The sequence below is a fragment of the Papaver somniferum genome, chromosome 10, assembly GCF_003573695.1.
Source record: "Papaver somniferum cultivar HN1 chromosome 10, ASM357369v1, whole genome shotgun sequence".
In the NCBI taxonomy this organism is placed as follows: Eukaryota; Viridiplantae; Streptophyta; class Magnoliopsida; order Ranunculales; family Papaveraceae; genus Papaver; species Papaver somniferum.
In genome coordinates this window covers 71,071,094-71,140,928 of record NC_039367.1, presented here as the reverse complement: position 1 = coordinate 71,140,928, position 69,835 = coordinate 71,071,094, and the positions used below count along the sequence as shown (strand labels likewise).

The following is a 69,835-nucleotide window of genomic DNA, read 5'->3' as shown; positions in this document are numbered from 1 at the left end:
CGTAAAGAAATCAACATAGGAACGGAAGAAACCCGAAGATGATCAAAATGGGACCATAATGGACGAAGGAAGGAAGATTCTTAACCAAATTACTTAAGGAATACGCGGATGTGTTCGCCTGGAAGCTAGGAGATATGCCGGGGATTGACCCAAAAGTAATCCAACACGACTACGCATCAAACCGGGCACGCCCCCGTTCAGGCAGAAAATACGAAAAGTAGCTCCAGAGTATCATGAGGCAGTAGAAACAGAACTTCGGAAACTACTAGACGCAGGATTTATCAAGGAAGTCAAGTATCCTACCTGGATCTCCAACATGGTCATTGTTCCTAAGAAAAATGGAGGGGTTAGAATATGCATCGACTTTACTAATCTCAACAAGGCATGTCCAAAGGACAGCTATCCCCTGCCAGCATAGATCAGCTGGTAGAAGCAGTAGAAGGATATGAAGAACTGTCATTCATGGATGGACATTCTGGCTACAACCAAGTAGCCCTGGCAGAAGAAGATCAGCCACACAAGCGTTCTACACCCCACATGGCCTTTATTGCTACACTAGAATGCCTTCGGACTTCGAAACGCAGGGGCAACATACCAAAGATGGTCGATGCTATCTTCAAGCCATGGATTGGAGGAACCTTAGAAGTCTACGTTGACGACATGCTCGTCAAAAGCAAGCTGCGTAAAGATCACCACCAGGATCTGAGAATATCTTCGAAGCAATGAGAAAACATCACATGAAAGTGAATCCGGAGAAATGTACTTTCGGTGTCACCTCGGGGAAATTCCTCGGGTATCTGGTAACAAAAAGGGGCATCGAGGTAGACCCAGCAAAGATTCAGCCATAGTAGAATGCCGTCCCCAAAGAATTTAAAGGAAGTACAGAAACTCAATGGATCCATAGCAGCGTTGGGCAGATTTATTGCCCGTCTCGGACAAATGCAAACATTTCTTCAATATTCTCAAAAAAGGGAGCAGGTTCGAATGGACCGCGAATGCGAGGAAGCATTCCAAAAAATCAAAGAACACCTAGCCTCAATCCGATCCTGCAGAAGCCAGATCCTGACGAGGTTTTGGCACTGTACATAGCAGCAACAGAGACGCAGTCAGCGCAGTGTTGGTCAAAACCAATACAAAGATAGAACAACCTATCTATTACGTCAGCAAGACCCTCAATTCTGCGGAAAGGAACTATACAAGATGAACACTCATCCTCGCATTGGTATGGGCTACTCAAAACTGAGAACCTACTTCCTAACTCACCTCGTCAGGGTCCCATGCAAAGCACCATTGGAAGCAGTCCTCAAAAGCACGGGAAAAGTGGGCCGAATAGCCAAATGGAACACCCATCTGGACCAATTCAACATCATTCATGAAATTCAACATTCTCGGAAGTCCCAAGTTCTGGCGGATTTCTTAGCAGACCTCCCCCTTGACAACGACGAAGAGATTAAGGGAATACCAGAAGCCGAGGAAGAAAACAAGGATCCAATGGATATCCTCGAACCTGCGAGTCAAAGACAATGGGAAGTCTTCGTCGACGGATCCAAAAATAAGGAAGGAGCAGGAATAGGCATTGTCATTATCACCCCAACGGAGAAAGGATTATACAGGCACTTAGGTTAGAATTCAAAGAGCATACCAACAACATGTTGAATACGAAGCTGTCGTACATGCCCTCCGTATAATAATAGAGATGGGGGTAACCGATGTAAGGCTGACAAGTGATTCGCAGCTTGTCATACGGCAAATAGGGCTCGAGTATAATGTGTACGATGACACCCTCTCAGCTTACATGGCCTTGGTCCAAACATTGGCATCGCAAATCCCGAACATTAAGTTCCGGCACTTATGCAGAAGGGACCTCAGGCACGCGGATGCCCTAGCATATATATCATCCATGCTGAGGGATAAAAACGTCGAAGCTATTAAAATAGCAAGGGTATACGAGCCTTCGATTGCATCTCAATTCTCCTTCGCTACCAATCAAGATACAGTGGAAGAAAATATCGAAGACCAGGTAGGAGAAGACATCCATAACGACTTTGACGAAGAGATATCCTGTCAAGAGCAAATCAAGACGAAGACTTCAGCAACGAAGATGACTGGAGAGTGATGATCCATGCCTTTCTCGAAAAGGAAGCTTACCTGCGGATCAGAAACAAGCTAGGAAGATACTCTCCAAAGTAGGAAGATATGATCTTCGGGATGGGGTCCTGTACAAGAAATCCTTCCTTGGACCATTACTACGTTGCTTGTCCCGGAAAGAGGGGCATCGAATTCTAAATGATATCCATTATGGTGACGCGGGGAATCATAGCGGCATGAGATCACTAGCTGACAAAGCAAAAACGCAAGGATATTACTGGCCGACAATGATACAGGATGCCGCGAGGATGTCCCGACGGTGTGAAGAATGTCAGCGCTTCGCCAAAAAGATCCACGCGCCGGCAACAATGTTAAACTCCGTCGATAGCCCGTGGACATTTGAAAAATGGGGCGTAGACATCGTCGGGCCTTTCATCGAAGGATCAGGGAAAAGACGATTTTTGATAGTAGCCACGGACTACTTCAGTAAATGGGTGAAGGCTAAGGCCTTGGCCAGGATCAGAGACGTGGATGTGTTTACTTTCATATTCCAGAACATCATTTGCAGATTCGGTATACCCGCTGAAATTGTGTTTGATAATGGTAAGCAATTACAGGGGAAAAATATAGACATGCTCTTCGATACTTTCAAGATAAGAAAGAACAAGTCCACCCCCATATACCCTCAAAGCAACGTACAAGCGGAATCTACCAACAAGACCCTCGCCCTTATACTCAAAAAACAATTAGACGAGCATAAAGGGAGATGGTGTGAACAGCTGCACAATGTGTTATGGGCATACAGGACAACGCGAAGATCCGCCACCGGGGAATCCCCGTTTCGTCTAACTTATGGAGCTGAAGCAGTCATCCCTACGGAAATCCTCATGCCAACCACGAAGACCGAATCTTGGGAGAAAAACCTCACGACAGATATGATGTTAGAAAGATTGGACGACTTGGAAGGAAGAAGGGAAGCAGCATTACAAAAGATGGAAAATTATCAACGAAGACTAGCAAGGGAGTACAACAAAAAGGTAAAGCTTCGGAATTTTGTAGAAGGGCAATATGTGTTGAGAACAATCCCACGGTATCATCAAGAAAAGAGATGGGGAAAATTAGCACCTACGTGGGGAGGACCTTTATAATACACGATGTTGCGGGTAGCGGTTCCTACTACCTTCGTAATCTAAAAGGCGAGGTCCTCCGGCATCCTTGGAATGCTAAGTGGCTCAAACCATACTTCCCATAGGAGCAACGCAGACTTGCATCTGCTTGGAGTGTACCAGAAGAAGAAGGGAGCCTGACCGCTCCACATGTTTCTATCTCTGGAAGAGGAATTGCAGGCCTCAACCTATCAATCAAACAAGCTTTCAAATTATCAAGTCAACGAAATCCATCGACAATATTGGGGAAAGTAGTTAATCTACAATCTCTCAGGGCTCCCCCATCAGTGTCCATAAGTGTAAGACCAGGGGGAATGCACCCAGCAGAAAGAGATACCCAACCAATCTTAAGGCAACGGGTCGATTTTTTTTTAATTCTTTTTATGTTTTACTGTCCTTTTTTAATTCTTTTTATGTTTTACTGTCCTTTTAAAAGTGATATTTTATTCTGTGCCGTAATCGACTAATCATATTCTTTTTTTTTTTTCATGTTTCTTCTGAGTATTTAACTTTGTCGATTCTTTTGATTTGAATGTTTTTATTTCTCATGGAGATTAGTTGCTTCTCACTGTGTATAAATAGAGCGCAAGTAAAGTCACAGGTAAACTCATCATCTCCTATCCATGTTTGTTTCAAGTTTTCTTATTTGTTTTCTCTAGAATTCATTTTTGTTCAGTGGAATCTAGAAATAACTGAATTCTCGAACTATGCTGTCACCCAAGTGTTGCTTATTTCTCTTCTGGGAGCCCTACTGAATGAATCAGGGGAATTACAAATTCCAATGACAAAAGGTGGTTTTGAACTAATCTACTGAAGGTGGTTTTCTACTGAATTACAAATTGTACGAATTGATCAACGTCTCTACTGCTACATCTATGCTTATTGTTAATTGGTGTTGCAGTTTTAAACCAAAATTGGTCAAGTCCAAGACGTGCCTATCTATGTTTGGTTAGTGGGTTGGTAATCGAATAGTACCAATCACACATTTTCGTGTGGTTTTGGTTAATTACAGTTCATGTTTCCAACAGTTGAAGGCTGAAATTCAAACATAATCTATGTTTAAGTGGGTTGGACAATGAGATGTTTTCAGTAATGCAATATCATTGAAGAAAGAAAACAAGGAGAACCCAAGAGATGCAGAACCAATTAGTGAAGTTCAGATTTTTCAAAGATCTTGCTGTGATGGTGCATGAGCAAGGAGCTGTCATAGGTAATTCAACTCCCTCCATAGAGATCAGAAGAGCTAAATGAATGACTTCTAATACTGTCAACAAGATATTTTTTTTGTGTCTTAACTAATATGTTTGAACTATTCTCAGACTCGGCTCATAATTTACTTGAACTATTCTCAGACTTGGTTTTTATAATTTGCTTTTGTTGTGTTTATAGGTTGGCAGTTAACAAAGCAAAGTAAACCAGGCGAAACTCCGAAGGTCATGTCTTGGATTTTGTATTTTTTTTTCTGGTGTTAATGTGGTTCAAAAGAAGCGGGGTTAATGTACTTTTTGGGTTTCTTTCTGTCAAGAACAATGGAACTTTTAAAAGCATTATTTTGGAGTCATTGGAGCTAATTACCATATTGACTGCTCCTCTGCGTCGGTATTACCCTATTTACTGCTCCTCTTCATCGGTATATTATCATTGCGTGTGCATTAATGAAGTTGTGGATCCAAGATTCTTTCCCTTCTGAATACTCCGTCCAGTTAAGCCTCATTCATTCAAAAAGGAAAAAGTCATTCATGATGTAACATTTTATGTCATCGTATCATTCAGGTGCCAGAGAAGATTTGAACTACATTAGTTAGATGGAGGAGAAATTGGGTACATGGTGAATGGTGTGATGCCTCCAGAAAACAGTTAATTAGATTCTGTATTAGCTTTTGTTTCTCAAATGTGCATCCAACATTGTTTACTTGACGGAAAGGTTGTTTTTTCTTGAATAGTCTAATATTTCCAATTCTTTATTATCAACCTTCTCCATTTTTGGTTAATCATTTCTGTGCAATGGTATAGCCTAATTCTTTTCTCATACTGCCTTTCTTTTCTCATACTACCTTTTAAATTGTGGACCATTGAAACTAGCAGACATCTGATGACAAGGGAAAAGCAATTTAGGAGGTAGTTAGGAGGAAAAAGCAATTTAGGAGGTATGTGTCCATTTTTCAACTTCTAATAAAGGTTAATAGAGTTGGGCAAAACTATGTGGGAATCGTGTGCATATGAAGCAATGCAGGTAGTTAGTTATGGGTACAGATTTAGAACATGCCAATTTGTGAGGAAATGTAACAATATTATCTTCATCATTGTCTCCATCATCATTATCATCTATCAAGGAACACGAAAATTAGGTAAACTCTTACTAATGTCGCGATGCTCATTTTAGTTATCACTTTCTTTAAACTGTTTATTATTTATAGAGCGAGGATTGGCATCTGAATAAAGGAACACTGGCTTGCATCTTCAAGAAGGACATTAGCTTCTCCACTTTTGCTTACGTATGGATAGAGAGGCGCGGTATTTCAATCATTACGTTCTTACAATTTTTTATTTGAATAAGTTTGTCAAAGTAATACAATCCCGTGTTTGCTACTGTGTGTTGTACTTATGACAAGTATCAAGATGCTATGGATACATCATGCCAGTAGGATGAAAGTAGTTATGGGCTTTATTTGGGAAGGGAAATGGCGTAATGCTTATGGACAATACCTTAATCTGTTATCCCTTGCCGGCTACCTTAAAGTCTATAGTCAGGTATCCGTCATGCAGACTGATGAATTTGCTAGAGGTTCTGGTTGTTTTCTCACCAATCTAAGTCCCAGAGCTCAAAAGATGACAAAATCTTGATGACCACCCTCTCACCGTGCTCTCAGATTAAGGTATGGAAGTTGTGCGTCACCATACGTTTATACCTATACGAGCTAATGGTAATGTTGGTATTAGTTATAAAGGTCATGGCAACATGGCGTTGAACTATATTTCTCTGGAGCGAGTCCATCATCCTTAATTACAACCATTGTAATTTGCAATCATGGACATATAAGTTTTATAGAGGTCCTTCTTGAGCCGGCTTTGTTCCAATTTGAAAACAATAGTTTATTTTTTCTTCGTCTGATAAGTAATAAGTAATAATTAGGTGACTTGAAACTTGGGGCTGAAGTGCTGATTACAAAGCCAGCTAAAAGGAAATTCATAATAATTGTAGTGTACATGTCAGTCGTAGTTCATATGTGTTTTAACTCATTTATATGTCAAGTAATTCGGCTTCACTTTAAGGACCTACAACAAAGGGATGTGTCACTACAAATGGATGGGTCTAACGATGGGAAAATATCTGTTGATAAAATGTTATCTTGGCTACGAGGCCCCTTACATGGAGTTTAATTGACTTTTAAGAGTGCTACCCTCTTCTTTGTCAAAGGGGATGGTGTCTCATGATATTGTTACAAGGTTAGTTTTCTATTTGATATCCCTTTACGCTTATAATAAATCATTTGTACTCAAGTTCGTTATATTAAATCCCTCCCTCTATTATTAACTAGGATATGGAATTTGCTATCTTAACGGTTCTCCACCATGTAGTTGTGGGTTCGACTCCCAAAAATGGTTCATTTACTTGAGTTGGACGGAAACCTTACATGCCTTCCAATATTAGATCGCAATATGCAGCATGATCTAGGCGTACTTTTAAAAAGCGTGTAGCAAAGTAACGCCAACAATTCTAGCATTAGTAAAGATTGAACCGATAATTCTCCTTTTTTTATAAGTAAATAGTACAATTCCATCCTTTTTTATAATGATCTGTAAATAGTACTCTTTTATGCTTCTCTTAGCAGCTTAGGTAGATATATATTATTGTCATATAGTCACATAGGTAAATTAAATGGGTAAACTTGGCAATTCTAGCCCTTTGAAGCATATGGTATTTTATTAAAAAAAGCCCTTTGAAGCATATGGTATTTTATTAAAAAAAGCCCTTTGAAGCATATGGTATTTTATTAAAAAAAGAAGAAAAATCATATGTTATTTTTTTGCCACTAGCCTTGACAATAAATATTCAAGGCGCGATTCCCCTCCCTGGATATCCAGTATGAGTAAGAAAGAAAGCAGTTCTGACTCCGTGACTTTTTATGGGCACAGGCATCCCAGGTAATTCAGTCTTATGGTTCTTCGTTATCTGCATATGGTCTTTCTTTCCTAGGTGCTCATTTTGTCTGGGCTTTCAGTTTAAGTTTCTATTCAGCGGCCGCGTTATTGAGGGTGACCATTTAATTATTGTAATTATTATTATAAAGAACTAGGAACTATTGAATGAATTTTTGACCTCGCTTTAATTGTGCATTTGCAGAGGCAGCATAAGGAATAAATACCATGGTTACGATGGGCACGGTAAACAATTACCTGTAAATATTATGAATTTTACTATGGATACTTTCTTAAATGTTGATGCTATTAACTTTTTTAAAACACGTCGGGGCATAAGCGCCCTCTCGCTACCCATATGCGAGGCGCCGTCTTAGCCTTCCCTGACCAGGATCGCTTTCTTTAGTGTTCTAAAGCACTTTCTTTTTAGTGTTCTATGTTAACCTTTGCAAAACTTCAGATGGTTCTTTTGATGTATCACTAATGACATCACTCAGTTCCTTTCGGTTTTTCCTTGCAGGTGTATCACTTTGCTCCATTGGTGTCTCAATTCTTTCAAAAAAAGGATCTACAAAAGAGACGCATTGACATTGGTCAGTGAAAATTCTTTGGGTACTAAATTTCATGATTGATGGTTTCTGTGGCTTCTCAATTTCTGTATTAGGTCTGTTGCCAATGGTTAGCGAGCTGTGATCACGGAGCCAAGGATCTGGAAAAGTGCATGGCTGGTGGTTTAACTTTATATGGAACTGTGGTTATGCTTAAGTCGCTGAAAGAGTTGCAAGCAGTTTGCGATGATTATCTGTATGCAAATGTGTAGTGGGAATTTGGTGATGCGTCATTAATTATTTCACCAAAGGTCTATGTTAGTTAATGATGTGATTGTCCACTCGCATTGAACAACAACAAGGTAATATTACTCATCCGTTCATGCTTCCTTATCAACTGTTGATAAGTTTCTAATACAACCAAGAAAATTGTGAATAGAAGCATGAAACCTGGGAATTATTTAGGAGCATCAACCAAATATTCTTTTCTTAATACTCTCTCCACACATATACTTTTGTTGTTACAAGCACTATCATGGTTATCTCTGCACTTGGAAGCAAAAAACAAAAAAATCCGAAATTGGTTCCTAAATTGGTGAACCAGGCTTCAATTTCTTAGCTTAATTTCCACAATCAAGCCTTCATTTTCCATTTCAATGATAGAGTAAATAACCCTATGTATTATTACTTGGCAGTTTATTGTTAATATTCTGCCCATGTATATATATAATCTTGCAGTTCATCCCAATAAAGATGAACTTAGCAAATATTCTGATATGTTTATTGTTGTGCGTGTCCCTAGCATCCAACTGAATAAAATTTCCAGAAGTAAAAATTATGTATTAACGAAGTTTTAATAATGTAGTTACCGATGGAGCTTACAGATGTATTTGATTTGACTTGGTTTGTGCAACAGCTATTTGATTGTCGCTGCTCTTAAAACGAATTTCCCCTGTAAGCCTTAGTGATTTGTTCGTCGCTTTTAGTCGTAGAAGTGAGTACAAGTATATTGTTCGTTTTAAAAGTAGACTTTTGTTGAAAGTTTGAGAAGCAGCCATATTCCATGGCCAGTGTCTTCCGGTTATCTGCACAACCAAAACTCACAGATGGATTACATGCTAATGAGATTGCAAGACGCCCCCAAATATGTTCAGAGGGTGAGAGAGAGAAAATAATCTGCAAGTGCTTTGTTCGATGGGCAGGAAGACACGGTGTAACTAACGGAATTTCAGGCCTTTGACAATGTGGTTAAAGTTTGACGGAATTTCAAGACCTTTGACGATGGGGTTAAATTTTGGGGTCTTTGAAGGTTGAGGAATTTCAGGACCTTTGCGCCCTATGGTTCAAAAGCAGAAGTTATCATGCCTAAGAGAAAATTGGCAGTCAGAGTTGGACCGTGTCAAAAACGTTTCCTGGTGTATCTAGCACAAGGAGTGCAAGTTATGCAACATACGAGAGGTTTGATCCAAATGCATAGATTACTTAATAGATGGTTCAATTGACTGAAACCTCTGCATATTTGGGAACGTGAACTTGATGGAATCTCACATAGTTTTGCACCTCATTTGGCTCTAAAAGTGATAATGACGGGTTTTTGTTTCTCCTTTATAACCCTATTTACAAAGTCATCACTTTTTCCTAAAGTCATAATCGTTTCATCTAAAGTTTTTTTTCTCGATTGTAAATGTTGAAGGTGATTTTTATTAGTGCACATCTAGCAACTGGTGTCACTGATAATCACTAGCGTTGCACTGTGTTCATGGTGCATGAGAAATTTGTGGGGAGGTCTAAAATGTAAACATATGTATGTATGTATTGTATCAAATTACAACTCAATTTCACAGTGTACATGAATTTATGTAGGGTATGTACAATTTTTTTAGTGTATCAGAAACTTTGAAAACCCAATTAGTTTTGGGAAATTTTATTCCATTTAAGTTCTGGGTTTTGTGAATTTTTTCAAACTAATGAGAATGTGAGAAGAGATTGTGAGAATGTTGTATGATATTAATCACTTAAATGTGACTATATAACAAAGTAAGGACAATTTGACTTTTTTCTCTTAGACAATCATCATCTGAGAAAGAGCAAAAGTGTATTGTACATAAAAAGAAAAACCAAAAATTGAATGGCAATAAAAGAAGCTTCATCGGCAAGTCAGATTTGATTACCGATCATTGGATGAGATTTAACTCACATAAGTTGAAGTGGTGAAGTGTGGAAACTCAGCTAAGACAGAAACAAAATTTATTGACTTTAAGTTGCATCCCGGGGTCAAGGCGATAATATCTTGGGGTGAGATTTCATATTCCCTTTATGTAATTTTAACCTAAACACTTTTAATGTCAATTTCCAATATTTAGCAATATTGCGCCTGGTTGGAATATGTGGATGTTGCAGTTTTTAAGAGATTATGTAATTCATATTTTATTTTTCAATTTTGCTGCGGGTCGAGTAGGGTTTTAGCTAATAATTTTGATGGGCAAGTGTATCGAGGATTCATATTCCCGTTTGGTTTGGGCATTTGTAACATGTGAGTATAATAATTTTGGATAGTAACATAACCTTGGTTCTTCCTATTCACCGATCAGGTAAGTGATCCTTTTATCTTAATTATGTTATTATAATTAGGCTTCAATTGGCCAATTTTGTAAAGTCGATAAAGGAAGATTTATCTACTTATGTCTTCCATTTTGTTAATAAAGCACTATGTTCATTAATGTTTTTTTTTTCTCATTAAACACGGAAATCGATCGCTCTTATTTAATCTGCTTGGTTAGGGTTTGTTTTGATTCATGGGTAGTCTGTATCCCAATTGGGACGTGGTTTCCTCGATCATACAAAGGAATCCAATTTGTGAAAAGGTTTTTGTTTTAACATATCAAATCAAAGAACTCTCTCCATGGAATGCTCGCAGTACTTTTAAATTTGGAAAGTCAGTTGATAAATTATAAGAATCGCATTCTCTTCGTATTATCAACATCATACCTAAACATTCTCCTCCGCTTACTAGACATATTTCGCTTAAGCGAATGACCCATTTTTTTTTCCAGTGTTGATTTATCCAATTTTTCACATCAGAAATCCGGATGAAAACTCTCCTCAATTTAAAGCGATTCTAAGAGTACAACTGTTTTAAAACACTAAGAATGTACGTTAAGACACAAATCAAAAATCTAAATATGAACATTAAAGGAGAATTTTAACGAGAGGAATGATTACCCATGTTGTACGGTGCAAAAGGGTTCAAACCAGGTCCAAGAACAAGAAGATTTTGAGAAATTGAGATTGAAGATGAACCGGATAAAGAAAACCAATTTCAAAAAACATGTTTGATAATATGTGCAAAAACTATATATAAATCATATGCTACTTTTACTTTCTGACGTAACTTCGCTCATGGGACTTTCCAAACTAAGCTAAAGCTGATATGGAGGTCAAGTTCTTCTTCTTCTTCTTCTTCTTCTTCTTCTTCTTCTTCTTCTAGTAAACTGGACAAGTGTTCTCATTGACCATCAAAATATTTGGTAAATTTATACACCAAATTTTCATTCCACTCTGTAAAACACAGGCAGTACCACGTGGGATAAATATGGGACCTTAAGTATGTTTTAAGTGAACCCTTAATATGTAACATGAAGATATCAATATCTGTATCTCATTTGTATATAACATAATTATCAACCAGTTGAGTTCCACTTTCAAAATACTAAAGGAGTATGTGCTTTTAGACCACTCTATAGCAACAGGCGGTACCACAAAGAATAATTATGAGACCTAAGTATGTTTTAAGTGAACCCTAAATCTGTAACGAGTGCTGGAAATTATTAGTATTCTGGAATGAACCGATCACAGAAAAAAGTGTGGTATAATATTAAAATTTAGTAAAGAATTTTTTTTAATGAATCAGAGAAAAAGAAAACACAAGAATATGTGAAATAATTGCCGGTCCTTTCCAATTATGCAACGCGATATGCATATCAGTTGGACCTCCAGGTAGATAAATATGAAGATTCGGTATATTTAAAAAAACTTGCAACAGCATGCCAAAGTTAACACTTCACAAATTTTATTGTTTGGGTATTTTTATTAACCAAATGCACCTTCGATTTAAAGATGTTCCAATAAATTTGGGCCACGGGTGTAGGTGGAACGCCACACCAATCGGAAACTCCCACCAGTCCCGGTGCTTAGCATGGGTTACATACTAGTAATGGGATAAAGTTGCGATAAAAGAGAAAAACTGATCTAACTTTTCATCCATCTTACTTGTCGATGTTATTCTGTTTCCATCAGGAACTTCCACATCGTGTTACCTATTATATGAATCAACTACAAAAATACCTATTTACTGAAAATATGAAACTTACCATTTTAAGATTTCAAATACATGGATAAATGAAATTGTGGCAGAGTTGTAATTGTTGGAAATTTACCCACTTTGATGATTGTGAGAGGATGTCAATATGGATAACTTAATGCAGTGTTCCCAAGAGATGCAAATCTTCTAAGCCTTAATATCTTCTCATATTCCTCTTGATATTCCTTGATCGAGGACAAATAATCTTGCAATTAATGAACTCTGCACTCCTTACTTGAACTCAATTTGAATAACACCCTATAATAGCACCTTACCACAACTTTTGGAAGGCATATGATCCATTCCAAATGCCTTAGATTAAACATGATTTCAAGATGCCTACATCCATTAAGGAAATGGAACATTAATGCGTAATGGTACTCAAACTATATAAAGGTCATCGCAGTTAGAAAGGCATCATATTTTTCTAATACATAATTGAATTGTATAAATGAAGAGAAAATTACGATGATCTTTCTAAAATTATAACGTAAATAAAATAAATCTTTATGGTCAATTGAACCAACGCCTCTTTTACATTTTCTAATTGTTCTTTTCTGAAAGTATTACTTTTAACTTTTAACATTCTCTTCCAATTGTCAATCTGACCTACATGCACTTCGTTGAAACTCACCACCAGAAACAACACCATATGCAACGGAAACAAAGTAAAACAAAAAAAAACATCAGGGATTGTTGGTGTAACTTCCTTGTATAATTATCGGAGTTGAGAGAATTTGCACTCAAATGTCCAAGTCCGTATTAAAAGTGATCTTACTGTCCTAACTAAGCTGGTGATAATGATCCATAAATAGTTATCACAAAACTAATAATTAAAACAAAACATACGATGAATAAGAACTCCTGAAATAAAAAATAAAGATATTCAAGAAAGAAACAAACCAAAGGATAATAGGTTTAGGTTTAACCAAGAATATAGATTTTCTTATTGTTTATTCTTTTGAATAAAAATCGCACCTGCAAAACAAACCAATAATCGAAGCAAAATATACGAATAATGAATAAGAAATGGATGAACGAAGTGCAGACTAAAAGAGACTTGGAGGGGTTAGAGAGACCGGGGACATAAGATAGAGAGGCAGGAAAAAAAGAGTATCCAACAATCACAATTCAAAACCAAACGAATTGAAGAGATTACTTGTTTAACAAAAAATCACCAAAACTTCGAATCCTAAATTTATTTAGACAAACCTGTTTCGAATCCACTTACAAAACTCGAAATATCGATTTGTTTAGTATATGTAACTGGTGGTTGTGACGAAGAAACCTAGAGTGTTTTTTTTCGCCGCTTAGGTTTTTTTATCTTGTGGAGAAAAAACCTAGACGTACGTCAGTACGTGGGTAGTAAAAAAAATTATCTTGTGGAGAAGAAACCTAGACTACGTGGGTAGTAAAATACGTGTAAGAGACGACAAAGGGTGCCCCATGAATTCTTATTGGTCTAAATATTCTCCGGTGGGCCCAGAAGCTTTAAGAAGAGAGCTTTGTTCATCTTTTAACCACAACAGAAAGAATTCACCTGAAATCATATTATTATATATTATCATTATTAGTTAATGTGTCGGAAAAGATAAAGCCTTACATGGGTTTACTCAATAAATACTTTTTCTGATTTCCAGAGACTTTAATAGATTTCCAAAATATTGTATTACTGGTTGTATACTTTAGAAAACTCCTTGTAAGTATTTTTTTTTTTGATAAAGAAGAAATTTATTGAGTTGTTAGCTGAGATAGGTTTGCATGTCTTTTGCCAGAAGAATACATAGTTCAGGATTGAAAGACTCATATGCTTCAATATTTGAAGTTGTCCTTCTGACTGAATTAGCTATAGAGTGAGCTACTTGATTATTAGTTCCACCCACAAAAGAAAAAACACAACTATTAAAACATGAAGTAAGGTTTTTAATCTCCTTTATTATGTTCCTATTCTCCCACTGAACCAACAGAGAACTTCCAGTGATATATTGAATGACTAGCTTAGCATCAGCTTCAGTGTGGATGTTATTTAGATGCTTCTGCTTTGCCCAAGATAGCGCCTCCCTCACTGACATGCATTCTCCAGCCTCTGCGCTTAATGCTCCATTTGTATAACTCCCTTTGATGCCATTACAGGTACCTGTATGATCTCGTAAAACAAGACAAGTTCCCAATTGGTTAGTGTCAATATCAAAAGATGCGTCAACATTAATTTTGCTAGTTCCACTCTCATGTGGTTTCCACTCAGAATGGTTATCAACAGTTTGAATGCTAGAATGAGATGCAGAAGCATGCATATATGGAGATAGATAATAAAGGATCTTGTGCATGGATGAAATTGGGTTTCGAGATACTCCCTGAAAGACAACATCACATCTGTCTTTCCATAATATCCAAGCTCCTATCATGAAAGCGTACAACAGGCGCTCCTCTATATGTGAAATATTTGAAAACCAGCTTATTACCCATTATGAAACTGTATGAAATTGTTGTCTGATAGATCTATGTTTATATTCATCTCCTTCTAGACCTTCCTGGCATGACTACACTCGAAGATAATGTGTTCCACTGTCTCATCAAAGTGTTCACAAGTGTCACAATGATTCTCAATGTCAACATTATATCTAGCTTGCATGTTTTTTGTATTGTGAAGGTCTCTGATACACTTCCATGCAAACAACTTTATTCTGTGTGCTGCTCTGCAGTTCCATAATCTCCTCCACACCAATTTATTAACTGAGATACCATTAACTTGTACTTCTCTGTCCGTTTTTGTAAGCAATTTATAGGCACTTTTAACTGAGAACTTGCCATCTTTGGAAGGCATACAAATCATGACATCCTTCTTAGATTTATCAATAAAAAGAGCTTGTATTTTCTCTGAAGTGTTAGCATCAAAAATCTCGTTCAAAGTTTGTGTTACTCGTTATAAACAAGAAAATTTAAAAACTTTGCATACTTACCAATTTTTAAGACTTTGAATGACATTTATGTGTATTTTTGTCTTAGATAAAGTCTTGCAAAATATGAAAGATTTTGGGGGACTTCTACAAAAATTTGAAACTTCATTATTATCTTTTTTTTTTTGATATTATTTGTTTTTATTTCAAGTTGATGCAAGCACTTGCACGTATACTCTTGATCCATTTCTCTCTCTCTCTATTATTTTTAGTTATATCCTAAATGTGATATTTATATTTATATATATATATATATAAATATGTGATACATATGATACGATCAAACTTTTTTGGTTATGTTATTTGTTGAAATGAAAATTTCCGTTAATGGCTAAAGCGTATAGATTATGATTGCTGCTCAATTTAATTTGCAATCAATGTTTTTCAAGAATTGTTTTTGATAGGATAAATTTTATAGAATTATACAAATATCTAGATTTGTCATGCTTGGTTGTTATACAATTCTCCAGAAATCTTGTTTTCGTAACGTTTTAGAACTCTACAAATCTCTACAAGAATTAGGCCAACTCTACAGAACTCTGCAAGTATTTTTCCAACTCTGTAGAACTCTCCAAAAATTATTATTTTTCACGATTCTTTTTAAATCTATACAAATCTAGAAAAATATTTATTGAGTAAACCCCATTAAGAAGCCGTTACAAAAGTATATATAAAGGTAAAGGAAAGACTGGTGCCGGATTACAAGAGTCAAGGTAAGTCAACAGAAAATGACCTCTACTCTGTAGCTTCCAGCTGATTTTAGCTAGGGCTGCACATGGGTTGGGTCGGGTCGGGTTTGGCCTCACCCGTCACCCAACCCACTGATGGTGGGTAACAGAAGTTGTCACCCACAACCAACCCAACATTACAATGGGTCGATTTTCACCCTACCCACATTAAGGTGGGTTGGATCGGATGGGTGGTGGGTTACCCACCATAAAATACAATGAACATTACATTAAGAACCCAATTGAAATAAGCCAACCCAAAATCAATCTTAGGAAACAAAACCCTAATTAGTATTTACAAATTACAATGATTTCTAGTCTCACCTTTGGTTGTTGGTTTACTGGTGACGATGTTGATTGATTGCTGATGGTGATGCTGTGATTTGATTTACAAAGGGAAGAGAAAATGAAAAAATAAACTGAGCCTCTGAGACTGCCGTTGAAGGGAACTGATTGAAGACTCTTCAGTGAAGAGAAGCTACCGATGATTAGGTTTAGACATTATATATTATCACTTCAATGGATGTCGTTCATCTAGGATAGGTAATCTAAGGGTTAGCATTAATTTAGAAATATTTAGGTGGGTGGGTGGGTTGGGTCGGGTGAGGGAAGTTGTCACCCACAGTCGACCCACCATACGATGGGTTTTGATGTTGTGATCCATAGTCGACCCGCTCCTAAATGGGTTGGGTCGGGTGCGGGTAATTTCAGGCGGGTGTGGGTTGGGTTGGTGGGTTGAGTCGGTTTTGTGCAGCCCTAATTTTAGCCCAGTCACAAAAAGTAGAAGCTCGATTACAAGCCCAGACAAAAGAATTATGTAGTAGTTCGAGTTCTTCTTAGCAAAAAAAAAAAAAGAATGATTTTTAGGGATCATGGTTTTTTTGGGGGACCATGATCTTATTGGGCCACCCTCCCTATAGTTATAAGGGGTGTCCTAGAACATTGAAATGACTAACCTACCCTTAATCTAATTTAATTTAAACCCAACACAATAACCACCTCTCTCTCTCTATATATATATGTAACCACCACCTCCTCTCACCACCACCTCCCACCACCGCCGATTACCACCACCACCACCAACCACCGATTACCACCACCACCCACCACCGCCGATTACCACCACCAACAACAACAACCACCGATTACCACCACCGCCCACCACCACCTCCAATTATCACCACCAACAACCACCGATTACCACCACCACCTCCGATTACCACCACCACCACTATATATATAGCTTAATTTAAAACATTAACAAAGATATTCTCACAAACCCATTACTTGTCATTCGTTTTTGGTTGAATAAATGAGAACTAATCATCAAAATGAGTTGAAAATGGAAGTTGCAGAGAGGTTTAATGGAGTTTTTATTTTCAGTAAAAGATTCGGTTATCACAAATTATTTTTTTCTTAACCGAACTCAAAGTTCGGTTGATTCGCAAAAAAATACTTTTAATCGAACTCCTTGTATTAGAACAATACAAGTCCATAAATTCGGTTCGTTCGCAAAATTATTAAGTTTTCTTTGTAACCGAACTCTACCTATAAGCCCAGTTCGGTTGATTCGCAAAATATGTTGAAGTTTGCGAACCAACCGAACTTCTAACACTAGGTTACTTTTAACCTGAAGTTCGGTTGGGAACTTGGTTGCGTTGAAGTTTGCGAACTAACCGAACACACAAGATGTACTCAAATAAATTGTCAAGTTCAAAGTTCGGTTACCTACCATTTTATCCTAGGTAACCGAACATTGCACTGTACGACTAAAACCTCCATTAACGAGCGAGTTCGGTAACCTGCGTGTTTGGAAAACGTAACCGAACTACACTTTCAGGTGTGTTCGGTTACATGTTCTTGACATATGGTAACCGAACTACACTTTCAGATGTGTTCGGTTACATGTTGTTGACATATGGTTAACCGAACTGGCCCAGATTTATATAAAAAATTTCATGTTTTTGAAAGTTTTGGAACAATTCAACCAACATTATCTAAGTTTGAAGCATACCTGGGTACCCAAATACCCTTCCTCCGGTTGTGGTTGATAAAATCCATCGTTTTTCATGTTTTCCTTCTTCATCTTCTCTAACTTTACTCTCTCAATAATTCTACTTCTTTAAAAAAAAACTCATCTGATTTTTTAATCTCACTAATTATCTTTAACTTAATCATCTCACTAATCATTACACTAACTATTATTAACACTAGCTAATCATCACCCAAAATTAATCAGGAGGATAATTTAGGTATTAATATAATATCTAGACAAGGGGTGATCTAGATTTACTTCTAATGTCTTTACCCAAAATAAAACCATGGTCCCCGAGAAAAATCAAGGCCCAACAAATCGTTCAAAAAAAAGATTACAAGCCCAGACAAAAGAATTATGTAGTAGTTCGAGCTCTTCCTTGACTAACTGCGGACCCATCCTGCTCTTCCTTTGCTGGTTCATTGAAGTTTCTTATGTGATTAATGATTATGTAGTATAGGTCGAGCTCTTCTGTGCGGATAGCCATGAGAGAGATGGTTCAACGGATTGAAGATTGGGTAGTTAGCTTCTTGTTTAGGCGATGGCCGTGTTAATAATTTACGTGTACTTGTTTGAACTTTCACACAATTCTGAATTACCATATTTTCCTTTATAAATCTCTTCCTAAGTGCCTCTCTTCTTGTATTAGTATTACGCATTTCTGATTGAACTGTCTTATCTCTTTGGCAGAACTTCTGACTATCAAGCCTCTCGAAATCGAACAATAATCTTCTTGCTTTATTTGAGTTTGGGTGATGGTGGTGGTGTTTCCCTGAATGAAGTTGTAAAACTGCTCCAATAATTAGACCTTGACAGAACAGAGAAGGCTTTTTGAAATTTAATGATATAAATCCACCAAGAATACATACCAAGTTTTTGATAGTATTCTCGAACCTTATCAATTTCTGCATTCTCCTCAACCTGTCAATCCTCACCCATGCATAGAGAAATTATGGTTTGAAGAATCAAGGTAGCCATCATAAGTACAGAAAAACAAGGTCAAAAACCATATATGCACTTACTTGATGTTGAAGAATGAGATACCAATACACAAAAAATTGCACGAGTGCCTGGCCGCGGCGAGGATGATTATTACATTGAGCAGACCTTGAAATGATCGGACAGATTTGAATGAACTGTGACTTCAAACCAGTTGATTCTACTCCAATTGTATGCATTTTTAGAGATGAAACGTGAAAATGTTGAATTTGATGAACAGACAAAGTTGAAAACTTAGAATGAGAAAAATGCCGTAGTTGTTGTCAAGTTATAGAGGTCACGTTTTGAAAGTCGTCAGATAACATACTTATGTAAAGCCAACTCACTGCCATTATCCATACCTCATACTTATACATTATTCAACTTGACATGAGCATTCCACGTTTTGAAAGTCTCCTTTCTCTAACCTTGTAATAGTCGATATACATATATATATAAATATTTTTGTGTGTGTGGAAATTCGATTAGAAGTTCATCTCTGGAATTTGTCTAATATATACCAAAGCACAATATCAACTAAAAAATCGAGACTGATTATAACAAAACATAAAAAATAATCTAACAATTTTGTCAAGTCCAATGTTTGAAAATACGAGTATGTGTAGCAATAACCAATTTGGAACTACAAATTTCGAATTTCGGATTAACAACAACCACCAATTGGAACTTAAACAAGCAATGTGGTTCCAGCAGATCTCCTACGGAACCAATTAAATACGGGAGACTCGCATTTTATTCCTCTTATTGTTTGATTAAACATTGGAGCATTTTCTTTTCTCGGATACAAATTATAGTCTACGGAGTACCTGTGACTAAGCTGAGTTCTGCGATGAGGGTAATCTTGAAACGTATAATTCGCCGGATCAAACACCGGGCAATCTTCTCCCAACTTTGATGTTGCTTTATGAGTTCTCAAACAATTCTGAATTACTATACTTTCTCGTATAAATGTCTCTTTCAGTACTTCTCTTGAACATTTAGTATTTTCCTTTACTGCATCTTTATGTAAATAGCCGCTACTACGTGGTCGACGTGCTTTATCGCATTCTTCACATTTACTTCTTTTATTTCTCTCGAAATCAAATGTTGTTCTTTTCGCCTTATCAGTGAGACATATATAGGCCTGCAATTGATTACTCAAATAAGACCCTTTCCCTATTCAAGGCATATGCATGGCGCTCGGACCCATTTACTAGTTTACCATAATATGCATACATTTTTAAATCCATCTTCAACAAAACTAAATTCTTATGGCAATTGAAAAATATATTGGTAGTAGAATCTGACCTCAGAGACAAGTTTGAATGCAAGTTCAGCGTTTGGATGATGGTTTTTATCAGGATGAAGTTGCAAAGCTACAAAACAAGACACCAACAGAGCAATTAATCGAGAAGAAAAGCATGAGAAATCCTAAATCATATCAGAAATCAAATAAAAACAAGCACATACCAAGTTTACGATATTGCTTTCGAATCTTATCTATTCCTGCATTTTCTTCAACCTGATTAATCCCACCATATTAGCACAGTCTCAGAAAAACCCAGACTCAAAAGCATAATGTAATAACAAAAAAGGAAGCATTAAAATCCAACGACTTACTCTAAGTAGAAAATACCAATCAATGAAAGATGATCTGATATTCTGGTAGTGATTATGATGAATACATGCAATATGCCTAAACGGTGATACTGTCGATGATGTTAACGCTGAACATATTCTTCTTACCAACTCTGACTTCGATTCATCTTCTTGTGTAACAAAAATTCCCATTGGAAAAGATGATCAAGTATGAAGGGGAAAAAATGGAACCAGGATAAATATCAAAATGTGGTGATAAATTTTTATTGAATTGAATTTGGAGCGGTTATGGGTATATTTCGGAATTAATAAGGTCGAATAGATTATCTTCCGCTTTTTAAGGGAAAATGAGAGGGAAAATAAATAAAGAAATAAAGGATTTTGGTGCTGGTTTTAGCCGTTGAGATTGAAACGTGTCGCTTATCTAGACCGATTTAATTAGTATGTATTTTGGTATCTGGAATGGTATTTTGAAAATTAAATTGGTGTCACGTGAAGAAAATGAAAGGACAAATTAACCAATGGAAGACGGTATTAATCACTAATCACGAGTGATTCTTGTACGTTAAATTTTGAATTTAATTTAGGAGGTCGAATACGATGAGGTGTTGGTAGTGCGATAGATTAAGTAAAATCGGTTTGACTTTTCGAGTCCTGTGTGATTGTACGGATGCCGAAGCATTGAGAATACCGAGCTTTTTTGTGCACAGAGACCAAACATGGTCGAAATCCAAAAGAAGGTCCCCCAACTAAAATAATATATAAAGTGTAAGCTGATTATTTTCTAGTCACCGTACACACTTGCATTCAATGCAGTTAATATCGGATATCGGTTCATCTCGGGCGGGACCGATACACTGGTACGATTTTATATCGGGGATATTATCGATGAAATGTCGGTATAATATCGGTTCTACATTTAGAGACTATAATTTTATATTAAACATTTTCTCCACACATTTTCGGATAAGATATAATAGATAACATCAATTTTATCAAAAAAACAAAAGAATAACTTTATTAACTTGCTTCGAGAGCTACATGCACCTCTACTACCACCTGGAAGACTTTCTTCGCCAAAATTAACCTTAAACTTTATAGAAAACGACCAATACCGTCTCATATCGGGAAATGTAGGAAAATTTCGTATCGATCGATACGGCCGATATTTGACCGAAACGGCCGATATTCCACCGATACGGCCGATATTATCGGGCGAATATCGTATCCCCGATATCCTTCTTATCGTATCGTTTTGGGCCGATATCCGAAATATCCCTGATATATCGGCTGATACGGCCGATATTGACTACATTGCTTGCATTTAGGCTAATTGGATTTTGGATCGGCCATTTTGAAATTTGAAGTCAGGTGACTCACTGGAGTTCGAAGGGTTGACGAGTCTAAAAGTTTATCTTGATGAAGAACGATTTTTATTAGAGTTTTTTTTTTTAATTTTTTTATTTATTGAAAAATAGCAAAAAGGGAAGGAGCCTCTCATATATGAGGACTTTGAGATCTTTCTCCAGCTCTGGCAAGCTTTTGGAGAGCTTTCAAAAGATTCCAAACTTGAAATTAGATTGTCCATTCTAGCATTTGGTTTCCAGCTAGTTCTTCTTGTCCCTCCTTGAAGAGCTTTCATTATATTCTGGTTACATCCCAAAAGATTTAGCTTTTTGCATTGTAGATTCACTGCCCACTCTAGAGCATCCTGAGCTGCGATGCATTCTGCTTCTTCTCTTCCATGTGCTCTGATACTTCTAGTAATTCTTCCAATGGTCTCTCCAGAGGGACCTAGAATGCAAACACCAATTCATGTTAGACTTGTTGTATTATCATAAGTTGAATTGAAAACAAAGGAAACATTCAGAGGTAGAGAAGTTTCAGTAACTGCTATCCTTCTACCAATAATTCTAGTTCTATGAATATGATGGACTCTCATAGTTGTAGTCAGATGCTCAATTATTTGATTACTAGTATATCTAGAACAAGGTTCAACAATTCTAAACACCCTATCACATCTGGTTTTCCAAATAAACCAACAGATGGTGCCGCAGAGACTAGCCCACGATCCCCATGGAGTTTGTGGGTTTGCCCCTAGAGAACCAACTTTGACACCAGTCAGCCAGATTGCTGAAACCATTGCAGGAGTTATCCAGATTTGGCGAGCAAAGAGACCAGACTGCTCTAGTAAAGCTACAATGCATGAGAGAGTATTCTCCTGTTTCAGAGGACCTATTACACAAAGTACACACAGGATCAATGTAAGTGATATATCTAGCAAGATGACCACTAAAAGGAAGAATGTTGTTTTTCATTTTCCAAATAAAGAATTGGATTCTAGGGATAACATTTAGATTCCATATCTTGCAGGCTAGATTATCTTTAGGTTGCAGATGTTTTCTACCAAGAAGATCATACAAAGATTTACTGGACAGGTAGTCATCATATAAAGGAGGCAGGGTATTATAGAGGCACTTAACCTTTTAGCATTGCACAATGGGCAATTACCCACCTTAAACAATCATTCCATAAACGTGATATTGCATATCATCCATGTACCTTGCGTTTTTTTTTTTAACTTTCTTTTTGATATATATTCCAGTCACCATGCCCAAATTCATAATAACTTGAAATTTTATCATAAAAATCCAAAAGAAAATATAGAAGTTGATAAAATACAGCAGCAGTAGGTTTTCATCTCCGTTCAACATGTAAACATAATTAATAATTGTTCAAACATAAAACACAGGTAAAGTCCTCTTCATATCTTCTTTAGTACCATGGTACCAATCGGTAGCTAAATGAACGAATAACATCTTCCCAAAGAATATCTTTTAGCTCTGGTGGAAAAGCATCTGGCTTAATCTCATTGTGCTCCTCACCTGCAAGTCTTTTATTCTTTGCCATTTTTGCCAGATAATGTGCAGCTTCATTGGAAACCCTTGAAAATCCTGCCACAGGTAGGAATTTTTGGCGTTTAAGATCCTGGATAAGAGGCAACAAACCCACATCGCCACCCGCATAAAAGTTAAGATAACTCCTACACCCCTTGCAAATATTATCAATTTCAGTTGTCTCTTTGCATTTAACATCATCGCAGCGACGTGCATCCAAAATGAGCTGTGGAACTTTAATTGAATTGCACCGGACAGAGTGATCAAAAAGCACATGTCTTTCAGCAAGTTTGAGACCAACCTTTATTCCCAACAACACTTGATAAAAAAAAAAAGATTTTCCTTCTGCTGAGTGCTTGGCTGATGCAACGATTGGCTTCCCGACCACATTGCGTAGAATTACTCCATATCCTCCATCGCCTTGTTCCTTTCTGAAATAAGCATACACATCAATCCAAGTCTTAAGCTCTCGGGGATCTTTCTTATTCCATGAAGCAACCCAATCATTCTTGTCTGGCCGTGCACTATCGTTGTCACTCTCCTTGTCATCACTCTCCTCGTCATCACCCTCCGAGTCATCACTATCCGGGACAACAATCCCGGAGAAATCATCCTGCAACCCTCTTTATCGTCATTACATCATCTAGAAATATACTGGAAAGGCATATAAATTTTGGGCTGCAAAGACATCATCTAGAAATATAAATTTTGGGCTGCAAAGATATCATGTTTATGATAGCATCGGAAAAAAATTGGAAGAAATTTCAATTGAGTTTGTATTATCACTCACAATTGATTGTACTTGTTCATCAATCTCTTTCTTCATTGGAGTTGGACTGGCTCGGCCTCTTCCAGTGAATAAAGGTTGGTCTCAAACTTGCATTTTTATTTATTTTTATTTATTACAAGTTTTATTATTACATCATCTAGAAACTTGTAAAAATACTCTTCATTGGAAGGATTGTTCGCTCTCTTCCATTTTTTCATCTTCAGTTTCACTTGGATATTCTTCATCTGTGTACTCGAAATCATAGTCTATGGTACTTGTGGTAGAGCAGATATCATCATCTCTTTGTGGTTCAAGAGATTCTTCTTCTTTATAAGCATCTGGCATTAACTTGTCGACATCAACACCAGGGGCAACAACAACAACATCATATGAAGACTGAACTGTCCTCAAAACATTTTTAGCAGCATCGACTTCCCTTGCAACCAATTCTTTTCTACTTCTTCTACAGGGGGATGATATTCATAAACATAGTTGCTGAAGAAGAAAAGATAAGAAGAGACTAATGAGCATTTGTTGGACTGACACCACATATGATCAATTCAAATGATTTTGTTATATAAATCATGAAGACATAACACAATATTGTATAAAGAAGGTTTGAGTCATATAAAATGGTCCAACATACATGCTTAAATGTGTAAATTTTTCCTTCATTTTTATCTAAAAGAAAAAACTACATGAGCCTACTACAGGATCTAACTCAGATAAGTCAAACAACAACATAAGAAAAGAACAAGAAAAAATAAAACACAAATTAATAAAGAAATCTGTAGCCTAATACAGAGACAGAACAGAGAAATATAAAACATTATTTAGCTTTGAGTATGATTAAAAAATAACTTAGGGTTTGGTCCCTTTTAACTGGATCATACGATTCATACATACAACAATTGATATTATTATGAATTCAAAAGCAGTGAATAGATCATAAGAAGAACGAATACCTCCTCAATTTCATCGTTACACAAAGTTAAGTATAGATCTCCTCCTGAAAGAAGCAGCAGGTGTTTCACCTCTACAGATCTCCTCCTGCACCCAAAACTTATACTTCCCTCTGTCCCTAATTAGATGACCTAATTAAAATTTACTAGTAAATTTGGAAATGATTTATCTCTCAAACTATACAACGGATTTTCGTAAACTTTGTATCATTGGAAAGCATTTTAAAACACCTACCTAATGAATATAAATATGGCTATCAAATTTTACATATTTCTTATAATAATACTAATCCATTACTCCACTTATTTATGGTATAGGTCATCTAATTAGAGACGGAGATAGTAAGAAACAAAACAATTTCATCAGAAAAATTCAATTACACGAAAAAATCAATCTGATTCTGAGATAAAAACAGCGGACCGAGATTGAGAGAGAGGGTCTTACAAGTAGAACAACCAAGCGATCCTCAAACCCTAGGGTCCTCTTTCGGCGGTTGGCTTTCGTATTTATACTCATCCCAACTGCAATGGACGAGTAAACCCAAATTTTCAGTCGAGTGGGCTGGCGTAGTGGGACGGACCATCGATCAAAATTTGATCAAAGAGTAAAATCCAGACCAAATTTGATCTGCGATCAGGACCAAATCCAAATATAGTCGGGCGTTGATATAATCTCCGCTACACATCGGGCGTTGATATAATCTCCGCCATTCATCGGGCGTTGATATAATGTACGCATGAAACGGGGCGTTGATATAATGTACGCCTGAAACGGGGCGTTGATATAATGTACGCCCGATGGGGCGTTAATATAATGTACGCATGAAACGGGGTGTTGATATACTTAACGCCCCACTTTCACAAATTTTCAAAACTTACATGGGGCGGGCTTTATACCTCCGCCCCATTTTTTTTTTTTTTCTGAAGCGTATACTATACCAACGCCCCACTCGCGCGTTATCTTTACCAACGCCCCATTCGGGCGTTATCTTTACCAACGCCTGATCCCAGGCGTAATGTTTATCAACGCGCGACCAAATATACTCTTTTCCCACTACGCCACATGACGGACTAAACCCAAATTTGGTCTTTTTTTTTAGTCTTTGGTTATACTCGCACCACTGTGGACGCTCTAAACTAACAAAACGGGTAAAGCGGACCGATCCAAACCCGGTCTTTTTTTACTACAGTATTTTTTTTTCTTTTTTACTGTTTCTAAGTAAATAATGACTCCAATATGATCAAGAGACATTTTGACATTGTGGGTGTAAAACTGTAAATCAATCAACAAACCAACTTTTGCAGACGAATTTATTTGACGGCATAACTTTAGGGGAAGCCTATCATTGTAACTACTGCAATCGACCCACTGGCTTCCTGAGTTCCTGTGAGGAATGCAAACAGTTAATTTGGGAAGCTTGAGTCCACGAAAATGGCAAGATCTGCCAGAACAGTAGGGTCATTAACGACCATTTTATTGTAGCTCTGGTTGTGTTAATTGATGATCTTTATGTATCTATTAGAAAGGCGGACTATTTGGTTAGTTTTCTCAAGTTTTTCATGGATGGACCAAACTCAGAACACCATTTTACCACGTTACAGAGCGAAAGAACAATTAAAATGGATGTCGAATTAAACTAATGCATCCAAGAAGCTTAATCATTGAAATTTCCTAGAAGCAGACCGCTGCATTCTGCTGCCGAGATAGATTCTGACCACACTGCTGCATCATATGCAACCTTCTCTGTAGCTGAGAGAACGCTTGTTTTGATGACTGAAAGCTGGCTTGTAAAACTTGCGTTTGACAAGACAGGACCTGAGCTAGCTGAGAAGAGAGTCTGACTGCTCGATGTGGGCCATGACTATATGCCTTCCGAAACTTCAACATCGGGTATTAGCTCCTGCAACCAGATAGAATGAGGAAAAATGAGTATGAACCAATAATGCGAAGAAAAAGTGTCTATGGAAGCATCAAACATAGCATACTAAGATAGACTCCCAAATGAATTACAAGCAGTAAGTAAGTCGTATCAGAGTTCTGAAGAAGCAGATGGTGGTGCCTCCATGTGATCAGAAGCAAGAAGCATTTATTTCAATAAACTCAAGTTGTTCATGAAAATTTCAAATTTAAATAAGAACAAAAGCTCTTTATATTGATCATCCCAGTAAAAAGGACATGGGTCCTATCCTAAGGTTGCATTATGCAAATAATAACTGATGAAATCCAGTTAGAAGGTTCATAAAAGAAGGCAGCATAGATAACTAAACTGTCTTTTTGGTAACAGATGCCGAAGAGTGGTCCACAGAATCAAACAAGAACTGACACAGCTAAATGAAAGTTCAAAAGTCAAACAACCAACTTAGACAATGCAAAAAAATGGGGCCACTTAAATTTTTAGCATGGTTTATCCGTAGTTGTTCATCAGAAACACAATTTCAGAAAATGGCAATGAATGATTATAAGATTATGGATGAAAATAAGCTGGGATGAGCCAGGACTAAAACAAGATACCGTATGAGCCCAAGCCTCACGCTTTAGACGTAAAGGAGTTAGTCCGGGAACTCACAGTTTACCCATTGTCATTTGGGATGATAAAGAAGATAACAAGAAATAAAAGATTAAGGGACCAGGATGATGGACTCGTTGTGGCCGAGACTCTAAAAGCCCTGCTTGATCAGAATAAAGGCGGGATGAGCCTGGGCTCAAGCATTCACAGTCAGACTTGTTTTGCTATCTCTAATCTGAATGAACATAAAATGTTGACTAGAAAAAGAAATGATAACGGATAACCAGAGCACCTCACTGGCAAAATGTTCGTACTTAAGTAACATGTATACAAAAATGTCATCAATCAAGAAGATGTACGAGCAATATGAATAGCAAACCTCACCGGAACTCTTCTTAGCAGGCACAGAAATATGAATAACGAACCTCACCGGAACTCGTCTTAGCTTAACAGGATTTGATGCTAATCCACAGAAAAGCCAACAAACCTACCCAACACAACACCGACTCATATGCCATGTTCAATTTGACAATGATAGAAACCGAATTATTTACTTTAAATCAATCAAAAATGTTGGTAAGAAAAAAAAATAAAACTTTTGAACAATTGATGAACTATCTCTCTTTTTCACGTGATTAGTGGTCCAATTCAGAACTCCTCGAACTCCTTGAAATTACAAGAGCTTATTCTATATAATAAAGAAGAAACAGTTGGACGAGGAGTTTTGAGTTGGACCACTGATCACATGAAAGAATGAAATAGTTCATCAATTGTCAGACAAAAAGTTCATCAATTGTCAGACAAGTTTACTTTTATTCAATACCTAATATTTTGATTGATTCAGCCTCTATCATTGTCAAACATGGCATGTGAATCAGAGTAAGATCTGACTATATCTCCAAACAGGAGATGTGTTCAAATCTTGCTATCTTATACAATTCGTTGTCACATTCAGATAAAATAATAACTCAATTTCTGTAAGTTTTATGCATTGTAATATAGCGAGCATCACTCTTAAGCCAAACTCCTAATTGGAAGGAAATTTTCTAGGTTAAACGAATTTTAATCCATTCAAATGGCACTAGCCCTATAAAGGGTTAATCAGTGGGTTCCATTAGGATTTAGATCCCCTTCAGTTACACCGGGTTTGCACCAAGCAGCACTGCATTCAGACACTTAATTTCTCTGTGGTTTCTTTTATAACAATATGACCTCTGTTCGGTATTTATATCCATTTCCTTTTTTACCATTCGGTGCAGTTAAAGCAAAAGCAGATATTTTGTTTAGCTTCTTGTGCCATGTATAAACAAAATATTTAGCGGGACTCGATCAAGAATTATTGTTTCTGATCAGCAAAACCTATCATCAAAAGGGCTAGTCTAAATTGCCCACCACCAGACTCATCAACTGATAACATGTACTCTTCTGCACATCATTAAATGATATATCCTCAATGTGACCTAGCTAGTTATAAACTGAAGCTAAATGATCCATATTGCTTCATCCTGCACCCTCACGAATCAACTTGATTTAATGGGTCCACTCCTTTAAACAAGTCGCTCCAACTAATTGTGTGACAATTGTACATTATGTTTGCTTGGCTGACCACAGTTACTGCATGACCAAGTTTGGCAAGGAATATAATTAATGACTAACCAAATGTCAAATTCTTATAAAAGAAAATGTCAGAGAAAATAAGTGGCTGGATAGTGTTTTTGTACGAGTGATGTAAACACTTGGCACTTGCCCTAAAAAGAGAATTTTAATCCACTCACCCTGTGACACCCAGCATTAGTCCTACAAAGGGTTAATTCCTAGAAAGGGTTAATCAGTTGGTCCCACTAGGATTTAGACCCCCTTCAGATACACCCATTAATTAAGGGTTTGCACCAAGCAGCGCCCTAAAAGTGTGCATAGATATACAAAACATAGGAGACGTAGAATATGGTTGAAAGAAAGGTGATGGATATTAAGTAAGGTAGCTAGTATGCTATAACTTAATCTGCAAAACATGATGCTGGTATGAGTTTTATCGTGTACTAGAAAACCTCTTGTTGCAAAACCTATTTGTCAGCAATTAAACTACAAAGGTGCCTTACATCATGCTTAATAACTTAACACCCTATGGGGAAATATCCATGTCTATATCAACTACCAAGCATTCGAAATTCGGTCAAGTCTTTATCTTAAAAGGTCCCACCAAATTTATGTTATAGCAAATTCATATTTGCTAGCTCCTAGCTAGCTAGATCATCACTCATACTCATACATAACTACAAAAAAGACGAATGTAGATAAGTTATGTGTTAGGTGGCCACAAACCTGTTGAATCCAGGTGTAATACAGCATAATACGCTTCTTTTTGAAAAACCATACATATAAGCCTGTTATCATTGGTCAAAAGATAACAAATTAGAAAAAAGTATATCCATACACATGTAGAACATAGTCAGCAATGAAGTATCTACCAATAAGTTTTGCAAAAATATTGAAAATAGCATATAAAAAAAAAAGTGAAAATCAGACACCACAAAGAATCTCGGTCTCGGACTCCCAGTAGGTAAGTAGTGAAACAAAAATCTGTAAAAGTAGAAAGGAGAAAAATGCAGCTATTTTAGAAAAAAATTAACGCTCAAAAAGTGTATTTGAAAGGGCAATCTAACATGTCTGTTCCCATTTACCGTGTCTATTCACTTTATAAATCAAGCAATCCAACTAAAATATGGATGGTGCAGACTCTAGAAACATAAGCCACATAAATTCAGCACCAAAGGAAACGAAAGAAAAAGATGCCCGTACAAAGAAAAGACAAGAACAAAGAACCATAACATAGTTAACCTAATGTCTAAAACTTGAGACAACTTAGCATCTCGGTTCATCACTCCAAAAAAAATACCTTTAAGCTTGTCCTCAAAATCAGAGGAGCACACATCTGAGCCTCCAAACTGTTCCTTCCTCTTCCTGATGTCAGTCGCAAGATATGTAGCTTGAGTGCCAGGCTGCAGAGGATCAGCCATCATCCTATCCCAGTGATCAAACACAGACTGGGGGAAAGCTTCACCTGATGTGGCAGACCTTAGCTGGGCAGAGAAACCAAATGACTCAACGACGGGTAGATATGCTTTGATGTTGTAGAGAAGAGTTCCTGGCCTCTGCATTTCCTCAAAGACGTGACCACACCACTTATGATTGAGAACACCATAAATACCACCCAGAGTGTCCCCAGAGCTTGGATCTCAACTAGGAATAACCTGTCCACCACCTCTGTGAATGGCATCAGAATGATGAAGAACCACGTCATATACTACAAAGCATATACCTCTTATGTTCTCTTCTGCCAGCACACCTTCCTTTGATGCCCACTGAAACCCTGAAACAACTGACTCCTTGATTTTATTAAGATACTGAACTCCCGTACACATATCCACAACCATGTTTGGACCAGTTGTATGAGGACCAAAACACCAGATCTTTTTTACAGGATCCTTACGACCATCATCAATCGCTTCAGCAAGTCCACCCACAAAAGGGAGTGCCTACATGTACAAACGGTTGTGCTTGCTTGGAGACTGGCTCATCACAGTTCTCGAAGACTTTTCTATCACAGTTCAGGTAAGACTTCATAATATCGCACCACCCATGAAATCGTCCTGCAAGTCTTTTAAACAGATCTCTAGATGGAGTTCTCCAGCACCTGCAATAATGTGCTCGCCCGACTCCTCAATAGTACACACCACCATAGGATCAGATTTGGTCAGACGCGTAAGTCCTTCAACCAGCTTGGGCAGGTCAGAGGCAACACGAACAACGGAGGAGACAGAAAACCTCATGGCTCTGATAGGATGGGCATCGACTTCCATTTTGTTAGGGTTCCATTCTTGGTAATAAATTGATCCAATCCAGCCAAAGCAACTGTGTTACCGCAAGATACATCGTCAGACTCCTGTTTCCTTTCCATCCAGATAACAGTTCTCTGGACACTCTTGCTGTACAAGCCTTTCTTCCCACCAGGAACATGGTTAGGTCCCATGATTCTGACCATAGCACCTGTTGCAACCTCTCCCGCAAAGACATGGCCGAAGGCAAAAAATCTACCTTTGCTGAAGGCCGGGAATCATCTTAGACACGCAAAGTACGAAGACCTTCGGGATCAGAGTTTCTGATGGCATTGGCATACTGGTTTTCGAGAGGACCCACGTACAGATTCTTGACACAGTACTTCTGAGCTGTGGAAGGAGAACGGAGCTGAAAGATCATCATTTCAAGTAGGGAAGCAGCTGCAGGTACCCAAGTCGGCATCACACGCTTCATCAAGGGCTTCCCAATCAAATCCTTCTTGTCATTCTTCATTGTAACACCAAAGCTTTTGCAGCATAGGCCACAGCTTGCCCGTTTGATCATCATGCAGGTGGCAATGATCTGCTTGACGGGTTCATAACAGAACTGGACAAACCCACGCTTGCATGTAGCAGATGCGGTTCTCTGGGTAGGTAGTCCACCTTTTAGTTGCTGGGTCAAAGAAGTTCTCACCCCAAAGCCTCTCCATCATCTAACTGACATCAACAGCAAACTTAGAAGCATACATGTTCGCGAAATTGGCTAGAGAGAAGGCCCAACCATGCAAACCAGCAGATAAGGCAACTGTTCCTTTCTCAGGGTAAACTTGGACGTAACCGAGGAGTGGGTCTTCCTACGTGGCCATAAGAACATTGGCGTTTTCAATGACTCTGGAGAAAGCCTGACAAACCTCTTCTCCATCAACCTGTAGTTCTAGGAAACATCTGTCCTTCTTGCCGGGTCAAAAGAGGCCTGATCTTTTTTCCAATAGCTTGTCGAAGGACTGTCTCGGTTTGAACACAAACACCTTCAATACAGTCCACCACAACAAGTGCACCATCAGTAACACGTAATGCAGCTGTGACTTCAGAAGAGAAGTCAACGTGATCAGGTGAATCAATGAGATTGATGAGGTACTCGTTACCAACTCTTTCACCCTTGTAGACCTTCAAAGACTCATCAGCCATCTCATAATAGAGAGATACCAGTTGAATCAATTGTAGTACCACGTTCTCCCTCATCTGCATGGGCTTCTATCATCTGAACATCATCAATCCGTAGGAAGAGGAACCAGATGGAAAAAGTGAACCCATATAAGCAACAGCAAATTCAAACATTTTAGATGCCTCTATTTCAATAAAAGAGCTCAGGTTCTTGTGCTTCTCAAAAAAGTCATCCTTGCTCTTGAACTTCACAGGGTCAAGTAAATGAAGCAAGGCCCTGCAGTTACCATAAAAGTATAAGATATAGATCCAGTGATTTTTGCTGTGTTATCCAAACATTAAAATTCCTACCAAAAATGGATTATGATTAGGAAGAGCAGTAGGAAGATGCTGAAGGGAAACTATAAATCAGAAATGAAAGACCTAACAAAAAAGTTCAACCCCTCAAACTAATAATCAAGAAGTTTTCCTCCTATTAGCCAGTCGGGTTGTTCTACAGCCTCATAAGACTATCTAAACCAATGGGAATTCCAGAGCAGCAAAACAAAATTTTAGGTGAACAACTAAGTTCAAAAAAAAAAAGATAACTAATCATACCCTCCAGATTACAGATTTTAACGTGTATGGGCAAAAGGTTACTCTACATTTTATTGCATTCTCCACATTTCCAGGTTTTACACTTATTCAGCATGCTGTTGCAGACTCGGGCACAGGATTCTTACATGATTGGCATTATTGATATTCAGTCTTCATGAACCCTAAGGACCCATCATTATCAAGAAAAATCATCCAGGCTCATATACACAGGGTTGAATGATTAATTAAACCAACTTTTATTGACAGCAATCCATGGTCATCTTAGAAATTTTTTGACACATAACTCCTTTAAACCCATGGCTGGATGCCTACAGAGAACAGAACTGTTGATATGATCCAATTTCCAGACCATGTGTACGTCCTTTTATAGTACAGTAATTTGTTTTCAATCAATCAAAATGTTCTTTAAATCTCTAAAATCAGCAAAAAAGAAGAAAAAAAACATGTTTTATTACAGTACAGTCTTATATAAACAAAGCCCATTTTCGAAAACCTCTACAAAACCCTAAATTACAATTAATTCTGGAATAAATCCATACAAATATAAATACCTAAATCAAGGCTCAAAAACAGAATGAGAAAAAGATCAAACCTTTCTTCCAGAAATGCTAAAGAGATTGTGTTAAATAAGTTTGAACATCAGATACAAATGAAGCTCCAGGTATACCCCTTCTTTCGGATACCCCTCTGATGATGATGATGAAGACGAAGCCATTGAAGAAGAGAAAGAAAAAGTAGGTTCGAAGACTCCGAATTAGAGCTAGTATATGTGGGCGTAATGGGCCCATGTTGGGCCCTAATTCTCTTGGTTACACCTTGCTGCCTGAAAGTTCTTTTTTGTTTTTGACAAGGGAAAGTAAGGGGAGACTCAAAAAAAAATATTCTCATTGTCAAGCCCACAATTAATTTTAGGTACCATGACAAGAATAATTATTTCCGTGACACCCATAATTATATGAAATCATTAAAAATATATGCATGACGGATTATGCATCCGCATGACAGGTTATGCATCGGGGTATAATTGGCAACGTAACTTGGATAAAACATATCTAAAAATTCGCGCCTTGGAATTTTACAAATTTTATATCGCTGGAAATATTTTTAAGAGAGCTACGCAACGAGTACAAACAAGAATATAAAATTTTTGTTTTTCACGAAAAAATCGGAGGCGATCATCATTTTATGCAAAATTTTCGAAAACTTGATACATAAACATTATGCAGCCACAAAAAAAGATGCATAACACATTCTGCAGACGCATAACGAATTATGCAACCATTTTCTCCACTGCATAACAAATTATGCATTTGGATAACAAAGTTATGCATCTATAACAAGCTATCTAACCATTGTTTTGGTTGATTTTAGTGCGTACATAAAAAAGATTGATGCATAATGCAGTATGCATCCATATTTACGGATGCATATCAGGTTATGCATCTATTTTCTCGATGCATAAAAGATTGTGCAACAATTTTCTCGATGCCTAACGCATTATACAATCATATTTTCGGATGCATAACAGGTTATGCATCCATTTTCTCGAATGCATAACATGTTATGTATATATTATTATAAGTGCATAACGTGTTATGCAACCTTTTTTCTTTGTTGGTTTCAATACTAACAAAAAGTAGCTGCATAACGTGTTACGCAACCATTCTTTGTACTGCATAACAAGTTATGCAAAAAAAAAAATTACATAACTTGTCATTCACCTACAATAATAGCTGCATTACGTGTTATGCAACCATTTTCGGGACTGCATAACAAATTATGCAACATATTTTTTTAGATGCATAACACCTGCAGCACAACTTTTTGTCGATCTCCAACCACTGTTAACAACATCTCAACTTCCTTTCCAACATCTTCCAGCATTAAGACCATAACTAACCGACTAACCAATTCAATCAAATTAATCAAAACTCCCTCTAATCCAAATTCTAAGTACGCTCATACAAGATTTAAACATAAGCAACATTTTATCCATATGAACAATTACAACATTCGGTAAGCAAATAAAGAATTAAACAAACATGTTATGTAATGGGGCCTCTACCATCCCGTTTAATCAACATACACAACATAATGATTGGTTGGTTTCATTTTAGAAAACATAATTATGTCATGAGAACACAAGCCAATAAACCATTCTTCAATATACGTACCTTGCATAGTGTTCCTACGGCCTTACCTTGTGTTATTGCTGACCCCCATTCTTCAATAACTGGTCGGTCATGCTTTTTCTCGAACACTTGATGTACGTCACTGACAATTGAGAGGAACTGCACATCAATTCCAACAACAATCGAAATATATAGACGCATCAAAATCATCACAACAACAATCTTCTTCTCTTATTGTCTAAAAAGTTCCCCCTAAACCTCCAATTACGACTACATCTTGTATGGACTTGATACATTCCACTGTCAAAACCCGTGAAAACTCCCTTGTTTAGCATAATTAATTTCACCAATTTTGCTGGCCATAGGTGAAACCAATTGAACCAACACATTCGAATTTCTTCTTCAATTAGTTGTAACGCTCACGGAGCTAATACCAGTGAATCCCAATTTAAGACCATAACTAAACGACTAACCAATTCAGCCAATATAAATCTCCACTTCCTTAACCAAACTTCAAAATACATATTCACACTAAAACTCATGATTCAAACAATCAATAACCCATGATTCAATTTCATAGCATCAACGCAACACCTTTCTTCACCTAATTGATTTGTTCTCAAAAATCAGACCCAATCAAGACACCACCGTAATGATTTTCCCATCCGATTCTTCATATTTTCCTCCTCAATCTCAATCACTACCACCCAATCTCCATTACCACCACCACCATTACCAGACGAAGTCAGAAGAAATAGTTCATAGGAGAGGAAGGGGGAGGCGCAGTGATAATGGGATACGAGAGATTGAAGGTTAGAAGAACAGAAAAGACCGAAACCTAATTTTAGAAATTCTGGGTGTGAGAGATATTTTACCCTAGAAAATAGGCGCGCGCCTGAGAATTTTTGAGCGTGGGTTTCATAGTGGGAAGAATCTATAAAATGGGTCTCCCTGTAGTTTTCACTTTTGACAAAGGGTTTGGTTTGTGCTGCATGAAAACATGCTTTGTGCTTAAATCCGCAAACTCCATCCAAAAATTATGAGTCCTCCTAATAGGAGGGAAAGAATGGATTTGAGGAGGGAAAGAAATTGGTTAATCTTTCCCTCCTATTAATAAGACTCAAAATTATGCTAGGGAATGTTTCAGCAGAAACACCAAATGCCGATCTTATCCTTGAATTGTTCATATTATATTTATACTTTTTATCTAAATAGGTATATTAGCTTTGAATAACATTTACAGCATTCCTACTAACTCTAAACTTTTCATTATCAAAAGGTTTTTTTTGAATTTTTTTTTCAAATTCGAAGAAGTTTGTTGGACGAAGATAACCCGAACCACCCTTCTATTTTTTTATCAAAACCATGGAAAAAACGACCCAGATTGATAATCGAAGTATTGTTTCATTATGGTTTTGTAGCCGGTCCGAAAAAGGTTGGGAGAAACACCTTTTTGGCAGTAGATAAAAGGGAAAAGGAATAAATGGCACCAATACGAAATCCCGGGTGATTTTATAAAATTTCTTTAGAATTTGGTAAACTTTGATGGATAGTTGTAGGTTGTTCGTTCATTTACTAACCAACACTATCGAACATGAAACTCGTCTGTTTTCTAAAAATTATTCTAATACTTAATTTGGCCACTTAGGTTGATATTATGACCGACCCCATTAATTTGACTGATCAAGAAAGGTAAACCAAACATCAGGAATATTTATAAGTTGTGTCTTCCAACTCCCAAGTCGTTGATTCATTCGGAATGTCTGACAGAAATTGTCTTCATTAATTGATTCAGGGAATTGACCGCGACTATGTTTCAGCCATGAATTTTTGTACAAAGATCGAATATATTTGTGTACTAGAAAAAGGATATGAGGTTTCCGTTATGTATTTTATGTTCAACTTGAAAGTACCAGAATCTGAAGAGACTGAATCGTTTAGATTCCCTAACTTCCCCACTCGCACAGTGGTAACCAATTAACTGCTACTCCCTCAATTTGAATTATTGTCTTTTTATGTCAGTTATGTTAATTCGTGTCGTTACCCATTACCTTTTAGTAGTAAATTAACAAAATAACAAACATTTGATTTCAGTTACATAATCAAGGAACATGGGATTACAACAGAAGTAATTGGTGCTAAAACTATAAGTCCGATGCAAGAAATTGTTTGAAATGAGGAAGAAATTGATGTCATGGAATCAATTGCACGACATTCTGATTACCCAACTATGTAGAACCTTCACAGCTTAATGTTGGTGGAACATAATGTTATCGAGGAACAACAATCAGATAATTTTGATGACCAAGTTGATGAGGAACACATTGAGGATCCACATTCAGTACAAGAGGCCGAAAAAGTGTCCGAAAAGAAGAAAATGACTAAGAAAATTCTCCCCGTTCCTCTCTAAGTCAAGCTTTTTCTTTCCTGTTCCCAAATTTGATTAAAAAAAATTATTTTTTTATTTTATCTCTTTCGGTTCCTCTTTTACTGTGATCTTTTTAGGGTTTGATCAATTCAAGGGTCTTAATTACCTTAGAGTGATAGCTGAGCTAGGACAACCACTACAAGCTAACTCCCTGTATTTATAGATAAATCACCCCATGTTTCCCTAAAGAACTACATAACGACAAAGATTTAATGGATATAATCTTTATAACCACTTATCAAAGATTATTATCGACTAGTATTTAACAATAAACAGTTCAAGACATCAAATACATAATGCCCCTTCTCTAATCTTGTACTGCAGGCCTAATACGAGTCTTCAACAGTTCTTTGATCATTACAAGAATCTTTGAATCATCTCATAAAGTCTCATCCTGAAATAACAAGTTAGATACATTCATGTTTAATTAGATGATTTTTGATAAGTATCATCGGAAAATCATCTCCTTAGAGATACATAGTTACACAAAAAAGGTTTTCTCTTTTAGTTTTAGTCTCAGTCTCCAGATAGATATTGTCGGATAGACAAAAACAAAACCAAATTTGACCAACTAATGAGTATAATAAGCTTGAAAATATAAAATTTCAATTACGCCATTATACATTTGCACCCAAAGGCACTATAATTACAAAGATTAAATAAAATAACTATATTCTCTCTACCAATGTAAATTTAGTGGGTGCAAGCGACCCCACTTGCGCCTACTTCCTTCGTCCATCAATTTATCTCGCATCGATGTAGAGGCCAAATTACTGATAACAACTATTTAAACGAAAATGAAATAGAATAGCAACGCTACATATCAAACAATTTTAAAAAGAAAGTGATATTGAAGAATTTGACCCACAAGCTTCTTCCGTCGCTTCATAATATGTGCATTAATATACTATCTCATGGTGGTTGAGAAGACCTGGATATTAATGCACATAATCTGACGAGTACATTTGAATACCAACACTCATAATATACCCATCTCCTCCAAGTCCATACTTAAAAACATGTCCATGAATTTGAACAACAACATCAATCGCTCTTGCTACCGTACATGTCGGATAAGTAAACTTATTAATCACTGAATTAGACACCACCATATCAATGTAAGACGATAATGCTTTCTTAGGGTCATGATTTTCTAAACAAGAGTTTCATAAGAAAGTATGTGGTTGAGGAATACAGGTGAACAGTTTGAGTGCAATGAACTTATGTGGTACTTTTTATGTCAAGTCTTGACTTCTTGATCTCTTTCATGATTGGTGGTGGATCGGACCAAAACAGTTACTTCTTTGTTCACTTCCATAGTTTTTGGATCAGTTATACCTACGTTTCCTTCACTGTTCTTTGTAGCAACATTGCACAATGTTTAATAAGGACCCGAACAAATTCCTAATTTGAAACTCTAGTAGAAGCATTAAGTTGAGAGTAGTATGCCTAGCGAAAAGAGTAGGAAAGTCATCATGTGTGTAACAAGCTAAGTTTGATCTAACGGTTGAAACTCTAAATGAAGTCACTTTTCATTTTTGTGTAACAAGCTAAGTTCGATCTAACGGTTGAAAGATATTATCTTGAGTCTAATCAGGTTTTCATCTAACGGTGAATATTGAATGCTTTGTTACCAAGGTAACATTGATTGCAAACCCTGATTTGAAGACTATATAAAGGAGAACACTAGCAACTGGGAAACCTAATCCCCACATCTTTTGTGTGATACTATTTGCAAACATCTCCGATAGGCAAGATAAAAAGTAGTCACAAACATCTTCGTCTTATCGTCTGGGATTCCACAATCGCTACCATACGATTAAGATTATTATGAGGTGATTGATATTTCTAGGATGTTCTTCAGGAATATTAGTTCGGTATATCAATTATTTTATGTTTACCTTGATTTATCAAAAGACGGAACAAAACTCGTAGGTTTATATGTTCAATAGACTTTTCTGCGTGAGACAAATTGGTTTATCAAGTTTTCGACTTTGGGTCGTAGCAACTCTTAGTTGTGTGTGAGATCAGCTAAGGGAATCAAGTGCGTAGAGTTTTGCTGGGATTCAGAGACGTAAGGAACACAATTGTACCTTGATCAGTGTGAGATTAGTTAGGGATCAACTACATTCCATTCCGAAGTTAACTTGGAGTAGGCTAGTGTTTGTAGCGGCTTAATACAGTGTGGTGTTCAAATTTGGGCTAGGTTCCGAGGTTTTTCTGCATTTGCGGTTTCCTCGTTAACAAAACTTCTGGTGTCTGTGTTATTTCTTTTCCGCATTATATTTTCTATTTAATTGAAATATCACAGGTTGTGTGTAAGTTCAATCAATTGTAAATCCAACCTTTGGTTGTTGATTATATTGATTGACACTTGACATTGGTCTTTGGTATCGTTCAAGTTGTTTCACATAATAATCAGTCTCGCGGATTTCTATCTGTTTGATTTGTTGATTACATTGTGAAACAAAGACACAACTCTTGGATATATTTCCATTGATTGAGTTTGACTGTCTAGTTTATTTTCTTGGAATTGTATTGGAGTTTGTCCATACATATTGCTAAGCGAAATATTGAGTTTGGTTGTTAGACCCCCACTTTTTCACTTACTACTTCGTCAATACCCCATAATTTTATATTATTATAGTAGTTCAAGTCATATCAGTTTTCAATGGTAAATCATCAAAACAAATTTTGCTTTTTCAGTTTTCCCGTTTTTATGATAAATGTCAATAAAAAATGTACCCACATATTCATCTTAATCAAAACTCAGTTTGATAGCAAACCCATGAACTTGGTAACTTGTTTTACCTCTTTCAACTATGTGCAAGCTAGAAACACAATTGATTAGAAGACCATGACAATAAATTTCAATCAAACATTTTATTAAACGCTGACCGCGTTTCATATAGACAACCTGATTTTGAACTTTTTTATTCCATACAAATCTCTAAAAGATTCCACTTTAATCCATTATAGTTTAGCATAAGTCCATGGATATATAATGAAATCTTACAAATCCATATATTTCATGTAAAACAAGAATCCACATTTATCCTTAAAACTCTTGATCGAATATACCTATGTTAAATAGTTTGTTGGTATTCCTAGTAATAATGAACTATTGAAAGGGGTAGCAAAAAGGAATCAGACATGGTGATCCCATATCTCCATTTTTGTTTATTTTGGTTGCTAAAGTATTATCAATTATGTTTAAAAAGGCTGCTGAAGATGGTTTGATTACAAGTTTTAAAGTTGCTCATCAAGGTACTGTCATAAGTCATTTACAGTTTGCTGATGATTTATTGGTATTTTTGAATGATGATGAGCAATAAGTGCATAATCTTAAGAATATCCTTATGGGTTTTGAAATTGTTTCCGGCTTGAAAGTGAACTTCAGGAAGAGCACTATGGTAGGTTTGGGGCAGTTACATAATGGTGAAGCTTATGCTGAGATTTTTGGTTGTACAATGTCTCAATTATCTATAATTTTTTTAGGTATTCCTCTGGGTAGTAAATCAAAGTGCCAGTCTGTCTGGAATGTTATTTTGCAAAGATTTCAGCAGAAATTAGCTTCTTGGAAAAGAACTTATTTATCAAAAGGACAAAGGTTGATTATGATGCAAAGCGTTCTTGCAAGCCTTCCAATATACTATCTATCAATGTTTCAGATGCCTACTTCTATTTTGAAAGATTTGGAAAGAATTATGAGAAACTTTTTGTGGGGATCTTCTAATACTGTCAAGAAAAGAAGTTGGGTTCATTGGTCTAAAGTGTCATTAGCAAAACGCAGTGAGGGTGTTGGTATCAAAAAGTTGTAATTAGTAAATAAAGCTTTACCCTCCAAATGGATATGGAGGTATGAGTCTGAAAAAAAAGCTTATGGAGAAGGAATATTAATCAGAAGTTTGGAGGAGATACTAATGCCATTTTCCCTAACCATTCTAATAGAGCTGTGTGTTACAACTTATGGTCTGGAATTTTGAAAAGTAAAGAATTTGTTAGGAGTGGATGTCATTTAACTTTGGGTAACGGAGAAAGTATTTTGTTTTGGGAGGATACATGGATAGGTGATCAACCATTGAAACAAGTTTCTCCTACTCTTATTAAACATTCTAAGAAGAAGACAGTTGTGATGAAGGATTTGATCTCTTCGAATGGTGCATGGGATTTTCATTTTTCAAGGAATTTGAATGAGCATGAGTTATCGGAGGTGATTCAGTTACTCAATATTATTGGTGACCCTAATTCTATTCTATCTATTCAAGAGGATGCGAGAAGCTGGAGATACGGTAATATTTTTTCTGTTGCTAGTACTTATCAAGCAATGTAAACCGAAGAATTATTGTCTTTCCCTGATAAAAAATTATGGAATGCTTAAGTTCCACTAAAGGTGTCTTTCCTGGTATGGATTTTGTGTTATAATAGAGCACCCACTCTAGACTATATCTATAAGGAAGGTATGGTTCAGGACTCTAATTATCTTCTTTGTAGGAATAATGCTGAGACAAATGAGCATTTATTCTTACACTATAAAACTTCTTTCGAGGTATAATTGGTGTTTATTCTTATACTTATAATTCTTAAATAGTTTCGGTGTTAATTGGTGTTTTGGAAGCAATGTTAGAAGAACAATATGGGAATGGGGTGCCAAGAAAGTAAGAACATAATTAAAACAAATCTAGCCACTATTGCCTTTTACTATTTGGTGGACTTTGTGGAAGGAGAGGAATGATAGGTTGCATAATAATTTCTCAAGAAACATTATGGGTAAAATGCTTGGTTTACAATTGGGGTTTAAATTCAGGATTATTTTCGGGTTTTAGTTTCTCATCTTTGATTTGTAATTGGGACGCATTAGTGCATTAGTCCGTGTAACTTTGTTTTCATTTCTTTGTCACATTTTCTGTGACTTGGAAATTTTTATAATATTTTCCCTTTATTGACAAAAAAAAAGGGGTAGCAAAAAAATTTGTTTTATAAAATCTACCTAGATAAAGAAATCCTATTTACTCTTTGCAACCCATGCGTTTTTTCCTTTTTACTTTTTTTCTTCTAGATCGTAAAACAAAAAGGGAGAGAAAAATAATTAGGGAATTAATATTCCTTTAAAACATTAGAAGATAACTTTTTAGTGCTTTTAACAGATTACAAATTCACTAATCATCTTATTTTATTAATCGATTTATTTTTTTTTTGTTAAAATTAAATTTAAATTTAGGGCATAAAATATCAATCAATCAATAGTTATCATATAAAGGAGGATCATTTGTTTTGACTTGGTAACGCTACATTCAGTTTTAAAGTGCCATGTGGCAAACCAATGTGTTTAAAATTAAGGACACAATAACTTTAAAATACAGGGACACATAATTCATATTCATGTTTTTGTCAAATTATAGACGTGTCTTTCACAAGAATCAACAATATTTTTCAAACAATGGATTTAAAATGAAGAGGCACAACTTATACAGCAAAATGCAAAGTAACGGGTTTAAAATAAGGATCGGGATCCTGTAACAAAAGGATTTAACAAAACCTTTTAACAAATCATGATAACCACTAGATTTTATATATCTAACGGTTCAAATCATGAATGATGTGGCAGCGAAAATAATTGTATCGGTTGTTTGGCTTAGCTTAATAAACTTGTTCTTGTTTTTATTTTCTTAATCTGATCAATAAACTTGAGATAAGTTATGATCAGTCATTTGTCAACTACTGATTTGAAAACCACTCTGAGTTGTCCATCACATATATCATCATAGCCTTCTATGTTTATTCTTCTAATTTGACTTTATGAAGACGTAAAAAAGAACCATGAAAATAAAAGGATTAAAAAATTATCCATAGGTTTCATTTTGATCGAAAAAAATTAAACCCAAATGGGTTAAGTTCAAGATCACCATCTAATATGTAGATGGTTGACTAATTAAGCGTACGTACTGTATTTGAAACCATACAATCCATTTAACGTATGATTATCAATTTGATTTCCACTCCATTAAACCTAATGTACTATTATCAGTTTAATTTCCTGTTTTTCCATGCACAAATTCATTAAAATCTTATGTAACTCAAATTATGTGTTGCTTGAGAATCAGATCATACGAACAATCTTTAATTTTAGGATTATTCATCTCGAAATTTTGGATTAGACTATTACCCAATTCACGTCAACAATTAATCGAGGGAAAAATCAGAAAATGTTTCCCGATATTTGTTTATCATCTAACCTAGATAGTTAATTAGTCTACGCCAAACGAGGAATACAGTTAGTTAAGATGCCACGTCATCCTTGATTTGGACCGTTAGATATATAGAGGTTATAAAAATTAGTCAAAAGATTTTGTCAAATGCTTTTGTTACAGGATCCCAACCCTTAAAATAAATGGACGCAACTGTTGTAGAAAAATATATAATGGGTTTAAAATGAATGGACTCAACTTATACCATAATTTTCCATGTTTTTCAAGAAAAATAACATTTATTTATTATATGTTTATCACATTAAACATATTTTTATAATTAAGTTAGTATTTTTGCATTGCATATAGTAAACATATTGTGGTAATATAAAATAATCCAAAAAGTCTTATTATTTTATAAAGTTTTACGTCGATATGTTCCCTCTTATTTAATACATTTTTTGACTTCATCTTTTTGTTCTATTATATTTTTAATCAAGATCTAATACAATAAATAGTTGCTTACTTGTGTTAAGAGGCCTAAAAAAATATCTAATTTCTGTTGTTATTCTGCATATATCCTTATATAGGGGCAACATCCCGAAGATTAACTTCGGGGAATCAATTTTGCAGGACCGGCCCTGTTCTCAACTTCAGGCCTCTTATTCTTTTTTCCCCTCAATCCTTCTATGTTTTTGCCTCTAAGTTCCTCCACAAGAGACCCCATCAACCTCCTATTCCAACCTCTGTAGTCAGAAAAATACCTCTCGCACCTATTGCAAATATAGTTGGGATGGTGCGCTTCTCTGCATTTAGTATCAGAGCAGAGAGGTGCACTACAAAAGAGAGATGGAACCATAAGCGAATTACAGTGGATACTGAGAAGAGAACGTTCATGTTTCTTAGCAAGACCGACACCGCCTTTATTCCCCATAAATACTTGATAAAAAAAGGACTTTCCATCTTTTGAGAACTTCTCCGTATCCTCTATAGCCTTGCCTCTTATTAAAATAAACAAACACATTAATCCAAGTCCAACGTGATAGCGTATGTACCTGATGGAGGACATCCACCTTAGTCTACAAGTTATCTTATGTCCTTTTTAGTATCTTTCTTCTTTTAGAGTTTTACTATTTTTAGATTCTTGTTCACGCCTATATAAACAGGCTTTTATCGCTCTTATAGGATACAATCTTTTATCAATCAATATTATTATCAATCTTATAATTCGTTTTATACGAATTCTCTATTATCTTTTCTTTTATCTCTTGATTAATATCGTCAATTCTCATCCTTTTTCGTCTCTTCTCATCCCAAACAATCTCCGTATTGCATTCTTCTTAACCAGTTCTACATTAGTTGGTACCACAACCAACGATTTAATCTGATCCTTTAAATGCTTCCGTAAACTCAACCCCTAATATATATAAAAAAATTAAAAAGACCTACCTAGTATTATTTTTCTTCACCAGAAAGTTTTAAAATATGGGAAAACAAAAGGTAACTATGGATGATCTTCTACAGCTTAGACTAGACTTATCAACAAGTATTCGAGAATATAACAAGAAAATAATCGAGAATATACCGAGAAAATAATGTAGCCTCGTTATAAGCTTTATCCTGACGAAGAAGATATAAGGAATTTAAAAAAAATACCTTTTCTTGCCAGAAAAGAGAAAAAGCAAATATTGGAGAAGCTTGAAGATTTTGTACTTACTATTGTTGAACGTGAAAAGTTTAAGATTTCTGTGGCTGAAGCTAAACGTGAATATAAACTTAAAATTACCAAAATTTCCGGTAAAATTTCAGATAATGATAAAGAAGTTGTTGTTCCAGACGAAGAGAAAAAAACTACTTCTCAACTGGTTGAAGAGAACGTTGTTTCTGAAGAAGAAGATGAAAATCAGGTTAAACAAGTTTCGTTTTCGACTCAAGAGGATTTTTTATCATCTATGGGTGTTGGATATTTTTGGCCACATCAGTTGACGAAGTAAAGATTAAAATTAATTTTCTCAAAAGGAGTATGAAAATCAGTTCAATGTGGTTTCGCATAATCTACAGAAAATTGTTGACATGACTCCGTTGACTATAGTATTCTTTTTCTTCACCAGAAAGTTTAAAATATGGAAAACAAAAGTTAACTATGGAAGATATATCTTCTGCAGCTTAGACTAGAATTATCAACAAGTATTCGAGAATATAACAAGAAAAATAATTCGAGAATATACTGAGAAAATACTGAAGTCTCGTTATAAGCTTTATTCTGACGAAGAAGATATAAGGAAGATAAAAAAACTTTTTTTTTGCCAGAAAAGAAAAGCAAATATTGGAGAAGCTTGAAGATATTTTGCTTACTATCGCTGAACGTAAAAAGTTTAAGATTTCTGTGGCTGAAGCTAAACGTGAATATAAACTTAAAATTACCAAAATTTACGGTAAAATTTCAGATAATGATAAAGAAGTTGTTGTTCCATACGAAGAGAGAAAAAATACTTCTCAACTGGTTGAAGAGAACGTTGTTTCTAAAGAAGAAGATGAAAATCAGGTTAAACAAGTTTCATCTTCGACTCAAGAAGAATTTTTATCATCTATGGGTGTTGGAGATGTTTTGGCTACATCAGTTGACAAACTAGAGATTAAAATTACTTCTTAAAAGAAGTATGAAAATCAGTTCAATGTGATTTCTCATAATCCACAAAAAATTGTTGACATGACTCTGTTGACTAATTCTTCGCCTTCAGTAATTTAAGAAAACGATGAAGAGAATCATGTTTCAATGCAAGAAGAAAGTTGATAAGACCACGTCTTATCGGCTATGTCGACGTTGCTGACCCGATATGTCGGTTAAACATATTTGTTCTTCTTGGTCCATTGTACGGGTCTAAGATAACAAAACTATGGAAGCCGCCTTGGCTAGTGACTGCTGAACGTGAGAATATAGATTTTACGGAGAACTCGATAATTATTATTAGTTTTTTAGGAATTTATTATTAATTAAAATAAGTATTTTATTATTATTAGGATTCCTCATAAGATTTGTTTTAGGGTTTGTTTTCTTATTTTCCAAGTAATGTAGCCTATAACTTAGTCTTTTCCATTCTATGATAATTATAAGAGAATTATTAAGAAAATTACTACCCTTTGGTTTATTGATTTCTTTGAATCATGACCTTTTGAGCATGAGTTGTTGGCCTTTGAATAAGAAACAAATCGTTTTTTATCAATTGATATCATAGCAAGTTCGCTCGTATCCAACTTCCGCAATTATCATCATCGTAATTATCATCGACCATTGTCGCTTCAATTCATCGTCATTCACCAACCATATCCATCATAAAAAAAATAGTAAAAAAAAAGAAAAAAAAAAAGAAAAGAAGTTGTTACAGTCCAAGTTGCTCTTCGATCTAAGAAGGTACTGCGAGGTTTACCAACACCGATACAGTTACACGGCTGGTATTGGGAGAGGCCACCAACCTCCATTAAAATTACAAGGCTGTAGGGATACTTGGTCCGAAAAATAAGGTCAGTGAATATATTTTCGTTGGGAAAATTTCTTATTGTTCTTATTGAAAGTTGTTTAGTTGTCCCACAACTCCACCTATCAAAACCCCAGTACACACAGTAGACTAGACGCCCTCCAAACCATACTGGACAATATCATAAAGTCCAACTGCCAACCCATTACCTGTGAAGCCCAACTGCTAAGCCAACAGTAAACCGAACAATCTCATCTTATATCTACTGCAAGTATGTGTTGGTATAGTAAATACCGAAACAAAAATCCATCTCCAGTCCTTCCAATTTTTGATGGTACAGAAGCAGTCAAATGGTTATTTAAAGTTGAATCATACTTTGAGTCTAATAATATTGCACCATATGCAAAAACTGCGACAACAGTTACACATCTTGAAGGGAATGCACTAAAATGATACAAGTGGGAAACTCTTTATATGGGATCTTGGTATAATTTCTTGTGTGGCATATTGTCTAAGTTTGGAGAGATAACTCACGAGGAGTATCAAGCCGCTAAAGTAGCTAAATATGGGCGAATTGGAGCAGTTCATGATTGCAACTCTATTTCATCACACATATTTGTTGAGGTTGTTAAAGATGTTTGTCCCACATATTTGTAGTTGTATCGAGATCGGTCCTTGGGGGCAAGGTCCTACTTAAGGAGGGTGGAATGATAAGACCATGTGCGAAGCCTATTCGTGCGTATAAGGTGGACTTTGAGGGCAAAGTCCCATTTAAGGAAGGTTGAATGATAAGACCACGTCCTATCGGCTATGTTGACGTTGCTGACCCGATACGTCAATTAAGCATATTTGTTCTTCTTGGTCCATTATACGGGTCAAGTCTAGCAAAATTATGGAAGCCGCCTTGGATAGTGACTGCGGAACGTCAGAGTATATATTTTATGGAGAACTCGATAATTATTATTAGTTTTATTAACAACAAATATAATTTTATTATTATTGGATAAAGAATATTACATTAACTAGTTGAAGCTTAACAAGCTAAGCTCCAACGACATATTACTACATTATTAGTAATTTATTATTAATTAAAATAAGTATTTTATTATTATTAAGATTTCTCATAAGATTTGTTTTAGGGTTTGTTTTCTTATTTTCCAAGTAATGTAGCCTATAAATTGGCCTTTTCCATTCTATGATAATAACAAGAGAATTATTAAGCAAATTACTACCGTTGATTTGCTTGAAGTGGAAATTGAATTATTGTCCCTCATTCTGATGGGCCTTCACAAATATCCCTAAGCCTCTTTACAAATATCCCTGATGGCATAATTGATATTTTTTCTAAAAACCTAATTATTATAGTTCCTCTTTTAACCTTCATTTAATTATTGTCCCTCATTCTGATGGGCCTTCACAAATATCCCTAAGCCTCTTTACAAATATCCTTGATGACATAATTGATATTTTTTCTAAAACCCTAATTATTATAGTTCCTCTTTTAACCTTCCTCTCTAATTCTTCATTCTTCTTCACTTCTTCGATCTCAGAAAAAATTCCATCCCTCCAGCCATCGTATCTCCATCGCTCCCACCAACTTCTTCATCGATGCCGCCACCACCACCTCTCATGTAATATTCACATTAGGTGCCAAATGCCGAAGTTTGGAATAATGGAACCAATAATGACAAATTGAGCAATCCTGGAGCTATTAACAATGAGACATGCATCTCTGAACCTCAAGACCATGAAATGCTGGTGGTTGATGCTACAGAGGTGACTGGAACTCCGATTATGCCTGAGACGGTGGAACCCGAGTTGAGAATGGAAGAAACTACTCAGGCAGAAGCTGTGTCTATAACTGTTGATGTCGCTCCGGTAGTTGAGAATCACATAGTGATACACGAGTACTCTACTATAGGGATTGTTTGCGATCCTCCATTTGGTGCTTCACTCCCGTATCATGTATTTGTTGGCGGATTCAGCGTTCCCACTGGGTATGCCAATATGTATGAGAAGTTGTGGGAGATGTACGACCATATTGTCATTAGAAAAGATCCCGAGCGTAGCTATTTGTTGACAATGCAATTAGGAAACATATTGCTTGTCATAGATGATATTCTTACCAGACCCAGAAGTACTGTCACTTGAGATGTACTCTTTGATTGGGAGTACAACTTGGGGAAATCTGAAGAACATGGTTTTAACTTGAAGTGGCTTCGTCCGAAAATCAACACCATCAAGGATGCAGTAGTGAATAATATACCCTTTACCAGTGACGATGTGGTGGAGAAAATGGCTAAGATTCCTGAGATGACCGAAAAGCTGAAGTTGGAGAAGATGGCTTTGCAAGTCTTGGAGAATGCTGAGAAGCAGAAATTGTACTTCGATGGCTTCCTTTAGTTTTCTTTACATTATCTCTTGAACTTTGAACTTTTGAGAGACGTGAGGTTTTATTTTGGTTTTGAATTTCTTGATTGGTTTTGAATTTATGAGTAACTAAGGATTTTCTTTTGGATTTTGGGTTTGAAAGAGATTTTCTTAAATAAAGAAATTTTGATAAATTGTTGAATTCAAATACTGGATGCAAGTATTGCAAACGTTTTGGAGGAATTGAAATTACAGGTAAAAGAAAATCCTAAAGTGCAAACGTCAGATGTCTTGAGCGTTTGTCTTAGACATAAAACACCCAATGCTGAATGCTTCATGCGTCAAAATCTTGAGCCAATTCTCATGAATCACTAGGATACTTGTCTTCCCTTGATGCTAGCCAATTTGTAGTATCCTCCAGCAACTGACTTGGAAATCATGAAAGGTCCTTCCCAGTTAGAACTCTTTGTGGAATGCAAATTGCGTCTGGTTGCCTTAAGAACCAAATCTCCTTCATGAAATTTGTTAGGCTTGGTTGCCCGTGCTTTGAACATTTTCTGTTGGTTCGGAATTCCTCGTATAGTGGGATTCCATGTTGGTGGAGCTTTCCAATTCTATGGCACATGTAGACACTCGTGCAAAGGAGAATATTTAGGATATTGATTGTGAAACTCAGTCATTATCCTAGCGATGACCGTGTTAGTGAGATGATGGATTTGGAGAGGTTCTACGTCTAACCATTTGGTGAAGTATTGCTGAGGTGAGACTAACCACTCATAGCGCTTGGTGATAGTTAGGTTTTGAGCAGAACTGAGTCCTCGGACTAGGGTAGCATATTTGAAAGTTGGTAATACATATGCATCAGGGGGGACAAGACTTTCCTGAGCGCGAAACCTTCTGACGAATTCATGGGCGTTCTCCCCAGGTTTTTGTGTGAGTTCCATCAAGGCTTAGACTTTTCCCAAATGCTCGAACGGTTTATCATCTTCCGAGTCAGAGCTTTCTTCAAAAGAGAGTTGTGCAACTGAAGATGAGGACATCACAACAACTTTTCCATCATGAATCCATGTACGTCCCAGAACCTAGTCATATCCTGGATCTTCTCGGATTATGTGAAATTTTGTTTCTGACCAGGTTTCTCCAACTTTCATTTTGAGGATGATGTAGCCGTAAGCATCTCTAGAGATTCCTTCATGGACTCTGATTGAGACAGGAGCGTGAGTTGCTTCTTGTCGGGTGATGCCAGCGGCTCTGAGAGTCTTCAGAGGAATGATATTAACAGCAGTGCCAACATCGACCAACGCTCACTTGAATTCATTTCCCTTAAGGTGAACTGTGGTGAGAAGTCCCCAGTCGTACATCTCCTTGTCTGTTACCGGAGGTTCAGGGAGTATCTCCTGAATGTCTAATCGTTTCCCAGACACAATGTGGTTCAATGCAGCAGACATATCATTTCTTTGAGCTTTCGATAAGTACAGTAACTCACAGACATGCTTAATTAGGGATTGGACTGCTTCTTTGACCGGCTGTTCGGAGATTGTAAAAGTTCTGATTGGGAGAGGATTCTTGTGCACTCCTTCAGTACCCAACTCTCCTGAATCAGCCTTTTCTTTGAATATACGTTTCAAGTTTCGACAGTCGCTGGTCGGATGAATGACATACCTATGGAAACGACAGTAACGCGGATTCTCCACTTCCTCATATGTTGGCTCCCTTGTGACAGGAGGCAGGTTGATCGCACCATCTTGAATCCAGACTTCCAATAACTCGATCACCTCTTGAATAGGAAAAGGAAAGTCTGGTGCTTCCTGATCACTCTGTTGACGTTGAGTCGGCGTTCGTGCGTTTCGAGTCTGGTTGTCCTTCTTTGGTTCCTTCTTAGACGTTGGAGGAGTATCCTTATGTTGCTGCGCGTCAGCCTTTTTTTTTCCCACTTCGGAGACATTCGTGGAAGCCTCCACATTGTATTCTTTGTTGATTAAACATCTGGGGTGGTGTTTCGAGTGCTTGACTCCTCGAATTTGACGGTTTTGGTTCTTTCTAGCAAAGATGGAGCAGTAGTTGCCGATCGCTTGGCCGCTTCATGAAGTTCCGAGAAAGTCTAAAAACGAAGATTTTCCAGCAAGGCTCTGTAGACTGGAATCATCCCGTTAATGCATAAATCCACCAGTTGTTGTTCAGCAACATTAGAATCATGACAATCCAAAGCTTGAATTCTGAATTTCTTCACATAGTCGTTCGGATTTTCAGTATTCTTCTGAGCCATCCTTCCTAAGTCGGAAAGAGTAACTTGCTCAGAAACGAAGAAGTATTTCCTGTAGAAAGCATTAATCATCTCTCCCTAATTGGCTATGCTTCCTGGTGCAATGTTATTGTACCAAGTATATGCTCGACCTGTCAGGGATTTTGAGAATTTCTTCAAACGGACAACATGGTTGTGTTCATGCTCTCTTAATGCTTCCAAGAATCGAGAAACGTGTTCTCGAGCATTCCCCGTTCCATTGTAGAGTGTGAACGTTGGAGAAGTGTATCCCTTTGGAAGAGGGATTCTTTGCGTGGTAGCGGGATATGGAGGTTGATGACGGTCCACAGACGGTGTATGGTTTTTTCCCCGATTCTCCATAAAACGTTCCAGATCTTCACGAGTGATGAAACCGACAGGTTCAGGTTCTGCAGCTTTGCGGGCTTCATCATCGTCAGGGACTGGAATAACTTCGGGATCCGTAGTTGGAGATGTTTCCTTTCCTTTTCCCTTCTCCTAAGTTTTGTCTGACATCTTGTCAGTGAGGGTTTTGAGATAGTTACATAGATCCTTCTGAGTATTAGCCATATCAGTTTGATTCTTGGCGAGGACTTCCTGGACTTTCATGAGATCGGCAATAATAGGTGGATTTTCTATGATTTCTTCAGGATGCCGGCCGAAGAGAGGATTATTTTCGACATTGATGTGAGGAGGAGTAGTGTCACCACCACTGTTGGAAGCAGGAAAAATTTCTGGAATTCCATCATTGTTGCTAGTGCTAGCGTCGTTTGCATTTGTAACCAACCCAGACCTAAGACCAGCCATTTTGTGAGAATGTGAGATTGCAACCGAGAGATTAATCTCCCACTGTGGTCGCCAATCTGTAGATGGGGAAAACCAGTTTGCTGGTTTTTTAGGAAAGTAAAGAATCGAGCGTGTTGTCGAGACTCCTAGACCGAGCAAACTGCTGAACCTCACACAGATGCACTGCAAAGGGAGTGTTTCGATTCGAGAGATCAATCTGTAGGACTCCGGCCTAAACCAAGTTAATGGCCGTTCCAGAGTCAATTCGGTCACAAAGAGGGATATGGGTTGGTCTGTAGGAGGGAAGATGAGAATTGTGTGGGATCAATGATGATCAAGGATTGTGGATGTGTTGAAGGTTTCTGCAATAATTGGTGAACTGGTAAGTTCGAATAAGTTCTGATAGATTGATGAATTCTTGAGAGTAGTTACTCGAGAAATTCTGTATGAACGATTAATAATGATGTAATTATGTCCTCCAATCATGGATTCAGAGACTTATTTATATTGTCAGAGTTATGAACACATTAATCCCTGTAAGTGTGACGGTTTCTTGAGTGAAAGAGTGGGAAAATGGGAGATCGTGTTAAAGTCAGTTCCATGTCGTGTGGAGACTTGACTGATCGTGCACCCACTAATTTTCTAACTCCTTCAATCGTTTGCAAGACTTACGCAATTTCTCGTCGTGGATGGATCCACGTGCCGTAGACCTCCAGACCAAAACCCTAAGTGATATCCTCTCATTTGTGACGCGATTGATGTCTCACGAATCTTGGAGTCTGTATGACAAACGTGTCTTAGTTAGTCAGTTTTTGACTGATTAGACAATGAGTCTAGGTTTTATTGAATTGAGCACACTTGACAAATGCTCAGTGATTCATGAATATATGTTAATGTTGCTCGTATGAGAAAATATTGTAAATTCGGCGAGTTGTTGAATATTGATGAGTTACTGAATATATGTGGGTTATTCGACCAACTGAGCAAATATTGCTCGATTCTATGACAAATTACTGAATATTGATAGTGGGCTCAATATCCGAGCAACTGAGCAAGTATTGCTCAATTCGACGAATTACTGATAAATTACTCAATATTGATAGTGGGATCAATATTCGAGCAACTGAGCAAGTATTGCTCAATTCGACGAATTACTGATAAGTTACTGAATATTGATAATGGGATCAATATTCGAGCAACTGAGCAAGTATTGCTCAATTCGACGAATTACTTACTGGTGACGTGACCCAATAAAATATTAATTAAAATATTGGTAGATTACCGAATATTGTATAATTAATTCAGATATTGATCGCTGGATAAATATAATTTAGTGTTTGAACTTGCCCAGAATGGTAATTCGTGGAGCGTTTGTTCGAATCCCTAATTTTTGATCAATCCTTCATCAATTGATGAATTGCTGAAAATTGGTCATGAGAAAGGGAGGGACCGACCACATGAGATTATGGACATCCATGTGATGCCCAAGTGCTCGAGTAAGCACGCACCAGGGTCCTTAGTTGGACTGTTGGTGAACGAATGATGATAAAATGCTGGTTTCATCATTTATTGAAAAATAGTTGCTCGATTGAGCATTAGGTTATAAAACCTAATTCATGGAGAAGTTAGGGACGTCCAAGAAGGCATGAAACTTGCCCTTAGGGGTGTGGGACCAGCTGGTGCTCGATTGAGCAAATCCCCAGATTAGTTGGAGAGAATTTGGACCCAGTATGAGCAATTGGGCAAATTAGGTCAGAATTATGAAATTCTGTGGGACCGGCTTTGTGCAAGCCCTAGGGATGGATCTGGTCGGTCATTAAGGCATGCACATGTTTCCGTGGTGTCCGGATCTCCGTACTGAGAGTTTCAGTATTTCCTGACGTGCATTCGAGCAACATTGTGAATTTTCAGAAGAGTTTCATCCTGACTGAAATTCTTGATTTTTGTTGGAATGAGCATGTATGCTCAATTGATCAATATTTTGTAAATATTAAAATAAGGACATTTTAACATTTAATATTGCCGTGATAGGCTAGCCGGTCATGTAACCATGTTGGCTTTTAGTTTTTTATGATTCGAGCATAATTTGAGAAAATATGAAGGAATCATGAATTTTGCTCAAACAAAGGAGTTTCATGAATTGAGGAAAATAATAATTATAAAAGACCAGGGATTGCAAGGTGTGGGGACGGCCAAGGCTAGGGCATGGCCGGCTGGCCGGTGGGCCCGACCCCTAGCGCCTCTTATTATTTTATTATTATTTGTTGTTTTCTCCAGTTTTGCGTAGGATTCCTCATCTGTCCACATTTTTGGATACTCGTTTGTGCATCCGGGTGCTCAGTCGTGCATCATTATCGAGTACACTTGCACCATTTATGTGGGGCTTACTCAGTGATGGTCCAGATGCCCGATTGTTGAGTATTTATTACTAATTTATGAAATTCGGCGGAGAATGATTCATGAAACAAAGTAATAAAAGTGAGTAGTTGTTTATTATCAATCCATAGGATCAGCCGTGTATTCGACCATGAATTCGGAATAATAGAGTCGAATATTACCATTCCATGGGATCGTGGATTCGACCATAAAATCGGAGTAATTAAATATTACCATTTCATGAGATCAGCCGTGGATTCGATCATGAAATCAGAGTAATAAAATCATCTATTATCATTCCATGAGATTAGCCGTGAAATCGATCATGAAATCGAAATAATGAGATGATACAATTGTTTATTGCCATTCCATGGGATCAGGCCGTGGATTCGACCATGGAATAGGAGCAATTGTTATTGCCATTCCATGGGATCAGGTCGTGGATTCGACCATGGAATATGAGCAATAGTTATTGCCATTCCATGGGATCAGGACGTGGATTCGACCATGGAATAAGAGCAATAATAGATCATTCTGGGAATTCAGTGGTAAATGCCATGGCATAATTAATCTATTACAGAAGGGATATTAGCCAGTTAAAGCGCCATACCCATTCCGAAGGTGCATAGTCAGAAGACAACGAGTTGCCTAAGTCCTGAAGACGTTGTTGCTCTCAATCTACGGGGAACCGCCTGGATCTATACACGGTCTCTCTACATAGTCAGGGAACAGTGAGTGTCACCGACGTCCTGAAGGCGTTGTTGCTCTCAATCTACGGAGAACCTCCCAATCGTTCTTCTATATAGAGGTGGGTCTCTCTCATGTAGTCAGGGAACAGTGAGTGTCACCGACGTCCTGAAGGCGTTGTTGCTCTCAATCTCACGGAGAACCGCCCAATTACGTTATTCTACATAAAGGACATGATGAAATGCGTGGCACTGAACGCTCAGCTAGTGGAGGCCTTTCAGGAAACATATTCATCATGGCTTCGTAAAATATGAATCGTCACATGCCTGAAGCCAACTTAGAGACATGCAGTATCATGATTTTACGGTTTTGTCCTTTATTGAAAATCCACCATCAACAAAAGGGAACGAGAAACGGATAAGGGAAGCCAGGCTGTTTATCTGAGAAATGACAGTTTTACCCTTCGTACTAATCCAGTAATATCTTCTTCATCTGGTATCCGAATGACACGTTCGAGTAGCCCATTCCGCGTAACTTTTCGAGGTATATCCAGCGGTACTAGTTTCATATCTAGATCGTTGTTAGATTAATTTCTATTAATTAACATTCATGTTAACTAATCGAGTCATTAACGACTAAAACATCTCTTGATCATCTCTTGGCCGGTCTAATAGCGTTGACGAGCTTGAGGGTCCTTACATGATTTTTCCGTTAATAATTCTATTAACAATGGTTTGCTTCATACACCTCACAACTGTTTTAATGAAGCAAGTGATCTCTTGAAATATTACTGGATTTATGATTCGAATGGTATTTTTAACAAATATCATATTTTGTTCAAATTACTCACTCATACTCTATGGAAAAATTCTTGAGTGAATTTCATGGGATATTAAAACTTGGTAATAATAGAGTATACAGATATTTGGAAAAAAATATAGAATTAATTAAACATAGAGATCTAGTCCATGAAAAATCGGTTTTCCAAAAGAAGAACCTAGACACAAAATCGGAATTGTATCCCTACAAGCCACGATTTCCGATTTTTGTAGTATTTCCTAAAACTAGTTATTTCCGGTCTCCAATATCAATTCTTCCTATAAAATATAATCTCTTGCTAGGTTTACAAACAAATTGGGGAAGATTGTTCGAAACCGTGACTAGGGTTTTTCATATTTTCGCAAGTATGGGAAATAGGAAATCAAGAGAAGAAAACTCTGTAACAGACAAGTTTGTCTTGAGTCCATTTATTTCTCCCAGAGATGTTGAGAAAATCAAGTATCCTCACTTGATCAAAGGGAAGCATGACCTTACGAATTTGTAGATAACACATGTTTTGAAAGATATCAAGCTTTGAAGGGAGTAAGCTTCACTGAAGAGAAGAGATTCGATCCAGACGTTTCAGAAATCATCTATGTGAAGTTTTTTCAAGACCGAATCTGGGGAAATATGTTCGTTGAAAAATATTCACCTGATATAGTAAGAATTTTTTATGGTAATATTCACAATATTAATCATGAAAAGCTTACTTTTAGCACTTTGGTTGGGAGTACTATTTTTAATGTCAACAGAAAGATGATATCAGAAATCATCAACTACAATGCGAAAGGGCATATGATTACAGGTTCAGAAATTGAGCACGATAACATTTCAAAACTCATCACTGGTAAAACTGTTGAATAGAAAAAGGGAAAGATGCTAACCAAAGACGTACCCTTACACTTAAGGATTTTCGGTAAACTTGTTGTGGAAATCCTTTTTGCTTGTACGAGAGATTTTTCTCTATGGAATAGAGAATTTGATGAACTTATATACTACCTTCTTGAAGGCAAAAAACGAATTGATATTTGTGGAATAATTATCAATCAAATGATTAAAATCATTGAATCTCTCAATACCACAGGATTTCATAGAAATCTTGGATATACCTGTCTCATCACCAAGTTGTGTGAAAGTGCAATGGGGAACAACTTTAGAGATGAGAAAGATACTAAGACTGTCTCACAACGAATTATCAACCGAATGAGTGGAACTCAAAATGGATCTAGTATCTCATATGATCAAATCTATAGCAATGGAGATCTCATGTTCCATATTTTACGTCTTGGGAGACAGTTGGACTGTATTCAGAAACAGTTAGCATTTGCCTATAGAAATGATCCGGAAACCCTTAAAGGAATCCTAACGATCAATAATGAGTTTCTAAAAGGAGAACAAGAAGAAGACTCTGAAGAAGATTCTGATGAGCAAACAAATGAAGATTGATCCGTCTTCAAGCAATTAAAATAGACAGTAGTTTATGATTTCTTTCATTAATTGTTTTAGGTCTATTTTATGGATAAAACTATTTTATTATTATGAATAAAATTATTATTTTATAATATTTCTTGTGATAGTTTTCGGTTACATAGCCTGTTCTTGAATGCTTTATTTTATTGCTATGTATGTTTATGGGATGTTTGATTTCAGTTTTATTACCTTGATATTCGATCTCATAATGTGTGAACCCTTATGGTTTGGGTGACTTTTTGATTTAGCGGGATTAAGTTCTAGCCCCATGTTGGTAAACTTTATCAAAGGATCATGAGGGGTTCCTGTAGAAACAATATGTGAAAAAGTCACAATATATTGAATCTTTTGGTTTAACATAAAAGCATATGTGTGTTCGAGGTTTCAACTTTTGCATTGCATTAGTTAAAACCGGTTTTCAACCTTTCTCTGGTAAAGGTTGGTTGTTGTTGTTCTTTTGTTCTTGCGAGAGGATGACAACATGATGATATTCTCCCCGGAAAGATATGAAGAAAAAGGAGAAGAGGATGCGGAATATGAGGTAACAATCTTGTTAGTTAATTGTTTTCCTGTTTAAGAAAAGCATGATTTTATTTCATATCCTTATTGTTTTTGCTTAAAAAAATTTCGGTACAATTGATGTTTATTCGATTATTTGTATATGGATGTTTGATTGTAATTCAATTGTTTCCGGTTAATAAAAACTATTGTTATCTTTCGTTATTGTTTGGTATCAATTGTTTAGGCTTACAAAATTTCGGTGCAATTGCGGTGCTATAATGTCTATGTTTGTTTCCGGTTAAGATAAATGATTATGCAAGTTGATTTATTTGGTTTGTAAGGATTTTTTATGGCTTAACAAAAGTGTTTCGGGATCATTTGTTTAGTCCAAGTGATTTCCGGATAAGAGAAACTATGTTTTTCGGATCTTAGTTAGACTTATAAAATGTGAAGGTTTCGGTTATTCAAGTCTAACCGAATGCCTTAACAAGAATTACTAGTTAACTAACCTAGTATTTGTCTTGTTTAAAAGTGAAAGGTCTAAGTTATTTTGAGAATAATTAGAGCCTGATGAGAAAAATAAAGTTAATTCTGTTTTGTAGTAACAATTAGGTAAGAACAAAAGGCAGAGAAAGATGCAGAGAGTTTCTTATTGATAAGAGTTCTATTAGTTACATGGATATAATACATGGAGAGGGGAAAACCAAAAGACTAAAGGGGATACCAAAAGACATCCTGTGACGGACCGGAAAATTACGCCTTTGGAGTGTTGCTTCGCAGGCCGTAACTCCCCCGGTGCGCCATTGATGAAGCTACAATACGGGCCTTTGAGGCTAGGTAAATGGACGTCCATTCACCATTGCAAGCATGCTCGAAGAGCATGATGCGACAAACTTATCTTCCACATCGTTCCAAAGTCACCCTTGTGCGCAGAAGGGTATAAGGCCATAAGGCCGTTGCCAAGAGTTCAAGCCATAGAGGCTATGGCCAATGCGTATTTCACGCATCACTGGCTGTGCCTCAACGTAGGGAATTCATCACTGAATTTCCTATCTATATGAGCATCCGTCAGCTCCCGAGTCGTATCCAGACTTAAGGCATAAGCCGTGGACTTAGGCATAGGCCGCTCTAAGCCTATTGCCATTCTTTTACTCTGCTTTACCGACTATTCGTAGCTTGATAGAAAGTATGAGCATCCACTTGATGACATGCAACATTCCTCATCAAGTATGGCCACAATCATCTCTTTCATCGAGTTACCGAGCTTAGATTATATGAGGGGCCAACGTGCTGGACCGGCAATGCTGCAACTCATTGCGTCTGCCTACGTACCCTTCCCTACTCTAAAGGGGCACAAACCGTAGTTCATCCTCGAAGGGACAGAAACTTAATCCAACTCGTTTGCTAGGTCGTGGCCAAGCAATAGTGGTAATGGCCTAGTACGTATAGGCCGTTCCGTCAAATACATCCAAGTGATGCATCATCGAGTCCGTGGAATGACATAGTGATGCCTCAACATCATATGCTCCATTAGTAAGGTTACACAACTTAGAATGAGCCTTAGGCATCATTCATAGCGTTCCGGATAAGCTGTGAAGCTTACTTGGTACATGGTCCGCATATGCACCTTCAACCAACTACCCCTCCCTATATATTTTATTTGACATTTTTACAACTTAAATTGGGGGAGCAAAAATCATTCATCAACTACCCAATTTTACTATTCATAGCCGTTGCCATGTATTTTCCTGAATAACCGTCCAAGATGGATGTACATTCAGTTCTGGCTCACATGCCAGTTCCTATGCCCGGCCAGGATGGCTGAACACTTCCTGAGCCAAACCCGATGAAGGGCCGTGATGGCTGTATTTCCGACTTTGGCCCATAGGCCACTCAAATGTCAACTCGATGTTCAGCCAGGATGGTTGTATTATAGCTTTGGCCCGTAGGCCACTCTTATTCCCAGCCGTGTTGGCTGTACATTTTCCACCCAATGTCCAGCCATGTTGGCTGTAAATATTCAAGGCCATCTACCCAACTGGCCTAATGCATTATTTGATTCAAGATTGGCTCTTGGCCAATGTAGCCTCCAACTAATGCCATATTGGCCTTAGCCAATATGCATACGCGATGTGCCTTACTTGGCACCGGATATTGGCCCTGGGCCAGATGCATCTCACACGCAACGGAAGCTTTGTATGAAGCTTCATCTCGAGCAATGGCGCATCCTTTAGCATGCGCCATGCTAAAAACACGGGGTGTTACACATCCATTTTGGACCGCACATCCATGGGCATGGGCCCTTTAACACTCCCCCTTGTGCGGTTCAATAACAAAGCTTTATACATAATGCTCCACATATAGTGCTTTGAATGTAGTTCTTCAAATGTCGTTCTCTCCTTGATGACTTGTGCCGAAATCAATTGCCTCATTGAAACTGTGACAAGGGAAAACCCAGTGGGACAAAACCTTGGTACATCTCTTCACATGTAGTACTTCACATGTTATCTCGTATTTTACATGTAGTACGATCTTCAAAGATCGACGAGTCTAAGTTAATTGCCTCGTTAAAACTTCGTCAGGAAAACCTAGAGGGACAAACCCTAAACTAAAGAAAAAATGTACAATATTAAGAAAACTTAAAATGTAGTTGGAATCGAATATGTTGCCTCATTAAAACCTTGACAAGGAAAAACCCAGTGGGACAAAACCTTGACGAAGAGAAAAGAGTACAACGTGACAAATGCAAGTAAAGGTGATCTGTTGCAGATGATCACTTTGCTCCATTGATGTAGACTAGTTGATTCACAACTCTTAAGGCAAAAAATCCTCGTGGAAAATACAATATCCTTAGCTGGGAAATTAAATTCCCGGTGTTTGTTGTTGTCTCATTAAAAACCTTGCCAAGTATTAAAACCCTGTGGGAAAAAGCAACCTTGGGAAGAAAAATAGTTCAACACACCATTAGATGCTCCCCCTGATGTCAGACTTGTTTCATTAGTCTAATGCATTCAAAAGGAGTTTATCACACTTTACTTTGGTGACTTGAATGTTTATAAGACCCTGTTGTTGATTCTGGAAGTTACGTTGTTTAACATACTATCACGTTTCATTTATTTGATTCAGATATTTTCAATAATATCAACGCGATCTTTATGTCTTCAACGTTCAACATACTTGATGTTTTTAGTGTTTTCTCGCTAAAAACCTTGTCGAGTGACAAAACCCTTTGGGAAAAACTATTCTCGATCGAAGGGAAAAAGAGTACAACACAACTTCAATTTCGAAGTAAAATATCTCGACATCATACCCTTGGATCCTCCCCCTGATGTCGGCATCTCCCCCTGATTACTTTCAGAGTTGTTTCAGATAGTTCCTTTACTCATGTAATTTTCGAAACTGAATATCGGTAATGACTTACAAAATAGTCTACCATATCTCCCCCTGATTACTTTCGTTGGAGAAGAGATTATTGTTCCTTCATAATCAACAACCTTTGGATTGCAGTTCCTTTAGCATTCATTTTTATGTCTTTGCAGGGATAAAACAAACTCATGTCAATGGTTATTTTTAAGTACATGATTACATTCACTTTACCATTCCAATGATGTTGCGTTGGTTGAGCTATATCTAGCTAACAAGTTCAGTAAAGATGAAATATTTGTTCGAGTACATTATGCTAATACAACAATGCGTCTATTGCACTTAGATAGGGGAATTGCATATCCCAACACATCTTCGTCATCTTTCTTTAGACGAAATGGTCATTTGATTATTTTGTACTTCAACTAATCATGGGAGTGCTATCAGGATGCATATCTTTGTTAAATTGCATGACAACTTTAGACCTATGCAAACTGGTGGAATAATATACCACAAGCTCAGTATTCGGTCGAGCTTTCCCCAGATTTTTCATCTCAAATTCGGATTTCAAATAGCTTTTAAGGTCTCTTTTTACATCAAGAGTACCCATCATGTCTGTACCATTGACATAGATAGCTACAATTCCAAATCGGGAACTTTCTTGTGAATACGCAAGGAAAAATAACTTACTTGTCTATCCCCTCCAAATCAAATGCCACTTAGACGGGTATACCACATCCGCCTGATTGTTTCTATCTATAAGTGAGCGTTCTATCTAACTGTAAACGCACTCTGTGATTTAGAGTCACTTGACTTGGGTAACAAAAGTCTATCAAGTACTTTTGTAAATATCTTCTATATCTTGATTCTTTCAGATATACGTAACAACCACATACATATGCTTCATTCAAGTCCTTTTGAAATTACCAAGCTAACTAAGTAGCGGAACACTATAAAGTTCATTACTAGAGGACAATTACAGGGCTTTGTGAGAAACCTCGCGCCACAAGGCGAGTCTTGATACTTTGATCCTTCATTCTTCCCACTGTGCTTTATGACAAATAATCATGTATGTCCCATAGGCTTTACACTTTGTTGGTTAGCACTACCATACCAAATACCTGTGTATTTGTCAAAGAACCAAGTTCTACCTGGATTGTGTAGGCCAAATATGCTCTTTGTTGACATTAAATAATAAAAAGCATGGTTCGATCTCATACTGCTCTATTTCCTTGAGCAACTATATATAAAAATAATCATTAATATGCTCGCACGATCTTTCCATTGACTCGTGTGTGTTCTCATAATCCTTTAGGATTTCATTGTTTCCTGGAATCATTAAACTTTGGAGTGTCCCCCAGTTTTGATACAATCAATGAGATGATTTCATTAATGATACAAATTATAGGTTGTGCCTTACTCATCTACTTCCTTTCTAGGTGAGCATTGATCGAACCTGGTGGTCTCTCCATCTTCCTTTATGGAGCCATGACCTCAACCAAACTTCCACTAAGTGTAGTTGCAACACCTTAGACTATGGTGTATATCCCTTATTGAGGATTCGTAACCTTGCAGGTAGGTTTGCAGCTGGTACGTGCGACCTCATTACTTTAGCGACACCAGTGTACATTCTGAAAATCGGTTATTCTTTGTCATTTCACATTTACATTTGTGGAGTACTAGAATCAATATGAGATACAGTGGGAACACACCACGACAATTCCTGTCGTTCCCTTAGAAAATACTTTTTCTTATCTCCCCCTAACGACGGGAAGACTATCTCATTCAAATGACAACCCGCAAATCTAGCGGTAAGAGATCTCCTGCTAAAAGTTTTAAAATGCGGATAATTGTTGGGAGTAAATATCCAACAAAACTACTTAATCGTTTTTGTGACCCAACATAGTATGATGTGGATTCGTAATGGCACATATATATGATAAGTGCATAATTCATATGATTTTAGTGTCCATTCCATACTTTCTTTAGCTATTATTCTTGTATGTATTCGTATTATTAATCTTGTTTTCTCTTATATGTCTCAATTAGGTGAATCATCCAAAAAGGAGCTACAAAGTGCTGAAAATAGCTAAGAAGATAAGTATTCCAAGTTCCCAAGTCCAAGAGAAATGGAAGAAGTGCGACGAAAAGGAGCAAAACGCTCAAAATCAAGAGAAGGGACAAAGACTGATCTTAACTCATTCAAATTAAGGATTTCTCATCACCATCTTGAATAGAATTGAAAGATAAAAATAATGCAAAAATAATGAGGTCATTCTGAGTTCGGATGAAGAAGTTGTGGCCAAAAAGAGTTTTTATTGAATACCGAAGACACTAGGGTACGCATACGGGTACGCATACCCTAGTTCCGAAAATTTCTGCTGGAATTTGAGGTACGCGTACTTAGCGAGTAGGAAAATGTGTATAAACTCCTTGGAAGGCCTAAGGGCACGTTTGGGAACGTTACTTCGTATTTTTGGGTCGGGTTCTTGAACCGAACTAAATACTTGAAGGCCAAGCAATGTAAACCTATAAAAAGGTATTAGGTCATAGAATCGATCATCTCATATCACAAGTTCTACATCAAAAACCTAGGGTTCACCCCTTTAGGGAGAAACCGCTATTATTTATCTTCTTTGTAATATGAGAAACTAAACCTTTGTTGATTAAGGATGAATTCAATGTTCTAAGAGTGAAGCTTTATTAATAATACAAATCTATTGAGAGTTTTATCATCATCGTTTGTTTTTACCATATCTAGGGTTTATGAATGATTCTTAGATTGATTTGGGATGCATACTAGATTAGTCTATTGATCGTTCGATTGCTAGTATAAGTTATGAGATAAGTAATCGTTGATTAACTCTCTACACAAGTAGAAATCGCGAGACCTTACAGAGGGATTCTGTGGAGGAATCGTGTGTTAAAGCAACAACAGCAAGTAAACCTTGAGCTAAGAGTTTAACTACTGGGATTAACCTAATTCACAAAGATTAAAGCGTTCGGTTGGATTACACCTTGAGTGAGCTACTACTTGGTGGTTCGGTTGAATAAAATCTGATATTGGAGAGCTTCTGTATCCGTGGTAAAAGGAGTTTTGGGGATAACACTGAGTTAGCTTTCTACAGTTGGTGATGAATGGTTCTTACGAACGATATATAAGTATTCTAATCCTGCTATCGCTTGGTAACAACGAAGGATTCCTTGATCATCTCTTTTACTTATTATTGTCTTTTAATTTATATCTTATAAACCAAAACCCCCATTCATTATTTACTTTATTTTGCTAATACAAATAACCTATCAATTACACAGCTCTTTGTGGGAACGATCTCTTACTACCGCTATATTACCAGTTAATTAGTGGGAAATATATTTATTAATTTGTTGTGCGTACGACAACCCATCAAATTTAGGCGCCGTTGCCGCGGGGCAGTCGCTAATTGATTTGTTATTTGTTTAGCTTGTTTCTATTTTTGTTTTTAGATTTTTGTTTTATTTTCTCTATCTTGTGAGTCGTCATGTTTCCTTATGGAAATAACATGTACGGGGAATAAGACCAATCAACATACAACAATGGCGATCAATATGGTTTTCAATCTCAATATTATGACAACTACCAATCATACCATGGGTATAATCAAAACCAAGCTTTTGGCTATGATCAATATCCCACAGAATCTTACGGATACTCTCATGCATATCAACAAACTTTTGACGGGTATGTAAGTGAGCAACCACAAGGATGAGGTGATAGTTGTTCTTATAATGATGATTCTTCTAGTCTTGCAGATCTAATGCACCAATTTATGGATAATTTGAATCGGGATAATCAAAAGTTGGACCAATACATTCAAAATACAGGAGAATACTATAAAAAGACTGAAGATACACTCCAAGAACTTCAAGAGTGCATGAATAACTTAAGGAGAGACATGAATAAAATTAAGGAAGAATTGGAAAAAGATGAGCAGCCCTTGGAGAATCGTTGTAATGATGATGAAGTTATCCCAGCTCCGGATCGTAATAATGATCATTCGCCTATTCAAAAGGAGGAGTCTTGGTATGACCGAACCATTATTATGAACGGTGTAACATACTCGAATGCATATCAACGTTACAATGAAAGTCCGAATTACAATATTTTTAGGCCGGTTGATTTGCAAGAAGTAGATCCGATTATTCCATCGACGGGTACTCATGCAGAATACCCCAAAATCCACACTGAAGAAGAGTTCCTGAGAGCGAATTTGATTCGGATGACGAGAGTGTTGAAGAGATGGAGATTGAGAATGAAACCAAATTGATTAAAGTCGTAGAAGACCCAATTGAGCTAGATAATAATAGTTTGATAGAGGACCACGATATACTCGAGGTAAATAATTCATTGTTAATTAAGAAATATGAGGATTACGTACAAGGTTTGTATAATCCTTTGCTTAATTCCATATCTATTGACCCTTCCCATCCAATTGAAGTAGCTTCTCAAAGAGTTGTTAACCCAACTTTTAAGAAAATACCTCACTTAGGATTGGAGTTGTGTGCTTCCAAAGTTTTAACGAATTATTTTGCTTCTAAGTATCCACCACTTGATGTGTTTGATTCGAGTATTGTGCAGGTTCACCAAGCTGAGGAACCTTTTAAAGTTCCCGAATTCTATGTTCTCTATCCACTTCCGAGTGTAGAAAGGACTAAGTGTGGGGGAAACTTCAATAAAGTGATAGCTTTAATATTTATATTTTATGCTAATGTTATTGTGAAGCTATTATTTGAACTGCAGATTGTTATTTGGAAGGATTACCAAATTTTCAGATTATTGGTGTACGGACGATAACAATAATGTCGGGCTGACGATGTTAAACCAAGCGCAACGAGGGAGGCAACCCATCGGTTTTATATCTTTATCCCTTTTGTTTTTAATTTTCTTAGTTTTCATATCATATCTTGCATTCCCATCTTAGATTTTACAAAGTTCTATATCTATAATGAAAGCTTTGACGAAACTATTTTCGTCAGAAAAATTCTGACTGCGCAGTTGTCACGAAAATAGCTCTCGAGACTTCGTAAGGAGTCCGATTTGAGTGGTTAGACCCAAATTTTAAAGAGGACAGACTCACCTTTCTTTTCCAACAAGAAAATCTGAATTCGGAGTCTGTTAAGTTGGAGCGATAGGCCTGGACATTTGAGTTTCAGAATTTTTCCAGAACTTTTTCAGATTGCATGTCAGTCAGTCCGGAAGCCATAAAAGTCATACCGTTTATCGAAACACTGTTCCCTTTTGACACCTTATAGAAAAGACGTAGGCGAACAACTTTAGTTTAGGATGTTTTTCCTAGGTCCCTACCCATTTGTACAGTTTTTGAGTTTTTCAGGGTTGTTATGTCAGAAATCAAAATTTTCGGTTTTGAACATTGAGGACAATGTTGAGTTTAAGTGTGCGGGAGTAGTTATGCATGTTTGGATTGCATAAAAAAAAAGAAAGAATAATACTCTTTGATTTCTTGCACTCTTGAGACTTCATATTTTGGAGTTAATTATGAGCTATTTAGGATGACACTCTAAACCTTTTCAGGTTGAAACAGTTCTTACAACTATAGATTGAGTTCTACTTTATTGTTCCACAATCCTTTATTATATACGTTCATAAATGAATGCGAAATTGAGATACGGTAGTCATTTGAAAGAGTCATCCGCGCAATTAATCATTACTAAATTACTTTTTTTTTTATCACCAGCACTCTATATATACTCCACAGGATCAAGAAGTCTCGCTATAACTCGAGATAATTCTCTCTTAACTCGGTTTGATGAAAAAATATTCTGGGAATATTTTCTTCCCTGATTTAGCTTCTCACGCGTATATTTCCATCCAGTTCACTCAAGAAATGTTTACACACGACCCACAATGTTGCTAGAGCCCTCATGCATGAGCAGAACACGCTCAAATCTTCTCCAATCCCGTGTTCAACCCGTGTTTCCCTGTTTTGCATTCCGTGAATTATCCAGCTAATTCTGGCCAAATTTGATCGAACCAAAAGCCCAAAACGTGTTTGCTAGGACATATCACAACTCCCTACCAAAAATCAGCCATTGAATCTCCCTAGAACACGTTCAAAAATTCCAACAAAACATCTGCCAGTTGATAGTATTTTTTTCCCGCCAATTTTTGGTTTTTGAATTTGGGAAGAAGATGTCCTCCCCCTAACCAGAACTGGGGTGCGAATAGCAGCTGCCTTTGAGGTGACCTGGGGTGCCCCTTAGTAATTGAGGTTCCCCTTATCCAACGGTGATAGTCCGAATAACACGTGTCCTCCGGGGCTTTTACCAACTTTTCGAGCCGAATTTTCCAAAAAATGTTTATTTTCCAAAGGTGCCTACAAACACATAAAACACCAAAATTAGTACAAACTCGAGTGCCAACAATATATAGTATTGAGATCAAATTAAACACAAAAATGTGTCTATCAAATACCCCCAAACTTATTATTTGCTAGTCCTCGAGCAAAATTTATTTTTGAAAAGATAAAAAGACTACACTTAGCACGTGCAGCAGGCCGTTAAACCGCTAGGTGGCCCTAGCGGCGGAGTGTTATCTCCGGAGGGTTTACCAGAGGTGTACCCACAAAACCTTTTCTCCTAATTGGTCAAAGTATCCAAAGAGCTATGAGGACATACATATTCTCAACCTATCTCCAAGTAAGTAGAATGCCAGAGAAATTAAAGGTGTCAGCTCTAAAGCTGACTGAAGAAAAGGGGAGACACATCCACACGACTGCTAGATAAAGAGATATCCGCTACACAGCAAGATAAACATTGTAAGATGCGTCCGCTGCTTTACAGCTGGATAAGATTAGGAGAGAGATAAAAATGAGAGGGACATCTGCTACACAGCTGGACTAATTACGTGTGATGAGTTAAACCAGTGCTAGAAAGATTTTGTGCCAGATTGAAAGCAGACTAACAAAGCAACCAAAATGCATCTTTCTTCGGCTCTCTCACAGTGCTCAGTAGAAACAACGCCTTCTTCGGTCTTCAACTGTTGATGATAAAATCTCGAACCTCATAGAACCTTGAAAATTAACTCTTCTCTTCGATTTCTTGCTTGACTTATAAATTTCTTCTTCCCTATGGCCTTATTGAACAAAAAGAACGTAATGATGTTTTTTTTTCATTTTTTTTTTTTTGAAAACAAAAAATTACAAGACAAAAATTTACATGGCCATGAGAGAAGGACTTTCAAAACTTGGATCTTCGCAACTTGTGATGTCTTGGTATCATGGATTCTAACAACTTATATCATTTGCTCTTATAACTTCAACTTTGATTTTTTGAATTATTCTCTTCTATTGTTGCTTCTAAACCTAAAACGTCTTCAACTTTCTTCATAGATTTTGATGTCGCTCCGCTTGTTGATGATGATAAGTTTCTACTGAGAGAGAGTCGCAATACAGTAACTAAGACTACATTGTGAGGTTGCTTTGTCTTTTTGGCATTTCCCTGACCTACTTGCCTTTCCATCATGTATGGTTAGGTCCATCACGGTTACCCTCTAAAAGGAACAAGTTCTCTCCTGAATTTCAAGGATCTCAATGTCTTTTTCTCTAATGTCTCAATAAGTTGTTATCTCTAGCATTCCAATTTCTATCTT

The 69,835-nt window shown here is 36.9% G+C and overlaps 2 protein-coding genes and 1 pseudogene across 2 annotated transcripts; all 3 read right to left on the bottom strand.

The window, feature by feature from the left end:
- Window positions 1-19,666: 19,666 nt before the first annotated feature.
- On the bottom strand, window positions 19,667-20,843 carry LOC113317868. Its single transcript, XM_026565992.1, has 4 exons — window positions 20,621-20,843; window positions 20,471-20,522; window positions 20,309-20,376; window positions 19,667-20,144 (listed from the first exon to the last, which is right to left on the bottom strand). The coding sequence occupies exons 1-4, from the start codon at window positions 20,789-20,791 to the stop codon at window positions 19,689-19,691; spliced, it is 747 nt and encodes a 248-aa protein (XP_026421777.1). The 5' UTR covers window positions 20,792-20,843; the 3' UTR covers window positions 19,667-19,688.
- A 2,443-nt stretch (window positions 20,844-23,286) lies between these two features.
- Window positions 23,287-25,426, bottom strand: LOC113319522. Its single transcript, XM_026567777.1, has 3 exons — window positions 25,231-25,426; window positions 24,287-24,760; window positions 23,287-24,109 (listed from the first exon to the last, which is right to left on the bottom strand). Exons 2-3 carry the CDS (start codon window positions 24,320-24,322, stop codon window positions 23,375-23,377), a joined length of 771 nt encoding a protein of 256 aa, XP_026423562.1. The 5' UTR covers window positions 24,323-24,760; window positions 25,231-25,426; the 3' UTR covers window positions 23,287-23,374.
- Window positions 25,427-26,650: 1,224 nt separating this feature from the next.
- Window positions 26,651-32,885, bottom strand: LOC113315767 (annotated as a pseudogene).
- Between the last annotated feature and the right edge of the window lie 36,950 nt (window positions 32,886-69,835).

Coding starts and splice junctions, on each gene's coding strand:
- LOC113317868 (XM_026565992.1), bottom strand. CDS start 20,791: ATGGGAATTTTTGTTACACAAGAAGATGAATCGAAGTCAGAGTTGGTA. Junction 20,523..20,620: donor ATTGGTATTTTCTACTTAGA/GTAAGTCGTTGG, acceptor GGGATTAATCAG/GTTGAAGAAAATGCAGGAAT. Junction 20,377..20,470: donor AAAGCAATATCGTAAACTTG/GTATGTGCTTGT, acceptor CTTGTTTTGTAG/CTTTGCAACTTCATCCTGAT.
- LOC113319522 (XM_026567777.1), bottom strand. CDS start 24,322: ATGAAGAAAGAGATTGATGAACAAGTACAATCAATT. Junction 24,110..24,286: donor ATGAACAAGTACAATCAATT/GTGAGTGATAAT, acceptor AGAGGGTTGCAG/GATGATTTCTCCGGGATTGT.